The following is a 72,089-nucleotide window of genomic DNA, read 5'->3' on the forward strand; positions in this document are numbered from 1 at the left end:
GTTTGTCCCATCCCCAATGTCACTTCTCTTTCTTTATACGTCTACGTTGGACCTACGCCGGTGCCTCTACGCTATAGACTACGCGTTGGTTTTCATTTATACTTCTGCGTCGTTGTCCGCCTTCACGCGCAATTACGCATGCAGAGGGAGCATGTGAAACCCGGGGAGCGGTTCTAGCGGACCAATCACAGCGCTTGTGGTACGCTTAGAATTGACGCGTTGTTACATTTTTGGAGAGGTGCACGTCAGGGTACGCCGAAATGACAGCAATAGATAAATACCAATAGATTCTTCGTTTGTGATCTGGAGGCAAACTATAACACGCGCTTTGATTCTTTCCGTACATTTTTATATGAATAGGATGTGTACTTTAGAAAATTCTTGGAATAGTATGGAAAATACAAGGTTCAGATCACTAAAAACATATATGGAAATCGAAGAGTCATCGGTGGAGTCTGGATGTCATCTAATGGAAAACTTTGGTACTGGGCGCAAAAAAATATTTACTAAAGCTCATTTATTGAGTCATCAACAAATCTGGCCCAGAACTTGTCCAGTTATTTAGCATTGATTTTCTTGAAGTTTTAGAGTTGAAAATGTTTTGTAAATATATTTAAAATACAACAATATATTTTTATATATTAAAATTTTCATAAACTTAAACTTCTTAAAATAACTTTTTTAAACGTTACTTTTACAGATTTGTTTTACTTAATAATCTGAGAAGTGTACCCTTTATAAGTACCCTGTTAGTTCGCAGTGCATTAAGTAATGTTAACACATACAACTTGATTTTAATAATTACAAGTAAACGTTGAAATTAACATTAGCAAATATCAATAAATGATGTAGAAGTGCAGTTCATTTTTAGTTCATCTGAATTTATATAGTTAAATAATGTATGAAACCTTATTGTAAAGTGTTACAGAAATTACAACTGGAACATTTGCGAGATGCGTCTGGAATGAAGGGATTAGAGGCTGTTCGAGGTGCTGAAATAAACAACTGTGAACGTGAAACCGAGAGTTTTGCATATGAAAACATGAAACTGCTGGACATTAATAACTCACCAATTATAATCCTATCCTCTGTCAAATTTGCCATCAATAATTCCAGGCTGTTTTGCTTGGGTTTAATGATAATACAAAAGTCCTAAACCACATATAGGGACAAAAGCACGACAGACTCGATAAAAAAAAGTGAGCACGCTTTCGACGTGCGATTTCACTATAGGGAACGAGCACGTACTTTTTGCCCGTTTGGACACATCACACACATTTGCACTGCCTGTTTGGTTTATCTGTTTACACGTTCATAACGTGTGTTTTGTCCTACTCAAAACACACGTTTTCGACACCCATTTTTGTTACGATAAATGTGCGTCAAAAACGGCACAGAACCCTTACACGTTTTGTCTATCAAGGTAATCTTTACAAGTTAATCCAAAATTTATACATTTTGAAGCCTATATAAAGTTTTTAAAAAACACAAGCAGACACAATAAAGTTTAAAAAACCACAAGCAGGTTATAACTGTGTGTTCTATGTCATAGATCCAAAACGTGAAAATATTTAGAGGCTTTGTTCACCACAGACCTTATTTCAGGCGATTTAGCAAAAACCCATTCAAAAATCCCATAGACTTTAGAGCGAGTGAACCGGAAGTGCTAAAATGCTAAATCAGTTTTCCGTGAGCAGAGCGCTTTTATGGTAAATCGCGCGGCCTGTCGAAACGCACGCTTTGTTTTGACGTGTCAGTGTGCATTCAGACGCCTGACCAGGCGTTTATGAATACTTTGGCTTGCCATCCACGGATACGTCCTCTTCATGTTTAAAGTCCCTGTAAAGGCAATTTCAAAAAAAAAATCTAAACACATTATAAATGTTAGAAATGTATTGCTAGAACATATTACAAAGACTGTGAACTGTGAAGTACTGAATTGTGGAGTTAGACCGTTAAACAGTTTTTCACAATTGCTATTTTCCGGATTTTCTGGGCGGGGCTAAAACGGGGCTCGATGATGAACAATATTATAGAGCACATTCACATCAGTTTGCCGCTCAATCGCGAGTTACTGTCAGTACTATTATTAGTTACACAGCCTACAGATTGCTAGCTACTAGCTATGCCTTCGTCACGGAAATGCGTACTACCTGGATGCGATCACCGGATCACGTACAAAACAGATCGGTGTCCTTGTTTAAATTTCCGAAAAACGATTACATCAAGAAGAAGTGGATTAATTTTGTGAAGAGCCACCTTTGATGGAGAGCTGAGGATCACCGCCAAAACCCGCCTCTGTAAGTGATCATTTTACACTGGATAGTTTTATAAACTTTCGTCGGAGATAACTGTCTGGGATTCACTGATAATCCGCTGTTACTGGTGAATGGGGCCGAACCGACTCCCGCCTCAGCCTTTATGCTCCCGTCGCGCCGACAACTGGTGCCATTCGGCAGTGCGTGCCCACCGTGCGAACATCCATTCCGGCTGTAGATTTGAGTGAGGCGAGTCGTCGACGGCAGCTTTCCCGCGAGTGGGCGTGGTTTCAGCGCAGCCAGTGGACACGCCCCCAGCGTTTGAGAGCAGAGATTACTGCTCATTTTTTCAAGATTTTGATAGCTTATTTTATGTACTTGCTGGCTTTTTTTATCATTCAAATTTGGCTGGGTGACTAATAACACATTTTTCTGTGGTGTGACAAACTCAAAACACATACTTAATTTTGACTTTACAGGGACTTTAAACTCAATTTAAGTGCGTGGGGGGCGTGCGCACGCCAGCCCCGTTCACACTACAAGCGAGTCGCTGCAGGTCGCTGGAAGACGTTCCCACTACTGCTGCCTAGTAATGTTTGTGAGTGACATTCACGGATGTTACTCTGTTAGACAACAAACACGTTTTCTTGCCGCTACAAACAAACATTTTGGAAGGAAAAGTCTAAATATAAATGGAATCAGTACATAAAATGCATAATATTAAAGATGAACGAGAAACAGTGAGTGCTCTTTGCCATCGCGGCTATTTAACTGCAGCAAACGGGCAAATACGGGTCTATCAGTGTTCCCGAAACCATTCAGGCACGGAGTCAGTATGGTGAATACCACCGTATGTACACGGAGATATCATAAATTATAGGACAGTTTCTGACTGCTAAAATGAGCTTCTCCATCAACTTGCCTCGGTCAGACTCAGCACTGAAGAGTGACGCGCTCCACTGACTTCACTCCTATTGTTGTCGCTCCTGAAAGTCGCTCTTCATTTGCATAAAGTTAAACAGATCTCAACTTTGTCGTGTCGCCAGACACGCCCCAACAGTCGCTGTCGCGCGTGTCAACGTAAATCGCCCGCTCCCCATTGAAATTAATGGTATCATGTCGCTTGTAGTGTGAACGGGGCTTTAAAGTGCATATCATATGCACGGGAAAACTGCGTATCATATACACGCAAAAACTATTTTTGGCGTATAAATGGCATGAGAAATAACATTCGTTGTATAGATACGCACTTTCATGAGATCGGGCTGTGGAATGCATGATGTTGCTGCGTCGACATTAAGATTTGATTGTTTAAATGATCAAAATGCGGGGCCTTAGGCAATTGCTTATAGCCAACGCCACGATTCACACTTTGTTGTACCCCTTTATGCATTTGCACCACAGTAAAGTGACACATTACTGAATTGACTTTAAAAGATCCATCATCCATTGCCAGCATATTGCAGATGCGTGCACAGTCACACACGCACATACGAATATCAGGGAATATTACAGTTTTTGTATTCACTTTTGGTAGCCTACTTTTTCAAATCTCTACAAAAATCCAAAATGATCACAATTGTAACACACTTAGTGATTCTTTCAAAAAACATGATCTCATGCAGCTCAGTTGATCGCTGATAGCTCCAACAAGTTTAAAAAATATATTAGATGTTATTATTTCGACCAAGTGCGATGCAGCTATATGTTGACGAGTCAACCTTATTTCAACGTTGAATCAATGTTTTATTTTCGACGTAATAACGTTCTGATATACCGACCAAAAAGTGAACGTTGATTCAACGTTGAAATTTGATCGACGACTGATACTAACCTTTACAACTAAAAATCAACGTTGAATCAACTTCTGCCTGCTATCTGGGTATTCATCAGTAAGAAACTGTATTTAAATTCTCAAAAAGTGATACTTGACAGTGCTACGTAAAACGACATCGCTTTCTGATTGGCTGACATTCTATTTACCAGATGCAGGGCAGTCTAGTTTAGTCAGTGTGTGGCATTTTGATTGGCCGAGAGTCTACACTTTCTGTAGACTACCAATCATATTGTAGATCTCAACTGTAGACTACCAATCACACCTCAGGTTCTGCAAGCGCTAATTCAGAGGTGATTACGTCTAACAGTAACGAGCGCAAGCATCTTATTTATTTGAGTGCCGAAGTGATGACGTCATTTTGTAGGACAACTCGGAAGCTAGCGGCGCATGGGTTCCCTCGATCGAAAAGCTATGCATTTTCCCCATAGACTTTTGGAAAATCGCAAAAATTCATAACGTGTGTTTTGTCCTACTCAAAACACACGTTTTCGACACCCATTTTTGTTACGATAAACGTGCGTCAAAAACGGCACAGAACCCTTACACGTTTTGTCTATCAAGGTAATCTTTACAAGTTAATCCAAAATTTATACATTTTGAAGCCTATATAAAGTTTTTAAAAAACACAAGCAGACACAATAAAGTTTAAAAAACCACAAGCAGGTTATAACTGTGTGTTCTATGTCATAGATCCAAAACGTGAAAATATTTAGAGGCTTTGTTCACCACAGACCTTATTTCAGGCGATTTAGCAAAAACCCATTCAAAAATCCCATAGACTTTAGAGCGAGGGAACCGGGAGTGCTAAAATGCTAACTCACTTCCGCGTTTTGGCCTACAGAGTGACGTCGTAACTTCGGCACTCTATTCTTTGGCTGCGTTCGGGATCGCATACTCAATGAGTAGGTACTTAATTTCAATGAGTACGTACTTAACGAGCGCTAACAGAGTAGGTACTTTATAGCCAAATCTCGTTGAGTATGAATGCGATCCGGACATCATCTGCCATGTTGACGTTATCATGTGACCTACGACGTTATCACACTTAAAAGATATGAATGACACATTCTTTTACTGTCTATGATTGAATTCATCTGTAAATATCTTGATATTGATGAAACTTGCTCATTTTGTGGTAGACTATTGTTGAAGAAACAGCTGTCCATCGTTTTGTGAATACATTTAGGGTCGATTTAAGTTGTTATATTTTATTTACTTCTTGTTTGATCCCTCAGAATTTTTTATGTATTATGAAAAACTATTTAAAGATATTTAGCCTTGTTGTTCTTTTTTCCTGTGTAGCCTATAAATATCCTAATATGATGTACACAAACCAATGATCTTTATGTTTTCTGTATTGTCATTATGATTGTTCATTGTTACATACAACTATGGTATCTTTCCATGATCTGTATGTAATAAGTTTAAATTATATGAGCGACAGGTGCACTAACACTTCATAACATCGGTAACTCGACAGCACAACCTAGAACAGTTTTCCTCTGCGTTTGTAATGTCTGCTCAAGGAGACGGGCCGCTGCTCGAAGATCTCCTTTGGAGAAAACTGTGGATTTTATACTCGAAAAATGTAAGTTTCGCTTTAATAAAACAAGCAAAATGTAATTTGTTTGTCTTATGACATAGTTATGCATGAATACACACTAGATGTCAGTCAAGCAATGAATGAATGAATGAATGCATACATTAATTAAATAATTATATTTTATATACTGACAACAATAAGAAACATGAATAAATGAGTAAAAGAACAAATAAAAGTAACCATCATAATAAACAAATGCATATACAAGTCAACAACACAAGAAACAAGGCTTTATTCAAACTAGAATCATGTATTTACAGGCGCTGATCCTACTGCCATCTCAACACAGCGGTTCCCATTCTGCGGCTTTACTCTGATGATTTCACCAGAGGTGACCGTGCCTTCGTGCCGGAGCTTGTTGCTGCGCTTCACAATCTGAGGCAATAAGGGCCGGTGGAGAGATGGAGGGTTTCATAAGGGTAGGTGGAGTGATGGAGGGACTCATAAGGGCAGGTGGAGTGATGGAGGGTTTCATAAGGGCAGGTGGAGTGATGGAGGGACTCATAAGGGCAGGTGGAGTGATGGAGGGACTCATAAGGGCAGCTGGAGTGATGGAGGGTCTCATAAGGGCAGGTGGAGTGATGGAGGGACTCATAAGGGCAGGTGGAGTGATGGAGGGTTTCATAAGGGCAGGTGGAGTGATGGAGGGTCTCATAAGGGCAGGTGGAGTGATGGAGGGACTCATAAGGGCAGGTGGAGTGATGGAGGGTTTCATAAGGGCGGGTGGAGTGATGGAGGGACTCATAAGGGCAGGTGGAGTGATGGAGGGTTTCATAAGGGCAGGTGGAGTGATGGAGGGACTCATAAGGGTAGGTGGAGAGATGGAGGGACTCATAAGGGCCGGTGGAGTGATGGAGGGTTTCATAAGGGCAGGTGGAGAGATGGAGAAACTCATAAGGGCCGGTGGAGAGATGGAGGGTTTCATAAGGGCAGGTGGAGTGATGGAGGGACTCATAAGGGTAGGTGGAGTGATGGAGGGTCTCATAAGGGTAGGTGGAGTGATGGAGGGTTTCATAAGGGCAGGTGGAGTGATGGAGGGACTCATAAGGGTAGGTGGAGTGATGGAGGGACTCATAAGGGTAGGTGGAGTGATGGAGGGTTTCATAAGGGCAGGTGGAGTGATGGAGGGACTCATAAGGGCCGGTGGAGTGATGGAGGGTCTCATAAGGGTAGGTGGAGTGATGGAGGGACTCATAAGGGCCGGTGGAGTGATGGAGGGTTTCATAAGGGTAGGTGGAGTGATGGAGGGTCTCATAAGGGCAGGTGGAGTGATGGAGGGTTTCATAAGGGCACGTGGAGTGATGGAGGGACTCATAAGGGCAGGTGGAGAGATGGAGAAACTCATAAGGGCCGGTGGAGTGATGGAGGGTCTCATAAGGGGAGGTGGAGTGATGGAGGGACTCATAAGGGCCGGTGGAGTGATGGAGGGTTTCATAAGGGCAGGTGGAGTGATGGAGGGACTCATAAGGGCAGGTGGAGAGATGGAGAAACTCATAAGGGCCGGAGATGGAGGGTTTCATAAGGGCAGGTGGAGTATTGGAGGGACTCATAAGGGCAGGTGGAGAGATGGAGAAACTCATAAGGGCCGGTGGAGAGATGGAGGGTCTCAAAGGGCAGGTGGAGTGATGGAGGGTCTCATAAGGGCAGGTGGAGTGATGGAGGGTCTCATAAGGGCAGGTGGAGTGATGGAGAAACTCATAAGGGCAGGTGGAGTGATGGAGGGACTCATAAGGGCAGGTGGAGTGAGGGAGGGTCTCATAAGGGTAGGTGGAGTGATGGAGAAACTCATAAGGGCAGGTGGAGTGATGGAGGGACTCATAAGGGCAGGTGGAGTGATGGAGGGTCTCATAAGGGTAGGTGGAGTGATGGAAGGTCTCATAAGGGCAGGTGGAGTGATGGAGGGTCTCTTACTAAGCAAAATGATGTCCAAAAGACGTCTTTTTAAAGTCTTTGTCACAAAAGTCGGACGTTGAAAAGACGTCCACTGAGGAGCCAGAGTGAAAGTTTTTATGACGTCTTTTTTTGACGTGTTCTGCACGTCCGATATAGACGTTCATGGACCCTTCGTACAAGGTTACAAACTTGTTCAAATGTGGCCATTGTGGCCATATTTTTTTAACATCATTTATGGTCTCATTTAGATATAATTACTTTGACTATTGCTGTCAGATGATCTTAGTGAGAATTAACAGAGGTTTAGATGTTGATATTTGTTTCATTTGAAGTGTCACCATTGTGGTGATCAGTGATTGCTTTAGTCGGTAGGATTGAAGCTCTCTGTATAGTGCACTCTCTCTTAGAATACGTGCATCATGAACAGACACTGGCCATTTCACAACACAGTTGTTATTATGAGGTCGGCGTTGCCCACAAGTTGGATGTAGATGCTGTGTCTCCCCTTTTGATTGACACACTCCCACTCCCTGTCACTAGGTGCTTTTATATGCACATGAGTACAATCAATAGCACCAATAGTGCTAGGCATGTTCCCCATTTGAAAAAAACTTGTGCTTAGTCTGAACTGTCTGGCCATCCTTGGGAAAGGAAACAAATTGATTGATCAGACTGCCCAGTGCTACTGGCATAGTCTTCACCACATTACTCACGGTTGCTTTTCTCACTCCCATATTGTCACCAATTACTTGGTCGAAAGTCCCACATGCGTAAAAGCACAGAGCGATTAAGCACTGTTCCTCCACGGATAAAGCATGACTCCTTTGGGTTTGGTGTTGGAGTGTTGGCCTGACAACATCTGCAATGTGCTTAATGTCATCTCTCCCAAAGCGCAAAACGTGCATACAGTTCTTCTGATGTGTATTGCTCGAGTGGTTTGGCACACTCAGCGTGCACCCTTTGACGGTACCTTCTTGATGGTAACGATGAACAATATCTGCCATGTGGATGCCTCTGTAGGTTAAGAGAAATGGGTGCAAAGACATGATGTGTTTAAATGGTGTCACCCATTAACCAGCAATGAGCTGTTTGGTGTAAGCCTAATTGAGCAGAAGCCAAAGCAATCATGCTGAAGGCTTTTAAGATCAGTGTTGGCGACACCACAGAGTTGGAACCATGGAATCAAAAGGGCCTAATTCCACTGTGGCAGAAACCTGTGCAATGCTGGAGGGTGTTCGGGACAATTTTGCCTCGATAGTAGGAGGTTTCAGCTCTGCAAAGGGTGGAGAACTGACCAAAAAAGGAAAACACAACATTTGGGAGGACATAACCAATCATGTCAATGCTATGGGGTCTGGCCAAAAGAGGACCATAAAATAGGTTATGTTGCGATGGAAGAACATCAGGGCTAAGGCAACGAAAGACCTTACGGAAGCCAAGAACCCCCAAACAGGTAACAAGCCATATAAGAGGGGTGATTTCACTGATATGGTCCTTGATATCATAGGAGGAGAAAAATCAGAGGCTCTGCATGGCATTGAAGGCATAGAAGCAGATGGAGAGGCCACAATTACAGAGATTAGGACTTCAGAAGAATGCGAGCAAAATTCTCCTGCAGAGGAAATGTTTGTCCTGGACTTGACTTCAGTGAATGAGGAGGAAAATAAATGAAGACAGTCCAAGACGTTCCTTCAAGAAAACGCAAAAGTTCCTCAGCTACAAACCATGATGGTGACAGCTATGAGTTGCTTCTGAAACGGGAAACCGAAAGATCAGAAATACAAATCGAACTGGGTAAAGAACAAATCTTGCTTACCCAACTGCAGCAGAAAAAAGTGCAGATGGAGATACATCTCCTAAGGGCAGAGATGGAAAGAGCTGGTATCTGTCCTGTAAATTATGTTTGACTATTGATAGTATTGTTTTTGTTTTGTTATGTAGCATTATAACAAAACAAGGAAAGAAAAATGTTTCTGTTTATTACAGTGTTTCTGTTTCTTAAAATTAAAATAAACTATGGCTATTTGTGGCCACCAGTATTTTCAGAATCAGAATCAGAATCAGAAAGAGCTTTATTGCCAAGTGTGCTTGAATTTGTTTTGGTACTGAGGCTTCCAGTGGACATACAAATACAAATACAACAAGAAACATAATACTACAAATTATAAGAATAAAAATAAAAATATATGAGAATAAAAGTATCACAGTATTTCCTTGTCTAACACCCATTGATTGGAATTGTCTAACTGTCATAATATTGTGCTTCCCAACATTAAGGCCAAATCATAATTAAAGGTAATGTTCCAGAACCTGACAACAAATTTTCATTAATGGCGATTTCAACTAATGGAACATGTTTAGCCGAAGTCAAATAAAGTTGATTACCGAAAACCAATAACAAAGATTCCCGCTATTCGCTCAGAAACTTGACCCATTCAATAACTTGAATATCCTCTACACAGGATTGCTTCACAGGATTGCATAACACTGCTTCAGTGTTAAAGTTAATGAGATAATTGAGTGATGACTGAGCATTATTGAAGACACCTGATGTTTAACCAGCAGAATCACTTAAGAAGAAAAATCACAATTTTAAGTCACCATTAAGGAGAACAGTGTTTGCTTTAGTTGTGCAGTTGACCCTGACATTTTTAACTTCAGAATATTGTTTGGCAGTTGTAAATGGCTTACCTTTATCTGACTTTTATAACTCAGAATATAGGTGATCTGCTGTTAAAAGTCATCTTGTAATAATAAAATATTTTTTTCCCATGCACTGATTTCTTACTTTTATTGTTAACAGCATCACTATAATTAGCATAAGTTATTATAAAAAAGTTATTTTAGGCTCACATAGACAATAAGATTCAGTGTATGAATATCAACAATGGTGAGATTAGTTAAGAATTTTTGTTTATGCTTCTGGAAACTATTGAGAGTGAGGAGTCACGTGCCGATTTGGGTTGATTTGGGCGGGGTCTGAGCCGGTCGGCCATGATGGCAGGAGACGCTATCGGTTGCCAGGGGCAACGCCTTCAGAACTTCACAGAGGCGCGACTAAACATTATTTGTTTACATTTTAGCGATACGCCGCAGTTTCTTTGGAAGATATGGAGAAGGAAGAGAAATGAAAGGTGTTATATCGGGAGAGACTAAATAACAATGCTAGCCAGCTTTATTTAGAGAAAAAACTTGTCAATAAACTGACAGCAGCAACAGCAAAGCATGATTTCAAAAGCAACACATTTCAGCACAGTTCGCCTTTTATTTAACACAAACGAATTAAATTAATACTCTGTTATTCAACTAGAGTTGTTTAATTTGTTATAGATATATCTGTACCGCGAAATGTTTTAAAAAGACACTTTTTTAATGACGTACGACTCGCATTGACAGGGGAATGTCCGATATGTCCGCTTAACGTTGCACGTCAGGTGCAAATGCACGGATATCTGATTCATATCAGATTTATTTCCACATATGAATGAGGCCTGAAACATGACTGAACTCTCGCAGTTTAACGTTACAGGTTTGGGGGTTTCTGTCTTGCACCCAGCCGCAGCAGAATTGTTCATAAGCTTCTAATGACTTAAAGCTTCTGAACTCTTGCATTGTGTATGCAAGAGTGCATGCAACGTTAGGCACTGATACCATAAACCAGGTAATTGACTATGTCAGGGTATGTGAAAGGTGGTAGTGCTTTGGGTCTTTCATCCATTCTGTGGCAGGTCGTACGGGTCCATGTTGTTGATGTCAAGTAGTTTCTCTAAATAACGCTGCTTGGTGTTGTTATTTAGTCTCTCCCGATAGAGCCCCTTTCCTTTCGCTTCCCCCTTCTTCATTTATTCCCAAGAAACGGTGCCTTATCGCAAAAATGCAAACAAATATCAAGCTGCTCTCTCTCTCTGTCGCTATTTCTCTCGGTCTCACTGTCGAAGTAACCATGACAACAGATAGCGTATCCTGCCAAGATGGCGACGCCTTCCCACAATGCAACGCGGAGTGAGACGCGTGACGTCACATTCTCATTCTCAATATCACCAGATCATTTATCTTCCTGTCTTTTTTTTGCAAAAAATTATATAAAGACTGTTACAAAGATCACAAACTCGATTAAAAAGTTATCAAACTACCCAACTAAAACAAACACTGATCAACATTATAGTGTCCAAACATTTTCTATAAAAAATCGGTATCTAATTCTCTGCTGTGTGTGAGTCTATCACTGAGTGCGTCTTCTGTCTGCATCTTTGTGTTTTGCCAATGTATTCTTTTGTGTTAAAATCTGTAAACTGTATATAAATTCTGAATAAAAAGTAAGTATTGTGTGATATCTCAAGTATAAGACAATACTATGGAGTCCAACGCTTCCCAAGCACAGACAGTAACACAATAATAGTGATTATGTAAAGAACCAAGAATGCCTTATCTATGATTATTGCCCCACTGGTCCAGGACGGAAATGTCTTTTCTCGATACTCAGACTGCGTTTCATCCTGAACTCCAGCTGAGGCTGTAGGGTTCAGCTGGTCTCTTGCTGGTCTACCTGTGAGAGGAAAACAGCAAAGCACGGCTCTGGATAAACACTTTTGTCTGAATAATCTCATATGTGTACGACTTTTTGTTGTGGAATCTTTGTTGATACTCCATTATAGAAAAACAAATTAACTTCACATGTGGTTTTGGGGTGGCTTGTTTCATATGGAACTACATGGTTTTACATGTGCTATTTTCTTCCATCCACCCATTATCCAAACTGTTACTGGAACAAGTTCGCTTGTTTTTCATGGAGTCTAATTTACCCAAGGATTAATTTTATTTGCTATTCTTTGTATATGTACCAAAGTGACAAAGCAAATAAATCTAAAACTTTATTTCACAAATAAACCTTATTTTGTGAAGTAAAAGTATAAACTAAAGGAAAATGTTCCTCATAATCAGATGCTGTGTCGACTCTTACCATCTTGGCCAGTACCAGTAGATGTTGTTTCCACTGATCTCCTCTTAGCTCCTTTAGCCTTCAGATAATTCACAAGGATGGTCTCCACGATGCTGATGCCAATGAGACAGAAAACCGCAAGGCAGAAAATCCCTGTGAAAGCATTAAAACACACAGCAAAAAGTTAAGTTAAATTAACTCTCCTGGGAGTTTATTTGAATCCAAGACTCAAGAGCTAGTTTTAAAGTGTTAAAAAATAGCTTTTCTCTTTTGGTGATTCTGCTTGTTAACATCAGGTGTCTTCAAAAATGCTCAATCATCACTCAATTAATCACTTAATTATCTCATTAACTTTAACACTCTTTAGTGTTCATTAGTGTGGACTCATATAAACACTGGGCAGTGTTCATTTAACACTGGGGATTTTGCTGTGTAATTTCTGATATCAAAAATTGCCATTGTTACTAGTAGAAATCTAATTCCTGATATCAATTACTATTATTTTAACTAGTGAAATTGAATTGTTGATATCAAGAATTCATATCCTGAAAATGAATAAAAGTTAAAACGGCTTGCCATAAACCCCAAAAAGCTAGAATAAATCTAAAATGCACGCCAAACCAAAACTCAGGTCTCAGGAGGATAAAGTTAAGATAGACCCACTGTCCTTGCATGAGGACATAATTTTATGCAAAACCTACTTCCATCACAAAAACAAATTTTAGTTATTATACTTATTAGGCCCTACTTATACCAAATACCAAGAAAAATTATAAAATGCACACCAGGCAAACTCTCGGGTCTCAGGAGGTTAATTTGTGTTTCAAAACATAAGCGATATGATATTAAATAATCTGGTCAAAGTTAGACTCACCTATCAGAGGCATTTTTTGAGACATAGAGGGCAGTGTGTTACTAAGAATCAGCAGCATCACAGAAATAGACAGCAGTAAAGACACTTTAAAGCTCAGCTTGTCTTCTCCGACAATGAAGAAGGAGGCCAGATCCAGCATGAGGAAGAAAAATACCGGTACTATAATGTTTACGACATACAGTAGAGGTCTCCTTTTTATCTCGATCTGTAATAGAGAGAGAGAGAGAGAGAGAGAGAGAGAGAGAGAGAGAGAGAGAGAGAGAGAGAGAGAGAGAGAGAGAGAGAGACACATTATGAGTAACATTAGCATCACAATGGACTTGATGTTGGCTATGTAAGTAACATTAGGTGAATAAATAAATTAAATAAGGGTGGGCAGTATACCATTATAACAGAAAAAACAGTATGGTATCTTATCACCAGTAATAATTGATTTAGACAGGCGCGACGCAAGTGTGTTTTAGTTTAAGCAGAACGCAGTTTTAATTTTCACGTCCTGCGCCACGTTTTTTAAATAGCAAATGCATTTGTTGCTCATCTGTTCACCCATGCTGGCTGGTCTGAGAACCAGGTGTGTGTTCAGGCGCATTGTTGGAGTGTTGCTATTTTGAGGAACTGAAATAGACTGAGCCATTGATCAACTGAAACCTGGTCTGACTGAAGTCAATGGCACAGTATTTGTTTTTGTTTTGTTTTTTAAAGAGCGTGTTAGGCTACGTCTACATTAATCCGGATACATTTGAAAACGGAGTTTTCGTTTAAAAACGCTCTCCGTCCACACTAGCGTTTTCAGGCGTTTTCAGATGTTTCAGTGTGGATGAGAAACTTATAAATTCACCTTACTGCGCATGCGTGAAACCTCATAAAAGCTCACTGAGATGATACAGTTGGAAAAATAAATAATAAAGGTATCGCGCAATTCTTCTAACATGATCATTTTATTTAGCAAAATATCTCACCATTCACTGATGCGTCCAGGTCGCACTCAGTCACCATATGTTTGGTCTAAAACGAAACCGCTCTCATGTTTTGCCGCAAGACAGCAAATGTGAGTACATTTTCTGTCATCTTTGCAGTAGGCTACTGTGATATGAAGAGTGTGCAAAGTAACATATTTTAGCAACAGTGTAAAAGTGAATCGCACATAATTAACAGGCACAATACCGGTAAACATGAATATCTATTGGTACAACATGGATCACATGACTAAACTTACGTCATCGTTTTCAAATACCTCCGGCTTCACAGTCCACACTACAACGCGAAAACTGCGTTTTCAAATCTATCCACTTTGGAGAGCGTTTTCCAAACGCTACGTTTTCGTTGACTTAAAACGCCGTCTCAGTGTGGACGGAAGGCCAAAACGGAGAGAAAAGTATACGTTTTCAAACGAAAACGTATTAGTGTGGACATGGCCTTAGTGATGTGAGCCTATAGGCGGGTCCACAACGTACTACACTTTGTCCCGTAGATGTTCTCGCTTTAACCTTTAACCTCACACACACACACAGCTTTAACCTTTATTCTCTCTCACACTCTCACTCTCACACACACACTCTCTCTCTCTCTATCTCTCTCTCTCTCTCTCTCTCTCTCTCTCTCTCTCTCTCTCTCTCTCTCTCTCTCTCTCTCTCTCTCTCTCTCACACACACACACACACACACACAGTAAAATTACTCTAGTAAATATTATAGTGTTTTTGGTTATGGTTCAAAAACACTATAATATTTACTAGAGTCACCACAAAATTTGATCCAGATGCAGCTCACATGTAAGGGGAACTTTACAGAAAAATGTTCTTCCTAGCTTATTTCCTTTCTGAGTTATAACCTGTCATAAGTTTATGAAGCGACAACGCGCAACGCGTCTGTGTTGTACGTCACACTCATCACACGCATGATCAGCATCGGCCAGTAACGTACAACACAGAAGCACAACGCTATTACATGTGAACTCACTCGAGGCCCACAGAGAAGGAAATGAATAGTTGAAATAAAGAATTTTGTGCTCAAAAAGTATTCTCGTCGCTTGATAAACTTAAGATTGAGCCACTGTAGTCACTTGGACTATTTTAACGATGTCTTTAATAACTTTTCTGGGTCGGCAAGTTTCAATCCCTTTGAAGCCTATGGAGGAGTGATCCATCTCTCAGATTTAATCACAAATATTGGTGGTACAATAGTACTACACATGTTATCAAGAGAGAAACTCGTAACTTAGAGCGTAAATGGAAACAAACTAAATTAGAGGTCTTTAGAATCGCGTGGAAAGACAGTATGTCACGTTATAAAAAGGCTCTAAAAGCAGCCAGGGCTGAGCACCTCCGCAAACTAATAGAAAATAACCAAAATAACCCAAGGTTTTTATTTAACACCGTGGCTAGACTAACAAATAAACAGACATCGCCAGAGCAATATATTCCGTTCCAGTATAGTTGTAATGATTTTATGAATTACTTCAATGAGAAAATAGAAAGCATCAGAAACACAACTGTAAATGTACAATCCTCTATGGTGTCTTATGATTCAGCCTCAACTATCGCCCCTCAAGAACAACTACACCGCTTTACAACTGTAGGACAGGAAGAGCTAAATAAACTTATCATTGCATCTAAACCAACAACATGTTCATTAGATCCAATACCCACTAAACTACTGAAAGAAGTGATACCTGTAGTGGAAGAGCCTCTTCTCAATATTATTAACTCGTCTTTATTTTTAGGTCATGTTCCAAAAATATTCAAGCTGGCAGTAATAAAACCTCTTATTAAGAAACCACAATTAGATCCAAATAACTTAGCAAATTACAGACCCATTTCAAATCTTCCATTTATGTCTAAAATACTAGAAAAAGTTGTGTCCGCTCAATTGTGCTCTTTGGTCATATTTAGTGCTGGGCAAGTTAACGCGTTATTATCGCGTTAGCGCATTTATTAATTAATGCCGACAATTTTTTTATCGCGCGTTAACGCAGTTTTTTTTATTATTATTATTATTTTGAAAGTCCGTTGCTCACTGGCTCTGAATACACATAGGCCTACAGTCAAACCATGATCACAGGAGGGGTGGGATGTTGGTCAGCTAGCAAATAACCCACCCAAACAAGCAGTGGAGAGGCTTTGGCAGGTTCTCTCAGGTGAACAGAAAGGGAGACAGCGCTCCGCGAGTGAATGACAGGCGCTCTATGGATAGTAACCATGGCAACGGCTTCTGTGCGCTACACAGCTGTAGCCTTTTTAACTTAAATTAAAATTAAACATAACTTTACCTGATACACTGTAAAAAATAAAATCGTAAAAAAACGGTCAATGACTGGCAGCTACGGCTGCCGAACAAAAACCGTAAAAATAAAGTAAAATATCCTAATTTAAATTGAGTGCAAAAAACTTTTCCAAACTTTATCCTTAAATGTTTTACAGAAAAACACTGTTATTTTACAGTTATTTCCTGAATTATTATGATCAAACACCTTCGCTGTGAAAAAAAGGTAAAATGACTGTCAGCAATGGCTGCCATACAAAAACCATAAAATGAATGTAAAATATCCTAATTTAAATAATAAATACTATTGCAGAAATCTTCATTAAGCTTTTGAACAGAAACACTGTTCTTTCACAAATATATATATTTACTGAATTTTTACTCAAAAAAATATTCACTGTAAAAAGTAAATATCTTGCTATAAACTACACGCATGATTTACTGATTATATGTCATCAGCAACTACACAGTTACTGTCTGTTAAATAAAGCAACACACAACATTTCATCAGTGTTTCTCTGCTCATCCTGGACTGAAGCTCAGGCTCTACTCTTCAACACAATGGTGACACACAAAACACACCATACAGAAACACTTTACATCCCAGCAGAACATTAAACACTAACAGATCTCTCAAGATCTCAGCATCTTCACTTATTACAATCCAGACTTCTTTCATACTAACATTCTTATTGAGAAATAACAGAGGTTTAGAAGTTGATATTTTATTGAAAATAATAAAGTTTGATGTCACCATGATAGAGGTCAGTGTTTGCTTTAGTTGGGCTCTTGACCCTTCATATATTAATAATAGTTTTTCTCTTAACTGTGCATGTCTTTGATGCATATTTGTTATTGTAGGAAATCAAGAGAAACTCAGATCAGATGATGTCCATCAAGCAGTTCAAAATATTTCAAAATATTCAAAATACAGCAGCCAAACAAAGAACTAAAGTTAATGATGTAAGGGTCAAGAGCTCAACTAAAGCAAACACTGATCTCTAATGGTAACATACCAATTACGATTTTCTCCTTCAGTGATTCTGCTTGTTAACATCAGGTGTCGTCGATAATGCTCAATTATCACTCAATTAATTACTTAATTATCTCAGTAACTTTAGCACTGCTTCAGTGTTCATTGAATACTCTCTGAGGACTCATATAAACACTGAGCAGTGTTAATTTAACACTGGTGATTTTGCTGTGTTCTGTCAGTGAAATCCATTCTGAAACGCGTCCGAAAATTAACTGTAATTCGCGAATACTTGTCATACAAGCACGAGTGTTTTTCCATAATGAAGCTTGAACTCTCTTCTTTTAAACGAAATAATTTATATAAAAAACAAATATTCTCAGTTTGTGTAATCTGTATGAAAAGAGAGAGATGTCAGTATTTTTCTTTCCAGCTTATTATACCTCATTACGTGTTAATGTGCCACGCCCAAGGAGAGCCCGCGGTATTCAAACGCAAATGATCTAAGACAAGCCATGCAAACATGCCAAAGCCCACCAGCTGGATTATAAAACACATCATGTTTAGGAAGTATCTTACTACCGCTCAGTGATGGGAATAACGGCGTTATAAATAAACGGCGTTACTAACGGCGTTATCTTTTTCAGTAACGTGTAATCAAACGAATTACTGTTTCCCCCGTTACAACGCAGTTACCGTTACTGACAAAAGAAATGTGGCGTTACTATAATTGAACTCACTGAAGCGGCTTTCATCCGAGTAGGCTCTCGCCATAGGACCTGCAAAGTTTTTTTCTCTGGTGTGTGTGTGTGTGTGTGTGTGTTTATGAGGCGCCGGAGTGGACAAAAGCGAAGTGATTGACGCGAGCGCGCTCAATGCGCGAGAGAGACCGAATGTGTCCGAGAGCGCGCTCAACAGTTGCGCAAGAGAGACCGAGGGTGTCCGAGCATTATATAGTTTGTTTATAAATAAATTACACATATCTGCAACGTTAATTAATTTACATGGTTATACAAATAAAATCTAAAAAATACCGTCAGGTAACGTTCTGTTTAGGTTATAAAATAAACCCGAAAATAACCTGCAGGGAACATTCACAGAAAACATCTTTGTTTGACCGGTTGTAAACACGTGCGGCAAACATGTCTAGAATTTGGCTTAAATAACCTCTGATGATGACGTTCGCTATAGGTTATAAAAATAAACCCCCAAAATATTATATTGTAGTATTATTTTTTTTTTTGGTAAATTGTTCATTATTATATTGAGAGAGCACTTGTTAAACTGTTTACTTTTGTTAGGAAGAAAATACTCAGGCTACAGTATGTCTACTAGTTGTGAAGTTGTGTAACAGTTTTATCATTTTAATATGCACAAAGAGTATGTATATTTTTTATTATTATTTATTCATTTTTGGTACATTTCTTAAGAAGCATAATTTATTTTTTAACTTATTTGTTGGCCAGTTGGGGTCTGTGCGATATTAAGTAAACCATCTATAATGTTTTATTGTTCTACTATAGTAATGCTAATATTTAGAATAATATATTGAATTTAATAGGCGTCTCTCACATTGTCCCACAGCAACATTAAAATATAATAAGTTATTATTGTAAAACATTGAACACTAATCTACGCTATTAAGTGTCCATTTCATTAATTTAACATATTTAATACTGGGGGCATCCAAATTATTTGACATAGGCCTATTTGATTTTTTTTTTTTTTTAAGTAACGCAATAGTTACTTTCTCTGGTAATTAGTTACTTTTATAATGATGTAACTCAGTTACTAACTCAGTTACTATTTGTGAGAAGTAACTAGTAACTATAACTAATTACTTTTTTTAAGTAACATGCTCAACACTGCTACCGCTGTGTACACAGCGTATCCCTACGCTGTGAGGAATTATACTATCTAATAACCCTGGAAAATGTACCAGAAGTGCTGGCAGTTTCATTTCGAGGAGCAACGGATCCAGCTGATGTAGTAAATCGTTTATTCTTAAGTGCTTTGTTCTAATCGCGATATTGCATAGTGTCTGTGTGTATGCTAAATGATGAATGAATGGCACAGGCGTGCGCGCGTTGTTTACTTCAGTTATACAGTGCATGTCTGTGCCGTTCATTCACTCTCGCACCTACATTAGTAAACATGTTATTTTTACATGGACACATGGAAACATCCAAACTATATTGCTATAGCCTACTAAGATGAGTAAAAATAGACTGAAATATGTTGAAATAAAATGTCTGTATAAGCAACAAACTGCAAATTAACATGCTAATATAATATCATAAACACGAAATGTTACAGACTAAATATGAATGTTTAGACAAGATTTCGTGATTGGTTTTGGATATTACAAAGTTTTGACTGTAAAAAAAGACTACTGTCCCAGCAGGCACAGGATATAGACTACAACGTCAGTCAGACGTTGGATTTTGGGTGTAAATGAAAGTCGGGTTGACGTCTAAATCCAATGTTTGTTTGACGTCAAGCTCCAACGTTGGGCAGTCGTAGAATTTTGGTTGGAATAAACCAAACAAAAAGGTGAAATGCATGGCTGTACACTGTTACCAGCGTAACTTAACACTAAACAGATTTACTTTATTTAATTTCCGGTTTAATGAAATCATATTTTGTATTTTAAAGTCACCATGATGGTGGTTAGCATTTGCTTTAGTTGTGCTATTGACCCTCGACACTTTTATCTTAAATGTTCTCTGGCTGCTTTAATTGTGTGTTTATAAAGCACAATTGTTGTAGCTAAAAAAAGCTATGAGATCAGGTGATGTTGGCTGTTTATTGGTAAAGCATCATGTAATCACCTGAATGGTTTTAAAATTGCTTTATTCATAATAGACATTTGATTCTACAGCATTGTTTTTGTACAGTGTTTTTTATCAAATAATATACTTGTTTTTTTAAAATACTATTTAGTGCACAAAAACCTTTAATCTATGGCATTACTTGGACGCACACAGACATCAGGAAACAGCATATGAATCTCAACAATGGTGACAATCAAAAAAAAATCCAGATAATCAGATCAACTCTGAGCTTAAAACAAGCTACAAAAAAATCCAGCTGCATAATTTATTCTTGCCACAATGCATGCTGGGAGATGTGGGTGAGTTTTGATTGGTGGTACCCAGCATGCATTGCAGCATGAAGCATTTCATTGATTGTCACCATTGTTGAGAGTCATACACTGATTCTTGATGTCTAAGTAATAATGTAGAGGAAAAGTTTAATGCACTACAGGTTTTTAAAATCCTTTATTTTATTTGATAAATAACATTGCTCTCATGCTGTAAAATAAAATGGCTTCTGTTATAAAACAACATTAAAAACACAAATCCAATATAATCTAAATATTAGACACTGACTAAGATCAGGAATTCAGGCAATTACATGATGATGACTTCATCATCAATAAACAGCCAACATCACCTGATCTCATGGCTTATTTGCCACAATATATGAACTTTATAAACACACAGTTATAGCAGCAAGAGAAAATGTTATACTAAAAAGTCAAGGGGCAGGAGTCCAACTAAAGCAAACACTAACCACTATAATGGTGACTTTAAAATACAACTATAAATTTAATTAAACTGGAAATGAAATAAAGTAAATCTGTTTGAGTTGTTTACTCCTCCTCTGCTGAGATCGTCACAGATTTAATGTGCTGCCATGCATGTCACATTTTTTTGCGGTGCTTATTCCAACCAAAATTCAACATCTGTCTGACGTTGGAGCTTGACGTCAAACAAACGTTGGGTTTATACGTCAACCTGATTTTCATTTTTAACCAAAATATGACGTCTGACTGACGTTGGATTAGTTGGAGTCCAACGTCTTCCTGACGTCACATTGACGTACTGTGCCTGCTGGGGTCACATTAAATAGGTAAGCTTTTGTTCGCCAATTTCTGCTCATGTTAAATATACTATAGTATGGGATGTTTTGTCAAAAATAAAGTAGGTATATTGAATTATCAACTAAGATGTTATTATAGTGTTTGTTCCAATATTCAATGAATCCTTACCTTTTTTAATACGTATGATAACATGTATACTTTTTACAAAGAAAGAATACACTTGAAAAATTGTTAAAATTGTAATTGTTGTTGTAATTGTAACCTATTTGTAATTGGTTACAATTTCTAATTGTAAAATATGTATATATAGATAATTTCTTTTGTCCTTGCATTCTGTGACACACCTGTGTGAAAGGCTACTTAATATGCAGCTCATTATGTATGTGGCACATTATCTGGCCTTTGTCTTCTCAGGTGTGAACACGCCTCCACGCATATTGCCTTTCCAAACAAAAGGTGTCTTATAAAATTTAAATTAGGGCCGGGACTCGATAAAAAAAAATGCATCTAATTAATTAGAGGCTTTGTAATTAATTAATCGAAATTAATCTCATTTTAATTGCATAAATATTTGACCTGAGAACAGTGAGAAGTAATTTTTTTCACATGGGTTTTTAGTATACCATTGAATAATGACTGAATACATAAGCTTAAGCAACAGCATATTGTTTACTAATAGCAATAACGAATTCCTTGTTGCATAGCTTGCACACAACCATGCTCTTATCGATGCTTCCATCCGTTCGTTTTTTATAACAAAATTTCCCATCCACAGGGCCAACCAAAAGCGATCTATGAAGCGCGATCTCGTCAGCTTCTTCATCATGAACGCTAGTTGGTGCTCCAGTATAATTGGTCCGCCGAAACTCATCCAGTGAGAAACGTTCCGCGGTGCAAAAATAAGTGCGATTAAAATTATTTTTTGTGTAAATTAACGCGTTAAAGTCTGTAATTAATTAATCTTTATTAACGCGTTAAAGTCCCGGCCCTAATTTAAATCAATGTATTGTTTTGTGTAAATGATTAGGCAGGATGAAACTCTAGCAACAACACCCATTAGTCAAAAGTCTTGTGGACACATATTTAGTATGTGTTTTGTGGCCTTATTTCAGACACTTTAAGTTTTAGTTTTTTCAATAACCATGCATAAACAATATTCTCTCAAAAATACAATCACCTGTTACATCTTGCTCACATATTATGGTAGCCCTGTTTGTGCTAAATGGCTACCATAATATGTGGATTTCATTGAAAAAGTTAAAAAGAGTATGGTCTAATATGACTGTGCTGCTAAAATCCATAAGGTAAATTTAACTCAGAATTTATGCTCTTGATGAGGTCATCTATTCAGGTCAATTAATGATTATGTTAAAACACAACCAACACCATCAGATCACCTTTTCCATTTGTATTTACATTTGTAATTCCATTTGTAATTACACCTTTGCAATTAATATGTTTATAAGCAACTGAAAAAAGCACAAATGTCAGTGCATGTCAAAACATTTCAAGGACCCCAAAAACACCCTAGACCTCAGAGGGTTAAGTGGAATATCATTGGATCACAAGTTTCACAACATAGAGAGAGGAATTGGGCTCTTTTGACAGATTGGCAAGTAGTCTTTATATATTATCTTGGCAACTGTCTAGGGTGTGGCCCAAACAAGCATTTAGAGCAGTGTTTCTCAACCCTGCCCCTGAAGGACCCCCAACACTGCACGTTTTCTTTGTTTCCCTAATCAAACACACCTGATTCAACTCATCAGATCATTATCACATATATCCCTATGTGATAATGATCTGATGAGTTGAATCAGGTGTGTTTGATTTATGATAATGATCTGATGAGTTGAATCAGGTGTGTTTGATTAGGGAAACAAAGAAAACGTGTAGTGTTGGGGGTCCTTCAGGGGCAGGGTTGAGAAACACTGATTTAGAGCACCCTAGAAAATGATCACTCGTACACAGCAAAATCCCCAGTGTTAAATTAACACTGAAAAGTGTGAATTATATAAACTCTGAGCAGAGTGTTAAATGAACAGTTAAAGCTGATGAGATAATTAAGTGAATAATTGAGTGATGATTGAGCATTATTGAAGACACCTGATGTTAACAAGCATAATCACTGAAGGAGAAAACCGGACTTTGAGTCACCACTATGGTGATCAGTGTTTGTTTTAGTTGGGCTCTTGACCCTTAATTCATTAACTTTAGATTTTGTTTGGCTGCTGTACATGAGTTATATCAGCCAGATGAACAAATAGAAAAGGTGATCTGGTGGTGGTGGTTGTTTTTTAACTTAAAGTCCCCATGAATTCAAAATTGACCATACTCACTTTGTTTGCCTAAATTGATCGTTTTGTGGTGAACAATTCATCCATGCAAGTCAATCCACACAAAAATTTTTTTTGGCTTCGTAATCTTTAATCAAAATCTGAAATTTCCCCTCCCCTCTGCGTTGGAGGACCTTGCCTGATGACGTAGGCTTTACGGTTTGGGCGTCTTCTTAACATCCGTAACCACGCCCCTCCAACTGACAGTAGACAGGCTGAATGAAAACACCTACTTTTCTAGATCCAATCAGGTGCTAGTAGGGAAAAAAGCCACGCCCACCATTTTGCCTCATTTAGTATTCCGTTTCTCTCGGAAATACGTCACAACACTGGAGAAAAGTCGTTTGCAACTTCCGGTTCACGGGGACTTTAATCATTATTTCACAATCATTTGACCTGAATCACTGAACTCATATAGAGCCTAACTACTGAGTTAAGTTTACTTTATTAATTAATTATAGCAGCAGTGACCTTGTACAGCATAATATTTTTAACGTTTACAACGTAATCAAAGTAATTTCTTAAAAGTTTCTCTTATACAATTTTTTACAATTGATTTTAAGACACACAGACATCAATAATTAGCCTGTGATTCTCAACAATGGTGACAATTATAAAGCATGTTGCGGTGCATTCTGGGTGCCACCAATCAAAACTCATTCATGGCTCCCATCATGCATTGCTGCATGAATAAATAATGAGCTTATGTTCAGAGGTGATCTGTTTGTCACCATTGCTGAGATGTATACACTAATTCTTGATGTCTGTGTGTGCCTACATAAAATTAAAAGAAAAATTATTTGATCGTTTGGATTTCATTGAAAAAGTTAAAAAGAGTATGGTCTAATATGACTGTGCTGCTAAAATCCATAAGGTAAATTTAACTCAGAATTTATGCTCTTGATGAGGTAATCTATTCAGGTCAATTAATGATTATGTTAAAACACAACCAACACCATCAGATCACCTTTTCCAGTTGTTCATCTGGCTGTTATAACTCATGTACAGCAGCCAAACAAAATCTAAAGTTAATGATTTAAGGGTCAAGAGCCCAACTAAACCAAACAATGGTGACTTAAAAATTACGGTTTTCTCCTTCAGAGAGTCTGCCTGTTAACATCAGGTTTCTTCAATAATGCTCAATCATCACTCAATTATTCACCTAATTATCTCATTAACTTTTACACTGCTTCAGTGTTCATTTAACACTCTGCTCAGAGTTTATATAATTCACACTCTATGGGGCGGTTTCCCGGACAGAGATTAAGCCTAGTCCTAGAATAAAATGGCCCTTTAAACCAGATTAACAGAAATCTGCTTTCTCTGTCATGGCTTTAAATAGTCCTAGATTTAGTTTAGTCCAGAGTTTAATAAACTGATTTCCTGAAGGAAGACTACAGTTACTCCAGGACTAAATTGAGTCTTAAATTAAACCTACCAAGAGGCAGGTTTAACTTCAGATTAACTTTGTGTTTCAAAGAAGACACCTGCATTACTTGGATACACACATACACACATACAGTACATCTATTAATATATCATTTAAACATGTAATTTTGTTTTAACACCATTGTATTGGGTTTCTTGTTCAAATGTGATTAGTTCATGTTAAACTGACTTGAAATGGTCACTCTTTGACTTCACTTGATGTTTTCATTTTGAAATCTGTTTCAATCTATACAGCAAAATTCCCAGTGTTAAATTAACACTCTCGGTGTTCATATAGGTCCAACTACAGGGTGTTGAAAATGAACACTGAAGCAGTGTTGAAGTTAATGAGATAATTAAGTGATTAATTAAGTGATGATTGGCCATTAGTGGTGACACCCGATGTTAATAAGCAGAATCATTTAAGGAAAGAGAAACAACAAGAACGAAAAAAAGAGAAACACAAGAACTACTGACTTCGAGCCTTTTCACATTATTGCACTTAATATTACCAGTGTGACTTTATTTCTGTCATACATCTACAAAAGTTATTGAGATTCAACGGAAGTTTAGACGGCAATGTTTTATGGAATTTTTCATTTCAAGCCACCAATATGGTGGTCAGTGTTTGCTTTAGTTAGGCTCTTGACCCTTTTCATTTTTCATCGTTAGTTTTTCTCTGGCTGCTCCAACATTGTGTTTATAAAGCACATTTGATATTGCACGAGAGAACATGCCAACAGTATGTTGTGATGATGACATTATCATCACGTAGTGACCTGATTCATTGATGTCATTCAGAGTCTACATCTTTGACTATATGATTGATGTTGTGTTTTAGTATGGGTGATTGTAGCCCTTAGATTCTACAGTTTGAGACCCAACAGCAATTATAACAATTTTGAAACTTTTTTGTGCACTGGAGCTCCTGTGTTTAGACACACAAACATCAAGAATCAGCATATGAATCACAACAATGGTGACAATAAACAAACTAGTGACACACAGATCAACTCTGAACATCACAAAACAAGCTATTAAAGTCGTAACAAAACAATAGCAAAATAAAAACAAACAGGAAAAACAATGAAAATTACAGGACAATTCAGCTGTATAATTTATTCATACTGCAATGCATGATGGGAGCCATGGATGCATTTCGATTGGTGGCTCCCATCATGCACTGCAACATGAATATTTTATGTGATTGTCACCATTGTTGAGATTCATATGTAGATTCTTGATATCTATGTGGTATTTTAAAACCTACAGATTATTAAAGCACTGCTGGAATTAGTTACTTTAATGAATATGAATAGAAGCTTTGTATAATCAGTTTATAATGCTGGTTGAGTGAATCAGGACACCACAGGATGGTAATCTCATTATTTAAACATAACCATCATGACCTGGGCTGTGTTTCCCAAAAGCATTTTAAACCTAACTTGATCGTAGAACAATTGCAACAAAATGTCTGTACAATCAAATTAGGCTTATGATGCTTTCGGAAACACAGCCCATGTCATGGTTTCTCCTGCAATAACACATGTGCTTTATAAACACAGAGATGGAGCAACCAGAGAAAAACTAATGTTAAAAAGCAAAGGGTCAAGAGCCCAACTAAAGCAAACACTGATCGCCATAATGGTGACATGAAATGAAACATTCCATAAAACATTACCATCTAAACTTCTGTTCAATATAATTAAGAATGTGTGTAGATTTATGACAGAAATACACTGGTAATAATAAGTACAATAATGTGTAATGGCTCGAAGTCAGTAGTTCTTGTTGTTTCTCTTTCCTTCAATGATTCTTCTTATTAACATTAGCTATCACCACTAATCATCACTTAATTATCTCATTAACTTCAACACTGCTTCAGTGTTCATTTTTAACACCCTGTAGTTGGACCTATATGAACACCGAGAGTGTTAATTTAACACTGGGAATTTAGCTGTGTAGTAACCCAGGATATTGTAATCTAGTAATACAGGATATTGACTTCCCATCATGCTTTGCACAGGGCTGAAATGTAAATTTTGAAATAAAGTGATATTTTATGCAATTATTTTAGTAAGATGAGAAAACGGAGAGACTTGTTAATGTTTAATGTTCTATTATTATGTTGATATTTAAACATTTATGTTATGTTAGTATTTTGGGGGCTTACCATTGGGGTGAATTGTTGAGCCTGTGCTTGGACCGAGGACCTGCTTCCAAGAATTCTAGTTGTATAATTAATAAAGCAACCATGGTAGTACTCTAGTTGAAAGTATTGCTTCTAGACTGTCAAATTTGAACACCACATGTGTAGAGAGATGTTTTAGTAAGTTTATGTACACCACAGGAATAAACAAGAAGCATTAATTATAGAGTTGTTTGAATAATTCATTTTAAATGAAAACCATTCATTGTTAATGAACACCATTGATTCTAGTTGTACATCGTTGATTATATATATATATATATATATATATATATATATATATATATATATATATATACAAACAAACAGATTTCCTGGCATTTCTTTTCTTTTATTCCATAGCTGGTGTGTGCAGATTATTTAGCTTGCTTAAAAATAATTGTCTCTTGTTAGTAAATGTTTTTGTTTGCAGTCTTTTTCTGATGCCATTGTTTTCCTTGGATTTGCTTCTCAGTTCCATGCAATTCTAAGTTTTCTTGGTTCATTCCATTTTTTATAGGCAACCTCTGTCATGCTAATTCATATTAGCACAGTTGGTTTTAATTTCATCTGATTTATTTTAGTTCAGGACTCCATAGTCCAAGTGTAACTAATCTGTACTTAATCTGTGTTACAGAAAGCCATTTTTTAAGACACGATTAACAATTTTAGATTAAGGCCTACTCCAGGCTTAATTTAAACCCTGTCCGGGAAACCGCCCCTCAGTGTTAATTTAACACTGGGGATTTTGCTGTGTAGGTTTAATTAGAAACAAAATCTGGGTTTACAGTGCATGTATTGAAATGAATAAATAATAAAATAATAATAAGGTATAAGGCCCCTGCCTTTTTATGGGTTAAAATTCTTTTTTTTTATATATATATATATATATATATAATTGTATTTATATTACTATTGGCTTACATCCATACCCTGTGCTCTGTACCTGATATATCAGCAGATCCATTTCATTCCATATAAAGATGGTATCGTTAATGTTGTTTACACTTTGAAGCTCCCACTCTCCCTCGGCCTGAAAGGTCGCCCTCGACTCATTGGTTATAAAACGTTTATCTGTTATTACATCAATTCGAATCTCCTCAACTGTGGGAACAGACATTAACATTTTATTATTTTATATTGAAGTAAAAAAATATTGTGTTTGTTTGTCAAAACTGATTCATGTGTTTCAGATGTACCTGAATATGCTGTAGACTGAAATGTTATATTGCAGATTTGTCTGTCATAGGGAAACTTGTAGAGATCCATCTTACAGGCCGTGGTCAGAGATAAAAATTCAGTTGATAATGTATAGCCGTCACTGAACAACAGCACATTTGGAGAGTCCTTTGTTCCAAACTCAGTCTTGATGCTAGATGGATCAAATATAATTTAACAATGATTATTAAAGACATGATGATTGGAGACAGCAGGTATTCAAATCAAATCAAAAGCACTCAAAAAAATGATATGTTGGCTTTAATTAACTTTTTTATGTCAACAGGTTGCACATAACTGGGTTATGTTAAACAAACATAATTTGTTAATGTAACTTCAACACACTCAAATAAATGATATGTTGGCTTTAATTAACTTTTTTATGTCAACAGGTTGCACATAACTGGGTTACGTTAAACAAACATAATATTTTTATGTAACTTCAACATCATGGAAGTCAGTCATTTTAAGTGATCCAATTAAACTCTGAGCTGAGTGTTAAATGAACACTGAAGCAGTGTTAAAGTTAATGAGATAATTAAGTGAATAATTGAGTGATGATTGAGCATTATTGAAGACACCTGATGTTAACAAGCAGAATCACTGAAGGAGAAAACCGAAAGTCACCATTATGGAGATCGGTGTTTGTTTTAGTTGGACTCTTGACCCCCACATTATCAACTTTAGATTTTGTTTGGCTGCTGTACATGAGTTACAACAGCCAGATGATCAATTAGAAAAGGTGATCTGATGATGTTGGTTGTGTTTTAACATAATCATTATATCACAATCATTCGACCTGAATAACTGAACTCATTTAGAACCCAATTTCTGATTTAAATTTACCTTATGGATTATAGCACCACTGCCTTTGTAGAGCATACCATTTATAGCCTTTTCAATGAAATCTAAATGATCAAATCAATAAAAAAGAAACTTCTAAAAAAAAGAAGAAGTTTATGTAGACACACAGACATCAAGAATCAGACTGTGAATTAGGGCTGAACGATTAATTGCATTTGCGATAAAATCGCGATATGATGAAACGCGATTTTTAAACCGCAGGAGCTGCGATTACACTCTGGTCACGTGGCACGCTACCCATATAGGCCTGGCATACAGGAAAGAACAGTTTATGTTTGATTAATGTGATATTATGTTGTAATATATATATATATATATATAATTAATATATAATGTATAATAATATATTCAGAGAATTTCAGAATCGAGTCTGAGCTTAGTTTTTAAACAGATGCGTGATGACGCTGCGTGTGCTTAGAAACAGCCGTATTCTGCCTCTCTCTCTCTCACACACACACACACGAAACCGCTCGAACCTTACGAAAAATAATCTTTCATAAAGTTCGGAAAGGTTTAAGCAAATTACAAGGACATTCACGGGCTTTATTGCACCGGTTGCCGCTTTGCTTACTCTTGCAATTCGCGGTCTCGCCCGCCGGAATTTTCCTCACAAACGCTCTACTAAGGCATTATTTAATTTGGAACTTATATATGAAAAATATGAAAATTACTGAGAAGGCTGCTTTCAATTTAAAATACTCACGCGCGCTTTGTGAAGAGCGCTCGCGCATGCAGCTGTGAGCGACTCATTGATTAATGTACTGGCATCTCAAAATGCCTTTATGACGCGAAATGAATGTAAACACGGTCCGTCATATCTTAAACCAACAGGACAAACCACATCTTATATTTCAAAAGGGATCTGTGCATTAGTGTGATGCAGCTTATCGTATCTAAACTGAGAAGAAAAATCACTCACAGCTCTTGAATGGAAAACGTTCAGACAGCCTACTTTTAAATACTGAAATCACTCTTTGTTTATTGCTTGTAATATGTTTTTTTTTCTTGTTCCTCTTTATTTACTAGCTTTTATATTTTGAAGCTATATTCGTTTATATAACCTATTTAAAATTCTTAACATGTTTTTTTTAATAATTACTTTTAAAAATATGTATAATTACACAATTTTTTTAACTGTTATTAATAAAATTAGTTACGAAAAAAAGTAGATCATGCGGTGCCTCAAGATTCCCATCCCTACCATACAATGATTTATTGCTTGTCTTTGTCGAATAATACAGAAGATAAAGAACTTAAAAAGTAATCGCATATTAAATCGCAATCGCAATATTGGTTAAAAATATCGCAATTAGATTATTTTCCAAAATCGTTCAGCCCTACTGTGAATATCAACAATGGTGACAATTATAAAGCATGTTGCAGTGTATTCTGGGTGCCACCAATCAAAACTCATTCATGGCTCCCATCATGCATTGCTGCATGAATAAATATTGAGCTTATGTTCAGAGGTGATCTGTTTGTCACCATTGCTGAGATTCATACACTAATTCTTGACGTGTGTGTGTGTGCCTGCATACAAATGCTTTTTAAAAGTGTCTTTTTTTATTTCATTGAAAAGGCTAAAAATGGTATGCTAAGGTATTCTTAACTCAGAAATTGGTTCTATATGAGTTCAGGTCAATTGATTGTGAAATAATGATTTTGTTACAACACAACCAACACCATCAGATCACCTTTTTTATTTGATCATCTGGCTATTATAACTCATGTACAGCAGCCAAACAAAATCTAAAGTTAATGTTGTGAGGGTCAAGAGTAGGGCTGGGCAATATATTGCATCACATTGTTATAAGCATCTCGTCAGTAAAGCTGGTTCCTTGATTAGTAGTAAATCACCTTCACCTGCTTTCAGATGGAGCGGCATTTACTACATAGCACAAACTCCAGTGTTAAATTAACACTCAAGAGTGTTAAAGTTAATGAGATAATTAAGTGATTAATTTAGTGATGTTTGAGCATTATTGAAGACACCTGATGTTAACAAGCAGGATCACTGAAGGAGAAAATCAAAAATTGTAAGCCACCGTTATGGCAGTTATGTTTGCTTTAGTTGGGCTCTTAACCTTTATACATTCACTTTAAATTTGTTTGTCTGCTGTTATTTATTTATAACAGTCAAATGAACAAAAAAAAGTGTGATCTGATAGTGTTGGTTATGTTTTGGCATAATCATGCTGTGATCTGAAAAATGAATTTTATTGAGATAGTTTGGTTTAACTTGTTGACAACAACTTTTTGATTCTACAGCATATAGGTATGTGTTTTATAATCCAAAATATTTAATAAACATTGTTCTGATCAAAACACTTTCAAATAAATCTATTTAGAAACACAGACATCAATAATCAGCCTGTGAATCTCAACAATGGTGACAATAATAAAGCATGTTGCAGTGGCTGCCACCAATCACAACTCATTAATGGCTCCCATCATGCATTGCGATATGAATAAATTATGATCTGAATTTTCTATGTGATTTACTTTTCCTAATTGAATATTCTGCTCGTCACCATTGTTGAGATGCATAGACTGAATCTTGAAGTCTGTGAGGGCCTATAAGAAAGAACTTTTTTTAGAAACAACTTTTAAGAAATAATTTTTATTTTAGCTAAAATTCTGGATATTTATTCAGAATCACAGTTATGCTGTAACCAACAACACAAATCAAAATCATAAAGTTCAAAATGACGATTGTCATAATATAACCAACACCATCAGATCACTTTTTTCTTTGTTCATCTGGCAGTTATAACTCAGATACATCAGCCAAACAAAATCTAAAGTTAATAATATATAAGGGTCAAGAGCCCAACTAAAGCAACCAATGATCGCCATAACGGTGGCTTACAATTTTAGATTTTCTCCTTCAGTGATTCTGCTTGTTAACATCAGGTGTCTTCAATAATGCTCAATCATCACTCAATTAATCATTTAATTATCTCATTAACTTCAACACTCTTGAGTGTGGACTCATATACACTCCCAGGAGTGTTAGGGGGCTTTTACACTGGGCTCGTTTGCTGCGGTCCGAGCCCGAGCGCGTTTGTTCCCGGCGTCCCCCGCAGCGTTGGTCTGGTTTCACACACAACTTGATTCTATCGAACCCTGGTGCGTTTGCGTGCATATGACGTCATCGCAAACGTGCACGGCGCATGATAGAAAAAAGAACGTGGGTCAATATTGTTTTTTTTTTTATTAATTCGCTGCTATTATGCGCAGTTGAGTGAACACTACAGGTTTACTGTGCGTGTGTCACATAAGGTGGACTTCTGCTGCTTACAAACGGACTCTTTTTAGGAGACAGTGGATTTCCAACTTTGTTTCCCTGATTCCACGCGCAATGCACGAATACACTGCACGCAGGCTCACTCTCGCTCGTATCCAAGGTAAATCATCAACACTATCATCCCTTACAAGCGTTTTATTTAACTAAATACATCACAATAAGCTATAAACGCATGCGCAGGTTACTTTACTTCCTGAACAAGTGCGCACCCGAGTCCGTGTTGCTTTCACATTCACGCGAACCGCGGCACGGTTCGGGAGCAACCGAACTCAGACCACCTTTTCCAGGTAGTCTCGGGTTCGGTACCCCAGTGCGCACCCGGGTCCCATTACAGCGTTCACATTAGCAATTTTTCATGCGAACCGTGCCCCGTTCCCGAACTAAACTGCCAGTGTGAAAGCCCCCTCAATTTAACACTGGAGCTTTTGCTGTGTACAAAGAGCCGTAGTTAACTGACAAGCTGAGCCATATCGCATTAATTATTGCTGGCGATACGTCCGCGATATTAATGGATATGACTCAGCTTGTCAGTTAACTACGGCTCTTTGTAGTAAATGCCGCTCCATCTGAAAGCAGGTGAAGGCGATTTACTACTAATCAAGGAACCGGCTTTACTGACGAGATGCGCATAACAATATCGTGCGATATACAGTGTTGGGAGTAACGCGTTACAAAAGTAATGCATTACAGTAACATATACTTTTTGCTGTAACGCAGTAGTGTAAGGCATTACTAATCAATTTTCAGTAATATTTTACTCGGTACATGTTCAGTAAGGCTTGCGTTACAACAGACTTTTAGTTTTAATTGTAAAAAAACACACACAAAAAACAGCAAGACCGCGAGACATTAACGAATGAAAAATGCAAGTAGGCTAAATTACCTGTTCGTGGTCAGTCAATAGCCGCGTGTGGTGTCCAAGTCTGTAAATAAAGACTAAATGGCAGCGTCTGATATATTTGTATAGCGATTTATTTTTTACAGGAGTGCCGTGAAGTATGATTTCGGCCTCCGTGCTTGCGCTGGCCAGTGGAAAAGCGGTTAATGGTGAAGATGGCATGAACGTCCATCTCGCGAATGTATGGTCTTCTTCATCATGAAGAAGACTATACATTCGCGAGATGGACGTATGCGCATTATGCTATTCGTTCTGTGTCGTTCATATTCAATGATTATGAATATGTCAAATATAGCAAGGATACATTTTAATTGTTTATTAATAAAGTCAAGATGAAGTTGACGATGCTGACTCGCGATCTTCGCAGCTAGTGAATGCACCAGAGAGAAATGCACATTTCATTTCATAAGCAGAGTCTGTTTTCTTTCGTTTTGAATTGTTCTGTTTACAAGTAGACATTTCAATATAGATATATTTTTCAGGTCCGTGAATAGGCTACCTTATACGCTGATTTTCGGTTCATTTATGAGACGCGCTCCAGTTCACCTCCGTGTCGTGATGGCCTATCTATAATTGTCTGCTATATTTAGCCTACTTCTTATTTATTAAATCCAACTTATTCAAGTAATTGGTTGATGAAACATTGATTACAATTAAGATACAATTAATACAAAACGAAATTCACTTTAAAGAAAGGCTTTTGTGTCTTCTGTGTAAGGTCTCTGTGGAAGTTTTAAAGCAGTCTTTTAGTGCCGCTTCAGCGGTCGCGTCCGTAATGGAGAACTGTCACGTCTGTAACATTGTTTTTTCCTCATAAATGCGAACACGAAAATAAAATAAAATGAACATTTTATGTTCTGTGGAGAGCCAACCCTTCTTCATCCGATTTGCGCAGTGTAATTCACAGAATTACAAAAAAAAAAAAATCGTTGCCTCCTAAAAGTTAAAGATTTTTTTTTGTCACGCATGACTGTCTATTTCCCTAATATTAAATATAAAACGCATGTGTAGACTGATATTTTTCTAATGTCTGGACTCCTTTCAGGGAGGAGCCTATGGATAAACAGACGTTTCAATATTTTGGTATTAATGCATTTTCTGAGAATTTATATTTCAAGTTTTGACTGCAAATGTCATGTCCATAACGCTGGAATTCCCACATTTTAAATAATTTATCCTCAACTAGTTTTGTGGTGTAGGTCTACGTATTTTATAATGTTAAGTTAACTTCAAATAATACTAATAGTAATTTAAAGATGTGGTAGCATTGGATCTGGACGGGAAGGATAACTCCGGGAGTTGGAAGGGGTGTGTCGCGATTCTGCAGGTTCGTGGATCTGAGTGTCGCGATTTCGGTTTCATATCGCATATCGTTACAGCCCTAGTCATTTTAGAATGTTAAGTTCTACTTCTGTATAGTTATTTTGGTGAAAGTAACTCAAAAGTAATACAGAAGTAATGTAACGCATTACAATTCTGAGACAGTAATATTGTAAGGTAATGAATTACTTTTAAATAACAGTAACAAGTAATATATAATGTATTACAGTTTGGAAGTAACTTGCACAACACTGGCGATATATCGTCCAGCCCTGGTCAAGAGCCCAACTAAAACACACACTGATCACCATAATTGTGACTTTAAATTCCGGTTTTCTCCTTCAGTGATTCTGCTTGTTAACATCAGCTGTCTTCAATAATGCTGAATCATTACTCAATTATTCACTTAATTAACACTGCTTTAGTGTTCATTTAACACTTAGCTCAGAGTTTAATTGGGTTGCTTAAAATTACTTAATTCCATTATGTTGAAGTTAACGTAACCCAGTTATATGGACCCTGTTTACATAAAAAAGTTAATTAAAGCCAACATATCATTTTTTTGGGTGTGCGACTACTGTTGCTGTGACTCAATTTGCCTACTTATATGCCTTAGAGTGTAGCAAAAAGTAGACAAGATTTAGGACAAACTATCACATCATTCAATTTCGTCTTTAACGGTTGCTCTCTGTCTCATCCTGTCACAGTAAACTGGCCTGTCAATCACCTTGTAACAGTCAAAAACCTCCACATTTCATTTAATTTCCTACTGTATCATATAGAAATGCCGAAGCTCGTTGATCTGCAGTCGCGGGTCTTTCATGACGAGACTCTCCTCATATTCAAATTATGCATTTAAAAGTTGATGGCCAAACAGATCTTTATAAAAGTCCACATTGTTATTGCAGATAAAATATAACACGGATAACATTAAATAAATGTTTTTTTTATCAGGTTAAAATTTAATTAGTCACCGGATCCACACTTCGAAATTCCACTGGAAATAGTGGACCATCCGGGGGATTTCAGGCAGACTCTTTTTTTAAAATACTATGCTTTGAGACACTTATTTTAATCTCACATACTGTTTAGGATGGATAGTGTGAGCATTGAGACGCAGGGCTTAGAATCATATTATGTCAACATGTAACAGTAAAGTTACATTCTCAGCCTGCCTGACAGACATTTCTTGCTGGATGAAGGACCACCACCTTCAACTAAACCTTGCGAAGACAGAGCTACTTGTGGTCCCGACCAACCCATCACTTCATCACAACTCCTCCATTCAGCTAGGCTCATCATCCATAACTCCATCAAGGTCAGCCAGGAACCTTGGGGTTGTAATTGATGATCAATTTAACTTCACAGACCAAATTGTTAAAACTGCCTGGTCATGTAGATTTGCCTTGCACAACATCAGGAGGATCAGGCCGTTCCTAACAGAGCATGCTACACAACTCCTTGTCCAAGCGCTTGTTCTATCAAGACTGGATTATTGTTATGCTCTCCTGGCTGGTCTTCCAGCATCATTGTCAAACCTCTGCAACTGATCCAGAATGCTGCCGCTGTGGTCTTTAATGAGCCGAGGAGAGCACACGTCACTCCTCTCCTCAAAAAATTGCACTGGTTTCCAGTTGCTGCACGTATTAAATCCAAGTCACTGACGTTTGCCTAACAACCACTGGCTCTGCTCCCTTTTACCTAAAAATTACTTCAGACTTACGTGCCACCCAGAAACTTGCGCTCTGCAAGCGAACGTTGTCTTTTGGTGCCATCTCAAAGAGGCACAAAATCTCTTTCTCAGACCTTTACCATGACTGTTCCCTGCTGGTGGAATGACCTGCCTAACGCAAACCAGAGCTGCTGAGTCCGTAGCCACTTTCAAGAAACTGCTGAAGACGCATCTTTTTCGGCAGCACTTGATCCAGTAACTGCGTTTAGATTAAATTGAGAGGGGTCTTAGCACTTGCATATTGTTGTCCAACTGTTAGTTTAACTGCTTCTATTGTTCTCATTTGTAAGTCGCTTTGGATAAAAGCGTCTGCTAAATTAATAAATGTAAATGTATATGTAAAGCAGGCAATCCTGCTCCTGGAGGGCCAGTGTCCTGCAGCTAAATTAAACACACCTGAACCAGCTAATCAAGAGCTGTATCTCATTTTTAATGTTGCACACTCTGGATTCAATTCAATTAAGTAAAAAAAAAAAAGTTATTAGAACTTTAAACTTTTAATCGAGTCCTCAAAAACAAGATTATTATACAATTAAACTTTACACTGCATTCAAATACTTTAGCTGAGACTTTAAATGAACTCAGAGCACTTACAGGTACTGCTACCTCACAATAGCAGGAAAGTCAAATCCAATAAGTTAAGCTAACTCATTAACACTTGAGGAAACCAATTACTAGAATTCATCAAGTATAGAAAGCAACTTATGAGTTCTCAGCTGAGTTCACTGAGTTAAAACATCTTTATCTCAATCATTGCTAATGCACAAATGTCTTCTAATAACATTATTGCATTTGCTGAAAGGAAATATATTTACTAAAATTCAAGGGTCAAGAGCCCACTTAAAGCAAACACTGATCACCATAATGTTTACCAATATTGTCAATAAATCAGCAACATCCAAACCTCTGTTGACTCTCAATAAGAACTTTTGTAGACCTATGACATAGCCTATATAAAGTCTGGTTAGCAATAAATGAATGCTGTTTTGTTGCTTAACCCTCCTCTGCTGAGATCTTGTTTGTTATTCCTCTGTCCTTCAGAGTGATTCTGCTTGTATTATCAGCTGTCTTCAATAATGCTCAGTCATCACTCAATTAATCACTTAATTATCTCATTAACTCCAACACTGATTCAGTGTTACATTTACCAATCTGAAGTGTGCACACTGAGCAGTGTTTATTTAATCTGGGCTAACCCAAGTGGGGCCTACATGGAAACCGAGGACAAAACTGACTGGGCCCCAGATAGATAGCCCAGGTCAAACCCATAGGCAAAATAAAGGTTCCAACAGAATAAATTTGCATACCTCTCTTTTATACTAATGTCTGGAGTCCAAAACATATTTTTGGGGGCTATAAATGAAGCAATTCCACAAAATGTCTCGTTATCCCACGTCATATTCGAATTTGGCCAAAGCTAGAAAGTTGATGTACAAAATGATTAGAAGACATATACAGTATGCTTGAAAATCAAATAAAGCCTCTGATCATAAGTGACAAAATTATGTAAATTGAGTAAAACTTATATTCTGTTTAAAAACACTTACAGTTTCTAGTTTGACCAGTGTCGAGATGCTCTGGGCCTTTTCATTCTGTAGATAAAACAATGTATTAAAAGATGATACTACAGCTTGACATCCCATAATGACCTGAACGAGAAGATAATTATGCTGGACACATACCACTGTGATGGAGGTCACATACATATCCACAGAAATGGTGGCAGGGTCGAACTTAGTGGCTTCGTTAGGGATGTCTTTGAATATCAAGGGCCACATTTTGGAATTCTGAGAGTCATTTTTGTCCAAGCCAAGGTGTACAAAAAGAGCCTTTTTAGCTTCAGCATATTCTGTAACACTGCAGTCTTCTTTAGGCATCCACCCTGTGCATTCACTGTTAAAAAATGCTGTAAAAAAAAGGGTCAGTTTTAACAAAACATCCTGTTCTCTTTCGATACAGTTCACTCGCATTTCGTCAGTTTTAGCAGACTAAAGTGACAATTAACATTAAATGATGACTACACTGTTAAACCTTACCAAGCTTTTTTACAGTAAAATACTTTGCTGCCAGTAATTTACTGTTAATTGTACAGTTCTTTACTGTAATCTACAGTATGCTACTGTAAAGATATCATGCACTAAATTAAAACTCAAGCTGACTAACTTCATTTGCAGAAACTGACTGCCGTAGCCTCCTCAGACCTGGTTGTCCACATACGTACATAAAGTAATTAGAATAGAATAGCTTTTAAGAAATCTTTTGGATAATATTTAAATTTCTGAAAATGCTATACTGTGTAATCAAAAGGTTAAACTCTACGGGGCGGTTTCCCGGACAGGGTTTAAATTAAGCCTGGACTAGGCCTTAATCTAGAATAGTTAATCGTGTCTTAAAAAATGGCTTTCTGTAACACAGATTAAGTACAGATTAGTTACACTTGGACTATGGAGTCCTGAACTAAAATAAATCAGATTAAATTAAAACCAACTGTGCAAATCTGAATTAGCATGACAGAGGTTGCCTATAAAACATGGAATGAACCAGGAAAAGCTTAAAATTGCATGGAACTGAGAAGCAAATCCAAGGAAAACAATGGCATCAGAAAAAGACTGCAATCAAAAAACATTTACTAACAAGAGACAATTATTTTTAAGCAAGCTAAATAATCTGCACACACCAGCTATGGAATAAAAGAAAAGAAATGCCGGGAAATCTGTTTGTTTGTATATATATATATATATATATACATATAAAATCAACGATGTACAACTAGAATCAATGGTGTTCTTTAACAATGAATGGTTTTCATTTAAAATGAATTATTCAAACAACTCTATAATTAATGCTTCTTGTTTATTCCTGTGGTGTACATAAACTTACTAAAACATCTCTCTACACATGTGGTGTTCAATTTTGACAGTCTAGAAGCAATACTTTCAACTAGAGTACTACCATGGTTGCTTTATTAATTATAAAACTAGAATTCTTGGAAGCAGGTCCTCGGTCCAAGCACAGGCTCAACAATTCACCCCAATGGTAACCCCCCAAAATACTAACATAACATAAACGTTTAAATATCAACATAATAATAGAACATTAAACATTAACAAGTCTCTCCGTTTTCTCATCTTACTAAAATAATTGCATAAAATATCACTTTATTTCAAAATTTACATTTCAGCCCTGTGCAAAGCATGATGGGAAGCCAATATCCTGTATGACTGGGTTAATAGATTGAAACAGATTTCAAAATGAAAACATCAAGTGAAGTCAAAGAGTGACCATTTCAAGTCAGTTTAACATGAACTAATCACATTTGAACAAGAAACCCGATACAATGGTGTTAAAACAAAATTACATGTTTAAATGATATATTAATATATGTACTGTATGTGTGTATCCAAGTAATGCAGGTGTCTTCTTTGAAACACAAAGTTAATCTGAAGTTAAACCTGCCTCTTGGTAGGTTTAATTTAAGACTCAATTTAGTCCTGGAGTAACTGTAGTCTTCCTTCAGGAAATCAGTTTATTAAACTCTGGACTAAACTAAATCTAGGACTATTTAAAGCCATGACAGAGAAAGCAGATTTCTGTTAATCTGGTTTAAAGGGCCATTTTATTCTAGGACTAGGCTTAATCTCTGTCCGGGAAACCGCCCCTACAACTGATGATTATGTCTAGGGGTGGGAATCTTTTACCATCTCACGATTCAATTCGATTCCGATTCTTGAGGCCACGATTCGATTCAAAATCGATTTTCGATTCAAAAAGATTTTCGATTTAAAACGATTCGATTTTATCCATAATGATTTCTAATCGGGTTTCTGATCATGATCTACTCTCATCTGCTTTGCTATACAGAATGACAAACGGAGACCAGTGTTTCCTCTAGGATTTTTTCCAGCTGTGGTGGCAGGCCCATTTCGCCAGGGGGAGGGGGCGTGGCCCATGAGTGATTGCCATGGGCCACGCCCCCTTATCCCTGGTGTTTAAACCTCCCCTAAGTATTATAACATTATAACATGAAAGGCTCGAATAAGAGCGGCAAAGCGATTATGCGCATCCGGTGCGCAGAATGATGCACTTGAAGCAACGCGAAGTCACAGCGCGCAGCGCTCCGGATTGAAAAGTTCAAAGCACAAAGCGAAGAGATTATATCTGTCTATCTATGCTTAATGTATTATATATTTGCAACAGTTTATTGAGCATTTTCTTTTAACAGTTTTAAATTTCAGTTACAGTGCGGATGAAGAACAATTCATAGCGCTCTCCAGTGCTGTAATCTAACAGACACCCGGGAGAAAGGATTATGATTTAGAAAACGCTATAACGCGACGCGCTGTGTGAATGCTGAATGGAGAATGACTGAGGAGAGATGAGTTTCCATTAACTTTAACTAACGACTTAAATATTCATTTTTACCTCACATTATGCTATTGAATGACTTTAGAAGTCTTGGAATATAATGCGAACACTTTATGGTGCTTTACAATGTTTTTTATGCCTTTAGCTTAACAATAACACAATAGTATGCACATTAATATCGGACCTCACTGAGAAGCTGCAGCCGTGGCGGGATTATTTTAGGTGTGGCGGCCCGCCACGGCAGAATGAATGTAGAAGCATCATATTTAGAAGCAGAAGCTCTATAAAAGCATCCATATTTGCTTCCTCTGATTTGCCGCTCACGTTCAAAAACCGGCTGCGTGCATGACGTCCGGACGTCCCGTAGGCTATAGTTACAAAAATGGAGGCGAACAGCCAGCTGATTTTATTTATTTATTAAATCAATTCTTGGACATTTCAGATCGATTCTGAATCATTACAAATGAGAATCTAGATTCTTCTGTGAATCGATTTTTTGGCACACCCCTAATTATGTCAAAACATAACCAACAACAGTGCATCAGCTTTCCTTGTTGTTCATCTGGCTGTTATAACTCATTTACAGCAGCCAAACAACTTCTAAAATTAAAGAATAAAGGGTCAAGAGCCCAACTAAAGCAGACACTGATCACCATGATGGTGACTTAAAAAATGTGACGTTCTCCTGATTCTGCTTGTTATCATCAGGTGTCTTCAATAATGCTCAATCATCACTCAATTATTCACTTAATTATCTAATTAACTTTAACACTGGAGTTTCTGCTGTGGGTGGAATAAAAATGTGGCAGGACTTTTACTTTCTGACCCCTGGACTTTCCACCTCTGACCAAAACTCGGGTCTTAGGAGGTTAAATTGACCAACTGTGGTTTAAATTTATTAACTAATTTTTATATTGCACGCATAATGTGAGTAAAGCATTTGTGTGAACTACATTCATTCAAGATCACTAAAAAACTTTTTTTAAATAAAGAGATTTCCACTGGACAAGCAACTACACCAGTGGTTCCCAAACCTGTCCTGGCGACCCACCAACACTGCACGTTTTCTTTGTCTCCCTAATCAAACACACCTGATTCAACTACAACTGACAAGCTGAGCCATATCGCATTAATATCGCGGACGTATCGCCAGCGATAATTGATGCGATATGGCTCAGCTTGTCAGTTAACTACGGCTCTTTACACAGCAAAAACTCCAGTGTTAAATTAACACTCCTGGGAGTGTATATGAGTCCACACTCAAGAGTGTTGAAGTTAATGAGATAATTAAGTGATTAATTGAGTGATGATTGAGCATTATTGAAGACACCTAAAGCAGAATCACTGAAGGAGAAAATCTAAAATTGTAAGCCACCGTTATGGCGATCATTGTTTGCTTTATTTGGGCTCTTGACCCTTATATTATTAACTTTAGATTTAGTTTGTATGTTGTATCTGAGTTATAACTGCCAGATGAACAAAGAACAAAAGTGATCTAATGGTGATGGCTGTATTATGACAATCATCATTTGAACTTTATGTTCGTGATTTATGCTGTTGGTTACAGTATAACTGTGATTCTGCATAAATATCCAGAATTTTAGATATAATATAAAGGGTTTCTTAAAAGTTGTTTAAAAAAAAGTCTGTCTTTTAGGCACACACAGACGACAAGATTCAGTCAATGCATCTCAACAATGGTGACAAGCAGAATAAATTACATAGACAATTCAGATTATTATTTATTTGTACCGCAATGCATGATGGCAGCCATTAATGAGTTGTGATTGGTGCCACCCACTGTAACATGCATTATTACTGTCACCATTGTTGAGATTCACAGGCTGATTATTGATGTCTGCGTTTCTAAAGAAATTCATTTGAAAGTGTTTTGATCAGAACAATGTTAATTAAATATTTTGGATTATAAGAAAAATACTGATAATCATATTCTGTAGAATCACAAAGCTGTTGCTAACAAGTTAAACCAAATCATCTCATTAAGTTTCATTTATCAGATCAAAGCATGATTATGCCAAAACATAACCAACACTATCAGATCACACTTTTCCTTGTTCATTTGGCTGTCATACATCAATAACAGCAGACAAACAAAATTTAAAGTGAAAGTATAAGGGTCAAGAGTCCAACTAAAGCAAACACTGATCGCCATAACGGTGGCTTACAATTTGTGATTTTCTCCTTCAGTGATTCTGCTTGATAACATCAGGTGTCTTTAATAATGCTCAATTATCACTAAATAATCACTTAATTATCTCATTAACTTTAACACTCTTGAGTGTTAATTTAACACTCATATCTGCATCATATCTTCAATTTGAAAGCAGGTGAAGGTGATTTACTACTAATCAAGGAACCGGGTTTACTGAAGAGATGCGCATAACAATGTCATGCGATATAGCCCAGCTCTAGATTCAACTCATTAGCTCATTAACCCATGTGATAATGAGCTGATGAGTTGAATCAGGTTTGTTTGATTAGGGAGAGAAAGAAAACGTGCAGTGTTGGTGGGTCGCCAGGACAGATTTGGGAACCACTGAACTACACAATCACCACCTCTCAAACAAAGCAACATACAGGTGCTGGTGGTCATATAATTAGAATATAATCAAAAAGTTGATTTATTTCAGTAATTCCATTCAAAAAGTGAAATATGGATATTATATTCATTCATTACACACATACTGATATATTTCAAATGTTTATTTCATTTACTTGTGATGATTAAAACTGACAACTAATGAAAATCCCAAATTCAGTATCTCCGAAAATTAGAATATTACTTAAGACCAATACCAAAAAAGGATTTTTAGAAATGTTGGCCAACTGAAAAGTATGAACATGAAAAGTATGAGCATGTACAGCACTCAATACTTAGTTGGGGCTCCTTTTGCCTGAATTACTGCAGCAATCCTACTTGAGCAGGAAACAAAAAGGTTTTATGATGTAACTCTCGGCTCCTCTACGTGTTTAGGATCAAAGACACTGCTTATAATGCTGAAGCAACTCCATTGGTTGTTTGGTGGGAAACCTTACAACTGACCAAACGTATAGGACAACAATTGACTTCATCATCATCAAACTTTATAACTCTGCTCATCTACAGATTAAACTGTTTTTCTCCATTTCACAAACTATTCAGTAAATAGTTTGAATACATGCTGAAAGAAACATCCCTCTTGTTTGTTCATTGATAGACCCCTCTCACATTAGATACATTTTGTTATTTGCAAAGTAAAGGCGACCCCCCTCCCCTTCGATATCCTGTAGCTTTACCTGTGCTAATTAACTGGGAAGGTTATATATGACCAAACAAACAGCATTGGTTATATTACTAACAGACATAAATAAACAATATCTATAAATTATCGTATCTAGATCATTGTTTCCCAACCCTGTTCCTGAAAGCACACCATCACAACAAGTTTTTGAACTATTCTTAATCAAACACAACTGTTGTAACTCATCAGCTCATTAGTAGAGACTCCAAGACCAGACATAAATGGGTCAGATAAGACATCTAAAAAATGTATTGTTAGTGTGCCTCCAGGAGCAGGGTTGGGAAAAGCTGATCTACATTAACAAGTGTAGTAAAACAATTTTTTTATTTGTTGTCATTTGTGATGCCTAATGCATGAACTACTGTTAACAAATTGAGCCTTATTGTAAAGTGTTATCATTAAACAATATTTACTTACCCAACGAGAACAGAACAAATATAAGCCAGTGTAGGTGCATGTTCACCAGTGAAAAAAAATGATTTGTCTGAGATACTTCTGCCGTAGGATGAGCTGGTTTCACTCTTGAACAGATCAATTGTAATTTGGTCATATTTATACACTGAGTGAGACACACATTCTCACTCCCACTCCCAACTAGTGACGGAACCAGTATATTTTTATTTTTGCCTTTTTCCTCATGTCACAATACTTTTATTGCATAAGCAGTTTTCTTCAACATTAAACTATTTTTTTTTGTTCGTTTTTTTTTTCACCAGAAAAATAAATAAATTGATGAAATATGTAAATACAGACACCATGAATAACATAAATGTAAAAGCAGAAGAAAGTAATAATAATGTAAATAAAATGAGAAGAGAACAACTGGGCATTTCGCTACACCACACACTCAAAAATAGATGTGTTAAAAAACAACACACAGCATGTGTTGATGGTAGCCTACTTTGACACATGTTTGACAATGTGTGTTAAAATGTAAATCTGGATAAAATAGCACTGCACTGTAAATAAAGATTAGTTGACTCAAGTTAACTAAGTCAAGTCATCTTGAGTTAATTTGAGTCAACTTATAGTGTCAAGTTTATTACACTTCAAAACACGAGTTAACTCAACTTCCTGTATCAAGTAATGTGGACTGGAAAACATTACTTAAGAGAACTTAAAAAAAGATGTTGGTTGAACTTATGTTGGTAAATGGACTGCATTTGTATAGTGCTTTAAACAGACCCATGGCCATGAAAGCGCTTTACACATTGCCTCGCATTCACCCATTCATTCACTGACGGCGGTGTCAGCCATGCAAGGCACCATCCAGCTCGTCGGGAGCAGCCGGGGTTAGGTGTCTTGCTCATGGACACCTCGACACTTGGTCAGGTGGAACCGGGGATTGAACAACCAATCTTCCGGTTTGTAGACAACCTACATGAACCACTGAGCCACTGCCGCTCAGATTTGATTTGATTTGAGATTTGATTTGATCAAGTTAATGTATCTAATCGCCATAACGGTGGCTTACAATTTGTGATTTTCTCCTTCAGTGATTCTGCTTGTTAACATCAGGTGTCTTCAATAATGCTCAATCATCACTCAATTAATCACTTAATTATCTCATTAACTTTAACACTCTTGAGTGTTAATTTAACACTCATATCGGCATCATATCTTCCATCTGAAAGCAGGTGAAGGTGATTTACTACTAATCAAGGAACCGGCTTTACTGAAGAGATGCGCATAACATATCGTGCGATACATCGCCCAGCCCTACATTTAAGGCTGTGAGTTAACTTAACCAGTGTTCCCCAAAGGAAGGGTGAGACCGTCACTTTCTTTTTGTTCTATTAAACAAAAGTAAGTCTTTCATCTTTGTTGTAAGTTACTGGGGAAATTAAGCACTCACAGCCCAAATGGTTAACACATCAACCAGCTGCCCCAGTTTAATGATGAGGGGAGGGGCTGTTTCAGAGTAGCAAGCAGACTGAGTAGGAGCAGAGTAACATTGTTAACTTGTATAAAGTTCTTTTTGTTTTTCCTACACTTATTTCACCAATGTCCATGTTTACCACAGTAATAACAACTGCTGCCCTCTCTCTTAGGACATTTGTGTTTATGTTGATTCTCTGTGTTGACCTGAAAGGATGCTGCTGCAATTTTTACTCTTGCTTTGATATCAGAATCTCTTTCCCAAGTAGCTAATCTGTCTAGGTTACTTTGCAGGGTTCTAGTGGACCATGTGACTTCTAAGAAAGGCAATGCTTTTCTATGCTCTGACAAGAGGCCATCAAACCATGTGCGAATTAGTGGACCACTGTCACCTAGCACCTTCTCTGAAGTGTCAGCTATCCCGCTGTGTGCGGCCGCTGACTGACAAAACCTTTCTGTGTATTCACAAACAGTCTCATCCTTCTTCTGTATACACCTAGTGATCTTTGACCAGTCCATGTTGGTCCAACAATGTTCTTCAACGCTTTCAGAACTCCCTCTCTCAATTCATCTTTTCTGGCATGTTGTAGATCAGAAGTAACAGCAGACTCAAAACTGTTAAATTCAGATTCAGTTAGAATCAGCTGTGTGACTTCTGCCAACGACATGTCGTAAAGACGCATTTTACTGATCAATGCCCTTCTAAATTCAGAAAAATCTGTGCGTACTGAAGGTAAGCTTTGGGATAGTCTTTCTATGTCTCTAGGTCCGAGTGCTTTGGCAACAGTTTGGTGTTGGACAACAGAAAAGCTGGGAGGAACACTTTCAGTTCCCTCAATTCCCTGAGATCTTCTTGCGACACATACCTTTACTGAATCTACAGGCTTATCAGTTACTGATTGGATGGCTACATCTGTTTCAAAGAAAGCTTTTAAATCAGGATAAATCTCATCTGACTGTTGGTCTTCTGAGTCAAATTTGGTTGAGAACTTGTTATGGCCCACCTTTTTCATGAGACAGGAAACTCGAGTGAACAATCGTTTGTTCTGTTCTTTTAACTTGGTAATACACCTAGCTTGTTCTTGTGCAATAGATAAGCTATTCTTTGTGGCAGCAGATAATGCCTTTTATGTTTCTCTTCCTGATACATGCACCCAACACCTTCTTGCATTCTTCAATAGACCATATTTTGTCTGGATGAATGCCAAATTTTTTGGTCAAATTCAATTTGACAGGCTCGGTCACTATGGAGTCCATCTGCTCCCCTAACAATGACTTGAACTCACTGTCTGTCCATAAAGGAGTAGCAAGACCACCTTTTTCAGTTGTGGGGATTAGCACAGTGGTTCCCAAACCTGTCCTGGCGACCCACCAACACTGCACGTTTTCTTTGTCTCCCTAATCAAACACACCTGATTCATTAGCTCATTAACCCATGTGATAATGAGCTGATGAGTTGAATCAGGTGTGTTTGATTAGGGAGAGAAAGAAAACGTGCAGTGTTGGTGGGTCGCCAGGACAGGTTTGGGAACCACTGGTCTAGCATTCCTTCTAAACATTGTTCTGAGTTTTCTTTGTTGCCAACACAAACAGACACTAAAACTTCTCTGATTCAGAGGGTACACTTGTTAACACAGATTACTGTTGTTAATCCTAACCTTCTCTGCCTAAAGCAAAGGATACACAAATCACTAGCAATTTACGCAAAAAACTTCCCTGCCTGAAAAAAAAAACACTTCCACTTCTTCACTTTTGCCACTTCCCTGGCAAAGCAGAGAATAAACAATATTAACATGTACGTTAATCTTCCCTGTCTGAAAACAGAGGGTACACTATATTAGCACTTGATGCTAATCTTCCCTAACTTTATAGAGGATAACACACTTCCCTGGCAAAGCAGAGGATAAAACAATATTAACATGTACGTTAATCTTCCTTGCCTGAAAAACAGAGGATACATTTCCTCTCTAAAAGCAACTTTAGAGGATAACTCAAAATGATGTCCAAAAGACGTCTTTTCAACGTCTTTGTCACAAAAGTCGGACGTTGAAAAGACGTCCACTGAGGAGCCAGAATGAAAGAATTTTTATGACGTGTTCTGCACGTCCGATCTACACGTTCATGGACCCTCTTCAGACAATGTTAAAAACTAGGTCAAATGTGGCCATTGTGGACATATTTTCAACATCAGTTATGGTCTCATTTAGACAATTTATACTGTTTCTGGACCAATTAAACACTCAGGATGCATTAAATTAAAACTCATGTTTATATCAATTTAATTTCCTTACATTGTTTAGATGAGGTTTAGATGTTTCATTTTAAGTTACCATTGTGGTGATCAGTGTTTGCTTTAGTTGGGGTTTTGGTCCCAATTCGTCTAACTTTATCTTTTCTGTGGCTGTTGTAACTGTTTGTTTGTATAACACCATTGTTGTGGCAGAAAAAGCCAAGAAAAAGTAAGTTCGGCTGTCATCAGCTCCTTGTTGAAGATGACAAAATCAACACAAAGTGAGCAATTAATGTTGTTTAAGTCTTTTGTCTTTATATCTGACATTTATAAGCCCACAATCTTGTGGAACTGCATTATTTGGACCAGTACCATTACAATGATCACTTATTTGAAGGTGGATAAAAAAAGCATGTTTACACAATGTTAAAGGCATGGCCTTCTCGTACTGAGATGGGACAGTCAGGAATATCCCGCTGGGAACCCCTACCGTTTGCAGAGATTTCCTGGTCTCCTCATTTATAAACTTTCTCAATATAAAATACTATTGTCAAGTCAAGTCAAGTCAATTTATTTATAGAGCACAACATAAACACAACATTTGTTGATCCAAAGTGCTTTACAGACGGTCAAAAAATAAAATAAAAATTAATAGAGAAAACTATTAATAATAATAAACTAATAAAAGAACATTTCTACGTACATGTACACAGTGTACCATACACAGCGTCACTCAAATGCAAGAGTATAAAAATTAGTCTTTAAGCTAGATTTAAAAACGTTGAGCGATGGAGAGGCCCTGATATTAAAGGGTAAGCTGTTCCAAAGTTTAGGTGCAGCAACCGCGAAAGCTCTGTCGCCTTTGGATTTGTATTGGAATTGTAAATTAAACATTTAAATAAAATTTGTAATCCTACACTAACCAGATTGACTTTATTTCTGTCAGACGTCTACAGAAGCTCTTATTGAGAATTAACAGGTTTTGGTGTTTTATTGATAATAAAATCGATTAATTTTTTTGTTTTATCGATTCATTGAATGTTTCATTTGAAGTCACCAGAATCGTGATTAATGGCACCTTTGTTTGACCTCTTGACCCTTAACTATTTAACATGAGTATGTTTCTGTTTGCTTTGACTGTGTATTTGTACTTTTGAAAAGGCAGGAATAACCATGATATGAATATTATTTATTCCTATTATTTTAATCATGTAGTTCTATTAGCTTCAGCAAGATTTTAATATCTGAAAGATGATTCTTAAACAGGTTTAGCAAGATTAGTATGTTGCAATTAGCTTAAAATTTGTTTTTAAAGGGGGGGGGCCCTTAGGACCCGTATAAGGAAATTCCGGCGCATCTGATGTCACACACGCCCACACTCGAAAAAAAACTTTCCAAAACTTGTGACAAACCGGAAAAAGTATTTGTGTGACAGAAAAACTCCGTCAAACGTACAACTTAATTTTTTTAACTTTGTCCATGTTTAGCATGGGAATCAAACTCTTTAACAGTGTAAAAAACTCACTATGCATGAAATAACATTTCACTCCCCCTTTAAATACAGAGTTCAACAGAGTATTATTGTCCACAGCATCTAACAAACATCAAGAATCAGCACATGGAATCTCAACAACGGTGACAAACTTAAAACTTCATGTCGCAATGCATGCTTGGTGCCACCATCAAGTACTCCTCGCTGCAGACTGTAACACGGTGACGTCACGTATTCACGTCACGTATGTACGTCATTTATGTGTTACCATGCATGTGCCATATCGCAGTGACAGCACATGCGCGTTTCGCGGTACCTTCAAGTGTTTTGACGTCATGCGTCTTTAAAACGCATGCATATATTTGACATAATGTTTTTAAAGAATGTCAATGTATTAAAAAAACTCTAAAGTAATAATGAAAGCATCAAAAATGAGTACGGCGCATATCCATACTTTAACTATGCCTGACCTAAGGTAAACTTATAAGGTATTTTAATAAGTATATATTGTTTAATATCTGTGTAATATTCTATTTAAGGTTCATTTTCACATTCTGTTGCACTTCACTGTGTAAATCACTGTAAACGTTAATGGCACCTTATATATTTCTTATTTTAATCATTCCTCTGTAATAGGTAATAATTGTTTATTTTTGTGCATTATATAAGGCTATTATAAAACATTTATTAAAATAAAGTAGTTTGAAGTTAAACTCTGAAAAAACAAATCAACCGAGCAATAGCCCTCAACCTCCTTATCGGAATAAAATCCACGCAAGACTCGGCTTCTGCCATCACACACACACCCAGGTGGGCAGTCCTTGTATATTGCAGTGCAAGCACAGAGTCAACGAGTAGCGCACCTGGAACTCTGAAACTTTGCGAATGCTTGGTAACACATTCGTGATGTTCATACATGACGAATACATGATGTCCCCGCGCTACAGTCTGCAGCAAGGGGTGTCTCGCCACTATAGTACAAAACTCGTCCATGACTCCCAGCATGCATTGCGGGATGATCCTTTCGTTTGTCACCATTGTTGAGAATCATGTGCTGATTCTTGAAGTCTGTGTTTGACTAATTCCTACTGCAGCTCTAAACTTTCTGAAAGCATTTTTCCTTATTAAGAAATTATTCTGCACTGTTGGATAGCATTGTGTAGTTTCACAAGACCTGGGCAACCAGTTTTCACTGTTATGCTGATGATACTCAACTACATGTTTGTTCATGCCCTGGCGAAACTAATCAATCCACAAAATTAATGTAATGCATAGCTGATTTAAAAAAAACTGGATGACTAGTAATATCCTACAACTTAATTCTGAAAAAAACTGAGATTGTAATTATTGGACAAAAAACTTCCTCACGTAATAACCTAGAATACTGTCTAACACTTGATGGCTGCTCTGTCAAGTCCTCGTCGTCAGTTAGGAACCTGGGTGTGCTCTTAGATAGCAATCTTTCATTTGAAAGTCACTTGTCTAGAATCTGTAAAACTGCATTTTTTCATCTTAAAAATATCTCTAAATTACGTCATATGCTCTCAATTAAAAATGCAGAACAATTAGTTCATGCGATCATGACATCAAGGCTAGATTATTGTAATACTCTACTGGGTGGTTGCCCTGCATGTTTAATAAACAAATTATGTTTGTTTATTACGTGCCACATGCACTAACATAGAGAGCGACACCTATTAAAAGGCGACGTCCGGAGTTCTGTCTCCTGCTCCCGTAAACACTCCACAAAGCAACAAAGTAATCAAGGAAAAGTCAATGTTTATTTTTGTACATGAAGGGGTAAGAGTTCATTTGTTTGTAAAGAAAACATAGTACAAATTGAAGGGTTAAATCTGCCCCAAAACAACAAAGAAAACGGGTCTTCTGACTTAGTTTTAGATGACTTTCCTGGATTTAGACATAAAAAACATACAAGTCTTACCTCCCTACTAACCAGTAAACAGGAGAAAAAAGTGAAAAGTTCAAACAAAGGGGCCTCTGGCCTCTCATTTAGTCTGAGTAAAAGGGTTGTAGGATATCACAATTACCGGCCTATACCGCTAACAATGGGGACGCTGCTCACAAGCAGCTTACACTACAGAAAGAACACTCACTTGTTCAACACAATATTAAATAAAACAGCACTTATGTTCCGACACGTAACACTCCTCCCCTCCCCAAAAGACTAATGGCTATAGCACATTGATCTCTTCACCTATTCAGCTTCTTTAGCACTGTGCGCTCTGGAAAGCGCATCAGAGATTAGATTTTCAGTGCCATTAAGCATTAAGCATTGTACATGCGAGTGAAAAAAAAACATTGGATTATGGTCCGTGTAAACTTTGATAGGGAACGTTGAACCACTCAGATAAAGTTTGAAATGTTTCAATGCCATCAATAATGTGAGAGCCTCTTTTTCAATGGTGCTATATTATTGACAGCTAGCTCCTCAGACCTGGTTGTCCACATACGTGGACATCACAAAGTCCAGGGGTCAGAAAGTAAAAGTCCTGCCATATTTTTATTCCACCCACAGCAAAAACTCCAGTGTTAAATGAACTTTACTGGGAGTTTATTTGGATCCAGACTCAAGAGTGTTAAAGTTAATGAGATAATTAAGTGAATAATTGAGTGATGATTGAGATATTATTGAAGACACCAGATGTTAACTAGCAGAATCACTGAAGGAGAAAATCTATATTTTAGTCACCGTTATGGTGATCAGTGTTTGCTTTAGTTGGGCAGGTGACCTTTAAATGTTTAACTAAATATTTTGTTTGGCTGTTTTAACAGCTGGATGAACAAAGAGATCAGATCAGATCAGATGTTGTAGATCATGTTTAGACATAATCATCATTTGACCTGAATCACTGAACTCATTTAAAGCCTACTCTCTGACTTAAATGTATAATGATCATAACAGCATCACAGTGATTCTATAACATTATATCCAGATTTTTCAAAATAAACCAAATTATATCTTACACGTTGTTTTGATAAATAAATAATAATCTTTCTTTTAGGCACACACATACATCAAGATTCAGTGTATGAATCTCAACAATGGTGACAAACAGAATATTCAATTAGGAAAAGGAAATTACTAAGACAATTCAGATCATAATTTATTCATACGGCAATGCATGATGGGAGCCATGAATGAATTTTGATTGGTGGCACCCAGAATGCACTGCAACATGCTATATAATTGTCACCATTGTTGAGAATCACAGGCTGATTCTTGATGTCTGTGTGTGCCCATAAAGTAATTAGAATAGAATAGCTTTTAAGAAATCTTTCGGATATTATTTAAATTTCTGAAAATGTTATACTGTGTAATCAAAAGGTTAAACTCTACAAATGATGATTATGTCAAAACATAACCAACAACAGCACATCAGCTTTCCTTGTTGTTCATCTGGCTGTTATAACTCATGTACATCAGCCAAACAACTTCTAAAATTAAAGAATAAAGGGTCAAGAGCCCAACTAAAGCAGACACTGATCGCCATAATGGTGACTTAAAAAATGTGACGGTCTCCTTCAGTGATTCTGCTTGTTATCATCAGGTGTCTTCAATAATGCTCAATCATCACTCAATTATTCACTTAATTATCTCATTAACTTTAACACTGGAGTTTTTGCTGTGGGTGGAATAAAAATGTGGCAGGACTTTTACTTTCTGACCCCTGGACTTTCCACCTCTGACCAAACCTCGGGTCTTAGGAGGTTAAACTTTTTCGAGAAATAACACACCAGTCTCTTGATGTTCATTTCAGACGTCTGCAGAAGGACAGCTCCCGTGCCAACCATACTCGCGTCAACCTCAAGTTGGAAAGGGCGTTCGAAATCAGGGGCGGCCAGGATTGGGGCATTGCATAAAAGATGTTTCGCTCCTGAAAAAGCACATTCACATGTAGAAGTCCATTGAAAATTTTGTGACGGTCGGAGAAGGTCTGTTAGAGGTGCAAAAAAGAGTGGCAAAATTGCGACAAAACCCACAATAATATCCAGCCATTCCGATGAATCGGCGTAACTCACGTTTGTTCGTGGGTCTAGGAAACTCAGTTATAGCCACAACCTTGGCATCCACTGGGCAAACCTGACCTTGGCCCACACGTTTGCCAAGATAGGTGACATAGGCTTTGGCGAATTCACATTTTGTCAGGTTCACGGTTAGCGATGCACCAGCTAATCGGAAGAATACGGCATATAGCGTTTGAACATGTTCTTCCCCCGTGGAAGAATAAACAACAATATCATCAAGATATGCAGTACACTTTTGTACATTACGTAGTACCAACTGCATTAGGCGTTGGAATGTGGATGGGGCGTTCCGCATCCCGTACACCATCACAGAATATTGACAGAAGTAGTCTGGTGTGACAAATGCTGAAATGTCAGCAGCGCGCGGAGTACGAGGCACTGCCAGTAGCTCCCTATTAAACATCGTATACATTTTAAAATATTGCTGATTACTTACAAAGCACTAAATGGTTTAGCTCCCCAGTACTTGAGCGATTTCTAAACACGTTATAGTCCTTCACGTCTATTGCGATCTCAAAATTCTGGCCAGTTGATAATACCTAGAATATCTAAATCGACTGTTGGCAGTAGATCCTTTTCCTATTTAGCACCTAAACTCTGGAACAATCTTCCTAACAGAAGCAGACTTCCCGGGAAGCAGACACAGTCTGTCAGTTCAAATCTAGACTAAAAACACATCTCTTTGGCTTAGCATACACACAACACATAATAGACTTCTATAATTCAATGTTAGGCTGCATAGTTTAGATCAGCCGCAACCGGGAACCAGAGATGGGGGACTCGAGTCACATGACTTGACTGGAGTCTGACTTGAGTCGCAAATTTAAGGACTTGAGACTTGCTTGACTAAATTAAGAAAATGACTTGACTTGACTTTGACTTAAGATCCAATGACTCGAGACTTGACTTGACTTTAACTGTATGACTCGAGAATGACTTTATATATTTTTTTATATGAATCATCGCAACATCAATTGATGAACAAAATGAAAGCAACTGTACCATTGACGCCAGTCATCAGATTCTGTGCGATTGCGTGACGCTGCACAAGCACAGAAAAACCATACATTGCGATGAGTGCGCTAAATACAAAAACATCTCCTAGCATCATTTCTTTTTGGATATAAACACTAGAAATTGACCAAATTCATCCAAGAAGATTTGTTGTACGCATAATAAGTGGCAAGGGATATCAGACACGACCATCACGACCATCACGACCTTCGGATGAGACGTTAAACCGAGGTCCTGACTCTCTGTGGTCATTAAAAATCCCAGGATGTCTTTCGAAAGAGTAGGGGTGTAACCCCGGCATCCTGGCCAAATTTGCCCAGTGGCCTCTGTCCATTGTGGCCTCCTAATCATCCCTATATATATATATATATATATATATATATATATATATATATATATATATATATATATATATATATATATATATATATATACACTGATTGGCTTCATCACTCTGTCTCCTGTCCACCAGTAAGCTGGTGTGTGGTGGGCGTTCTGGCGCAATATGGCTGCCGTCGCATCATCCAGGTGGATGCTGCACATTGGTGGTGGTTGAGGAGATCCCCCCTTCCATGTGAAGCGCTTTGAGTGCCAAGAAAAGCGCTATATAAATGTAATGAATTATTATTAAATTATTATCACAACCTTGAACTTCATTCACCATGTCTAAAAGTAAGCTATGGTTTGTTTAACCTGTTTGTTAGTTAATTTGACTAACGTCAAGTCTAGAGAGAATAGTGGTCAAAACAACATGCCTCTTTATACAAAATTATGTTTTCAAATGTGGCTTAAGGCTGTCAATAGATTCAAATGATAATAATTAATGATGGAATATGTTTTGTATAACGTGCATAAATTCACACAGACATTTGCCACGGTTTCTTTCAAATCATGCTTTAAAGCCAAATATGTCACTCTTTCCAATGACGAAAAACAACTTTGAAAACTGTTAATGATGTTTTGTCGTGTTTTATGTTTCTCTTGAAGCAGGGTCAGATGTGATCAGAGAGTTGGGGGGCAAAATGCCAGCAGAATTAATATGCACCCAAAATTTATGACGGGGTGGAAAAAATGGCCCTAGTATGAGTTATTTTTATATTTATAACATATGATATTAAAAATATTTCCAGAATATTGGCGCGATTAGATGAAATCAGCTGAAGAGAAAAGAAGACATTAAATCTGTGAAGAACTCAGCAGAGGAGGAATAAACAACTCCACAAACAGCATTACCAGCTTCACTTATTACTAACCAGACTGACTTTATTTCTGTCAGACGTCTACAAAAGTTTTATTGAGAATTAACAGAGGTTTAACTCGGCTGCTGTGACAGTGTGTTTGTCTTTGTTTTGCGTTTATCTTAACAGATTTAACGTCTTCTTTTATCTTCAGTTGATTTAATCTAAGGCTGTGTCTGAAATTACTCCATATTTAATATACACAGATTTTTTGGCTACGATAAGGTCCAGTTCTGGTTTATTTCTTGCTCTTGGCTGACATGTGGCATTGCTATGCATAGGTTTAAAGTCCAGGTTCAGAAAGTAAAAGTCCTCCTCAGTATTTTGTTCCAATCACCTGGGTTTGCTAATTCAGACAGGAGATTGAACTAATTAGTGAAATCAGCTGACTGAGTTCATGGGTGGAATAAACCTATGGCAGGACTTTTACTCTTTGGCCCCTGGATTACCCATCTCTGATTATAACATTATTTTTGGTGTTGTAATTGCAGTATAAATGCATGGTTAGAAAATAAATGGTTAGAACATAGTTGGATAAAAATGCCCCTGAAAATCAATTAAAGGGGTCAAATATTGGCTCTTAATGGGAAAGTTAATGTCTGCCGGTGATAGTAGCCTCCTCAGACCTGGTTGTCCACATACGTGGACATCACAAAGTCCAGGGGTCAGAAAGTAAAAGTCCTGCCATATTTTTATTCCACCCACAGCAAAAACTCCAGTGTTAAATGAACTTTACTGGGAGTTTATTTGGATCCAGACTCAAGAGTGTTAAAGTTAATGAGATAATAAAAGTGAATAATTGAGTGATGATTGAGATATTATTGAAGACACCAGATGTTAACTAGCAGAATCACTGAAGGAGAAAATCTATATTTTAGTCACCGTTATGGTGATCAGTGTTTGCTTTAGTTGGGCAGGTGACCTTTAAATGTTTAACTAAATATTTTGTTTGGCTGTTTTAACAGCTGGATGAACAAAGAGATCAGATCAGACCAGATGTTGTAGATCATGTTTAGACATAATCATCATTTGACCAGAATCACTGAACTCATTTAAAGCCTACCCTCTGACTTAAATGTATAATGATCATAACAGCATCACAGTGATTCTATAACATTATATCCAGATTTTTCAAAATAAACCAAATGATATCTTACACGTTGTTTTGATAAATAAATAATAATCTTTCTTTTAGGCACACACATACATCAAGATTCAGTGTATGAATCTCAACAATGGTGACAAACAGAATATTCAATTAGGAAAAGGAAATTACTAAGACAATTCAGATCATAATTTATTCATACCGCAATGCATGATGGGAGCCATGAATGAATTTTGATTGGTGGCACCCAGAATGCACTGCAACATGCTATATAATTGTCACCATTGTTGAGAATCACAGGCTGATTCTTGATGTCTGTGTGCCTATAAAGTAATTAGAATAGAATAGCTTTTAAGAAATCTTTTGGATAGTATTTACATTTCTGAAAATGTTATACTGTGTAATCAAAAGGTTAAACTCTACAAATGATGTTTATGTCAAAACATAACCAACAACAGCACATCAGCTTTCCTTGTTGTTCATCTGGCTGTTATAACTCATGTACAGCAGCCAAACAACTTCTAAAATTAAAGAATAAAGGGTCAAGAGCCCAACCCAGCCAGCACAGCCATGTGGGGCCCACATGGGTTTGACGAGGGCTATCTAACTGGGACCCAGACAGTTTTGCTCCCGGTTTCCATGTAGGCCCCACATGGGTTTGCCCAGATAAAATGAACACTGCTCAGTGTGCACACTACAGGCTGTTAAATGTAACACTGATCAGTGTTGGAGTTAATGAGATAATTAAGTGATTGAATATGATTGAGAATTGAACACAGCTAAAGCAGAATCACTGAAGGAGAAAATTGTAAGCCACCGTTATGGTGATCATTGTTTGCTTTAGTTGGGCTCTTGACCCTTATATTATTAACTTTAGATTTTGTTTGGCTGTTGTTTCTGACTTAAATCTGCCAGATGAAAAAAAAAAAAAAAAAAGTCATGTAATGGTGTTGGTTATATTATGACAGTCATGGTTTGAACATAATCATGCTGTGATCTGAAAAAATGAAACTTATTGAGATGATCTGGTTTAACTTGTTAGCAACAGCTTTGTGATTCTACAGCAAATGATTATCAGTATTTTTTTTATCCAAAATATTTCATAAACATTGTTCTGATCAAAACACTTTCAAATAAAATTATTTAGAAACACATCAATAATCAGTCCGTGAATCTCAACAATGGTGACAATAATAATGCATGTTGCAGTGGCTGCCACCAATCACAACTCATTAATGGCTCCCATCATGCATTGCGGTATGAATAAATTATGATCTGAATTGTCTATGTAATTTACTTTTCCTAGTTGAATATTCTGCTCGTCACCATTGTTGAGATGCATTGACTGAATCTTGACGTCTGTGTGTGCCTAAAAGAAAGATTTTTTTTAAATAACTTTTAAGAAATCCTTTATATTATATCTAAAATTCTGGAAATTTATGCAGAATCACAGTTACGCTATAACCAACAGCATAAATCACTAAAGATAAGGTTCAAACGATGACTGTCATAATATAACCAACACCATTACATCACTTTTTTTTTTTGTTCATCTGGCAGTTATAAGTCAGAAACAACAGCCAAACAAAATCCAAAGTTAATAATATAAGGGTCAAGAGCCCAACTAAAGCAAACAATGATCGCCATAACGGTGGCTTACAATTTTCTCCTTCAGTGATTCTGCTTTAGGTGTGTTCAATAATGCTCAATCATATTCAATCACTTAATTATCTCATTAACTCCAACACTGATCAGTGTTACATTTAACAGCCTGTAGTGTGCACACTGAGCAGTGTTCATTTCACCTGGGCAAACCCATGTGGTGCCTACATGGAAACCGGGAGCAAAACTGTCTGGGTCCCAGTTAGATAGCCCACGTCAAACCCATGTGGGCCCCACATGGCTGTGCTGGCTGGGAACTAAAGCAGTCACTGATCACCATAATGGTGACTTAAAAAATGTGACGTTCTCCTTCAGTGATTCTGCTTGTTATCATCAGGTGTCTTCAATAATGCTCAATCATCACTCAATTATTCACTTAATTATCTCATTAACTTTAACACTGGAGTTTTTGCTGTGGGTGGAATAAAAATGTGGCAGGACTTTTACTTTCTGACCCCTGGACTTTCCACCTCTGACCAAAACTCGGGTCTTAGGAGGTTAAAGGTCCCGTTCTTCATGTTTTTTGAAGCTTTGATTGTGTTTACAGTATGCAATATAACATGTGGTCATGTTTCTCGTTTAAAAAAACACAGTATTTTTCACACAATTTACTTATCTGTATACCGCTGTTTTCACTGTCCAAAAAACGGGCTGATGACTTCCTTGCTCTATGAAGTCCCTCCTTCAGAAACACGTCACGAGTTCTGATTGGGCCAGCGGTTCCTGTGTTGTGATTCGACAGCAGCTTAGCGCACGTTGCCCGGAAAGGTCACGCCTCTTACCATAACGTGGAGATGCATGCGCACATTTTCGGGAACCGAGTTAAACATAAATTGTAACCATTGATCTCTAAGCACAGCTTCCCTGGGAAGGCCAGACACAGGTGAATTGACTCCGGCATGAAAATAACAGTGTCTCGACGACATGGCGACAAACACACTCTACAAACGAAACTCTTCCTCTTCACCGTGGAGCGCAACAAGACAACGCCCCCTTTTTTGTGTATTCCCGTGGGCGGAGATTATTCAAAAAACTGTTTTAGTGACGTCATTAAAAACGGAAGTGGAGGGATGTAGTCCAAACCGGCCGTTCGCTGTAGGCTTTGAAAGTGGACTTCTGTTAAATAAAATATCTCGCTAGGCATTGAACTTGGAGCTTAATAATTTTACAGGTATTATTTATGCTCTAACAGCTACATTACACACTAACTAAAGTTTGAAAAATGGAATCATGAAGAATGGGACCTTTAAACAAATATATAAGCAAAGTTAAATATATGACATTTACTATAAAACCAATGCAATTAATGCATCACACTTGTGAATTTACCTTCAAATGTTTTATCTTCAACATTTTTCGTATAATTGTTATTATAGTAATAACAATTCCAAATTTTAATAATCATAAATTCATGCTATAATAAATTATATGCATATTATTAATATTACGATATAAATGTATAAGAAAGGTAATCATTTCTGAGGGAAAAATAAATAAGGTTGAGGCCAATATAAACTTTTTTTCTGTTTGGTATTGTAACTTGATTTTGACTTGACTTAACCCTTAGCAGGACTCGACTTGACTTGCTTAAAGTGAGCCACTGACTTGACTTGACTTGGTTGTGTGTACTGCGACTTAGACTTGCTTGAGGCTTGATGGTAGGGACTTGAGACTTACTTGTGACTTGAACAAATGTGACTTACTCCCACCTCTGCCGGGAACACTTCCCATGAATCCTGATGTACTTGGTAAATCATAAGAGTAGTAACAAGCCTACACCACCTGTCAAAATGATTGATTGACAAGTGGGCATGGCTATCATTTGATCTTGTCCCGCCTCATTCCGGTTCCGCCCCTTCCGGTCCCGCCCCTTGTCCCGCCCCTTCCTGTTACCTTTGACCCAGTTCCGCCCATAGACATAATAAATCCATAGACGCCCTATTGGCCGCTGCAGCGTACGTCAACGGCGCCGCCATATTGGGGATGGCAACTTTCCCATACCTCTTGTGGCGTTCTAAACCAGGACAGACTAAACCGACTACGCCACCCTGGGAATTTCACCCAGAGAATGATTTTACTACCCAAGTTCTATAAATCTAACAGCTAAAGACACACAGGTACGTGTACAATTAGAGCCAAAGACAATGTTCAATTCTGAAGACACACCATTTATTTGTTTAAATAATTTAACAATTTAAAACAGTCATCTCTCAGGGAAGAGAACACACACAAAAAAAAAAAATTGTTGAGGCTTATCAATGGAGGCAAAGGATTACCAGGCAGTAAGAAATCCCAGGAAAACAAAACCCCCAGTAAACACACCCCAATAAACACCAATACAAACAGGGAAGTCAACAGCACTCCAAACGGGGACAATGCCACCCAGCCACCAATACCACCACCGGCTCTCAGCTACTGTAACAAAAAGAGAAGAAAAGAAAACACGCACACTCTTTCAACAAAGATTCCACAAAAAGAAAATAGACAATAAATGTTTTTCTTATCACAAAATATAAACAATAACTGCCAGAACCCGCAATGGCTCTAGAGAGGCAGTAGAAAATCCAACAAAAGAAATAAACTTCTCAATTCAACGAAAAATAAATAAACTTATTACAAAATACAAAATGACTACCAAAACCAGCAAGGGTTATAATACGACAGTATAAATAAAACTATATATATATATATATATATATACACATATATATAAACAAATCAAAAGAAAGAAATCAAATGAAATATAAATACAAATTTAATCTAAATTGAAATCAAAACAAACAAAAACACAAAACAAGAAAACAAACTTCTTAAAATCAACAAAATTATGATTTAAAGCCCCAACCCCTTGAGCTATATTCACATATCATAAAAACAATAGCACTCCTGAAACAAATAACACATACTTCTAGCCAAACAGCCGTAACTACCCAGTGGCCGTGATAGCAAGACGAGCATCCAGCGATCTACTCCCTCGCTGATACGTTTACACAAACAAGGCAGTGGCCCAGGCAAAGCGGCACGTATGCCAGTCAGACGGAGACAGACAAAACACGGAGATGTACACGAAACAGCACCTCAAACATAGGCAACAATATAGCCGCAGGCAAAACGGCCAAAAGCAAAAGAGCAGACAAAACAGCAGCCAGCGAATCGGTCCTGTGCAGCTAGCGATGATCTCCGGCTAAACTGGCCTCATTCCTGTTAGCCATCATTCAGACATACCCGAGGGAGAAAGCTCGACGAGTGCCCACGGCACTAATAATGCAGTACGTTCAGTGGTTCAATGAGTTGAACGACGAGATGGAAGCTCGTCCATCCGACCAGAGATCTGTTGCACAGCACAGGACCGCACACGGAGAGCAAGACCAGGAAGCACAACACAACTTCCTGTCACCAATGAGCAAGAGAGGGCGTCAGAAGGATTACTCGCTATTTATAGGGCGGAGCTTCACACGGGGAGTGGCCAAAGAAACGCCAGTTCATTACACGAACTCATACTGCCACACTCTCATACCGGGAATTGAGAAAAATGCCTGTTTTGTGCGCTGCTTGGGGCTGTACACATCGCCACACAATTGAAAACAGCTTTCGAGGAATTACCTTTCACAAGCAAGACTGAGCGTTTGTTTTTGGTTGTATTTGGTCATGATTTAATTAGTAATAGTAACGTTCAGAGGATACATTTAAAAATACTACTGTTATTGTGTCACGAAATGTAGTTTTAATAGTTTTTCAGTCGACAATGTAGTTGTTTAAAGCTCAAATATGTGGTTTGTTTATAAAGATAGCGCCTATTTAAAAATTTGATCTGACGCTTTCGGAGTTGTAAGATGCGCTCAGCGCTCGTCTACCCCACCTGGAACAGCCGTACCTCGGCCAGTGCTTCTGAAGTTTTGCCGCTGACTCGGATGTCTGTAGTCTAGTGATTAAACATGAGATATAATTCGTCTTGTGTATATCTAACGGGCGATCTTTGGTCTCATTAATCTATAAATGGTTCCCTGGTAAATCGTCTTGGCTGAGGGCAAAGTGAAGTTTCATAACTTTATTTAGGCTATTTTAACGTTGTGTCCTGCAGCTGTATGTTTGACTGAAGCTACTTCTGTTATAATGGCTATTATTGATCAATAAAACTGAAAATTAACAAAAAAGAGTTAAATATTAAAGTCACTATTTAACTTATTTTTTTATTGTGTATATTTTCTAATTGATATTTCTTATTCTATTGCTATAGTATTATTAATAAACTATATGCTATTATCAATATTTTTATGATTGTATTATTGTACTTATGATATTATATAATTATACTATTCATTACTATTTTATTTGCTGTATACTATTTGTTTATTTTATTGACTATTTACTATTACTTCTCACTTTATGTTATATTTACTATTTGCATTGCACTATAGTTGTACCATAACATATGCATTATCATAAAGGATCCATCAGTTATCTTTGTTATTGCTAAAATCTGGTCAATCACAGAAAATCACACTTTTTCCACAATAAGAAAACTTATATCTCAGTATGGGGGTCTTCGCCATTCTTATCCAAGAATAAAAAGCCAAATACATGACAAGCCTGAGCTTTGACCATTCTTTATTAAAAAAAAATATTTTACAAGTCTAACTATCAAGATTTTAAATAACTAGAGATGGAACTTTTTGTACACCACATACAAACCACTGAAATCGGTTGATAAATGTAAAAACAGTTTGTTTTTATCCAGAAAAAACGCAGCTCCCTCGTTTACTTACATTTGATTACAGTGCAGTCTTGCCCTCCGCAAAATGGCGGACCCGTTGACGTATCGCAGCAACGTTCCAAAGCGGCCAATAGGGCGTCTATGTATTTATTATGTCTATGGTTCCGCCCCTTCCTGTTAGCTTTGACCCAGTTCCGCCCCTTCCTGTTACCTTTGACCCAGTTCCGCCCCTTCCTGTTACCTTTGACCTAGTTTCCGCCCCTTCCTGTTAAACTTTCTGTCAAAATGATGGATGGTGACAGTTAGTTTGATCGAAGTTAGTTTGATCAAGAAAAACGGGCGTATAGGATCTGTGACAGTTAGTTTGATCATTTGAAGTTGGTGTTTTGTCACCGCATCCTCTACATATCCCTGAGCTTATCACGGGCAGCTGTGAAAGTGATAAGAAAAAAAATTGTGGAAGTTTATCTGTTCTGTAAAAGTATATAAAATAAAACCTCACACAAAAAGTTTAAATAAAATGGAGCCACAAAAAATTGCAAACAGTTAAAAATGTATTACTAAATGTATAACTTTTTTTATGTAAACAGGTTCCACCGGTTCCACATAACTATGTTTCGTTAAATAAACATTCATGTAACTTCAACATCATGGAATTTGGTCATTTTACGCGACCCAATTAAACTCTGAGCTAATGAGTTAATTAAGTGAATAACTGAGTGATGATTGAGCTTATTATTCGTAAGGTAAACTTAACTTAAAAATTCAGTTTAATATAAGTTCAGTGACTCAGGTCAAATGATTGTGAAATATTGATTATGTTAAAATTACAGGCCGATCTCGAATCTGCCTTTTCTGTCAAAGATATTAGAAAAAGCAGTATCTTCACAACTATGTTCCTTTCTAGAAAGAAATGATATCTGCAAGGATTTTCAGTCCGGATTTAGACCGTACCATAGTACTGAGACCGCTCTCATTAGAGTCACAAATGATTTGCTCTTATCATCCGATCGTGGTTGTATCTCTCTATTAGTGTTACTCGATCTTAGTGCTGCATTTGACACCATTGACCACAACATTCTTTTAAATAGACTAGAAAACTATGTTGGCATTAGTGGAATTGCATTAGCATGGTTTAAATCATACTTAACTGACCGTTATCAGTTTGTAGCAGTAAATGAAGAGATGTCTTATCGATCACAAGTTCAGTATGGCGTACCACAAGGCTCAGTACTAGGACCGCTGCTGTTCACTCTGTACATGCTACCATTAGGAGATATCATTAGGAAACATGGAGTTAACTTTCACTGTTATGCCGATGATACTCAGCTGTATATTTCTTCAAAACCCAACGAAACTTACCAATTCACAAAATTAACGGAATGCATAGCTGATATAAAAAATTGGATGACTAGTAATTTCCTACTACTAAATTCTGAAAAGACAGAGATTCTAATTATTGGACAAAAAACTTCCACACGTAATAACCCAGAATACTGTCTAACACTTAATGGCTGCTCTGTCAAGTCTTCGTCGTCGGTTAGGAACCTGGGTGTGCTATTTGATACCAACCTTTCTTTTGAAAGTCACGTGTCTAGTATCTGTAAAACTGCATTTTTCCATCTTAAAAATATATCTAAAATACGCCATATGCTCTCATTGGGAAATGCGGAACAATTAGTCCATGCGTTCATGACCTCAAGGCTAGATTATTGTAATGCTCTACTGGGTGGTTGCCCTGCACGCTTAATAAACAGCTAGTTCAAAACGCCGCAGCTCGAGTTCTTACCAGAACCAGGAAATATGACCATATTAGCCCGGTTCTGTCAACACTGCATTGGCTCCCTATTAAACATCGTATAAATTGTAAAATATTGTTGATTACCTACAAAGCACTAAATGGTTTAGCTCCGCAGTACTTGAGCGAGCTCTTAACGCATTATAGTCCTTCACGTCTATTGCGATCTCAAAATTCCGGCCAGTTGATAATACCTAGAATATCTAAATCGACTGCTGGCGGTAGATCCTTTTCCTATTTAGCACCAAAACTTTGGAACAGTCTTCCTACCATTGTCCGGGAAGCAGACACACTCTGTCAGTTCAAAGCTAGACTAAAAACACATCTCTTTGACCTAGCATACACATAATACATTATAGACTTCTATAAATTCAATGTTAGGCTGCATAGATTAGGTCAGCCGGAACTGGGAACACTTCCCTTAAATCTTGATGTACTTGCTACATCATAAGAAGAATGGCATCTACGCTAATATTAGTGTCTTTGTTTATCCCGAGGTTTTCCAGCAGCCTGCCGGATCCAGGCCGTGTCCAGATCTGACGAAGGAGATTCGCCTGGACCCGATGACAATGCAGTGCTGAAGTATCCACTATCCTCTCCCTATGGAGGATCCCTTTCCCACTCTACAGATAAAGCGCTGTGAATTCCGGCTCGCGTACCCCGAAGTGATAAAATAAAACAAAATTCTGTATCAAAATTTATAGGCAAGAAAAGTAGTTTGTTTAGGCTGGGTTGTATGAATTACAAACCTGCGCACATATTTTAAAAAGCACATAACTATAGAATTCTGAATGAGCATGTGAACGCCGTCAGCGTTAATCACAGGTTCGCGTTTAAAGTCTGATCATTTCGACGGAGGTGAATCAATCAAAGTTAACTTTACCTGGAAGTAACATTATTCAAGAACCGCTATAACGCCAAAACAATCTGTTACCTTAAATTATATGTTTATCTCTGTAAAGCTGCTTTGAAACAATTCATTGTTAAAAGCGCTATATAAATGAAGATTACTTGACTTGACTTGACTTAAAACACAACCAACACCAAAAGTCTAAAGTTTATAATTTAATGGTCAAGAGCCCAACTAAAACAAATACTTATCTCCATAATGGTGACTTAAACATTCCGGTTTTCTCCTTCAGAGATTCTGCTTGTTAACATCAGGTGTCTTCAATAATGCTCAATCATCACTCAGTTATTCACTTAATTAACTCTTTAGCTCAGAGTTTAATTGGGTCGCTTAAAATGACCAAATTCCATGATGTTGAAGTTACATGAACATATTATGTTTGTTTAACGAAACAAAGTTATGTGGAACCGGTGGAACCTGTTTACATAAAAAAAGTTAAGTAGAGCCAACATATCATTTTTTGAGTGTAGAGAGTTAAAAAAATAAAATAAAATAAAAGCAATGCAATGTATGAATGATCTCACACTGACTCAAAACATAGGGAGCGCGCGTCTATGTATGTGTGTGTGTGTGTGTGTCAAAGCAGGAATTCCCCTCCCTCCGCATTGCTGGGGACGTTGGAAGTTTGTCTCACACAGAAGTTGAAAAAGCATTATGTTCATTTAAATGAAATGGTTATAAAATTTACATTTAATCATTCACAAATATTTGACACTGACTCGAGTTGAAAAACCACGCTGTTCAATTAAAAGTATATAAATTAAACAAAAATAAAATCATCTTACTGTTTCACCAGGGTTGAAAAAACCCCACAAGTGTTTCCCCTGAAGTCTTTTCTCTGTGTCACACCAGCGTGTGGCTGGCCTGGTATCTGTTTTTGTGACCCGTTCCTGAGCCCATTGAGAAATATCTTACACAACAGTTGAAAAGCATTGTGTTCCTTTAAAAGTGTTTAAATTAAAATATATAATATATAAAATAAATAGTTTACTAATTTAACTAAAGTTGAAAATCATGCTGTTCATTAAAAAATCTTACTGAATTACTGAAGTTGAAAAGCATTCTGTTTATTTAAAATAAAAATTTTAGAAATGTACTGTACCAATTATGTTAGATTTAGATAAAAATAAAATCACCAGGGTTGAAGTAGCTCCTATCACATAGATGCCCATATTGACCATTTAAAGTTGAAAAGAACCCCAGAGTATTTCTCTCTTTCTCACACCAGCGTTTGACAGTCAGAGGGGTGTGTTCAGTGATCAGAATGAGACTGTGAATGTTTTGCTAAATTTATTTCATAGTGTATAAGCATTAAAAGTTTGAAATAGATGTTTTAAAAAATATGATTTTAATTAAATTCATAAAAAACAAATATGCTATATCGATGGTCTCTGGGGAAAACTTGACTATATTTTTTTATTTATCAGGGTGCATGTAAAGAACTTTGAAATTTGCGGCTCTCACAAGTTATCTCACACATTGTGTGAAATGTTTAATAATTCCTCAAGTAGTATCTGTGAGAAAATCCCCACATATGGCCTATATGTAGTGAGAGAGCTACAATGAAGACTTCTAGAATCTGTGATGCCTCAGGCCGAGCCCCATTGATAGCCTGCTTATAAGCTCCTTCCGATCACCAGCACATCTTCAGAGAAATGCGTTACTTTTCAATAATGTTAGCTTCAGGATATAGGGTGACAGAGCAGATGAGCCTGTTAGTCTACTAACGCCTTTCCAGAGCCAAAGTTTTGTTCGTCCTAAATTTATTTCAAAGCATAATCGTAAAAGTTTAAATATGATCTTTTAAAAATGAAAAGATTGTTTAAATTAAATCTTTACAGTTTTAATACATTCATATCTTTTAGAAGATTACTGTAATGATTTTGTTTAATGGTGACCTAAAGTATAATTGTTATTAATATAGCCATAATGATTGTTGTACTGTAACAGCATATTCTACCCCGTACACCTAAACACGACCATCACAGAAAACTGCACTTTTACATTGTTTTTTTTACATACTGTTTTGCACTCAGTTGGTTCCATAAAATCAAATAAAGTATATAACTCAATGTATAATGACAAATGTATTCAAACAATTTAACCTTAGTTTTAGCTAAATTAATATATATAAAAATTATATATATAAATCTAAAATATAAAAAACTCCTTACATTTTCATAGAACTGAAGAAGTAGTAGAAACTAGATATATGCAATGATAAAAAAAAAATTAAAAAAAAGATGTCATAAACAAAACCCCTCCCAGATCCTTCAGGGATAAACTACAGGGTGAGATGAAGCTTCACACCCTCACAGAGACGAGAGGAGTGACAGGACAGATGAGCCTCTGGGGTCACAATGCCCAAAGTTAGTCTGCTTTCCACTGTCTTATTCATACTAAACTCGTTTAAAAGCATAATCTTAGTTTTAAATTAGATCTTTTAAAATTAAAAGACCGTTTAAATCAAATCTGTAAAGTTTTATTACAATTCTACTTCTGTATGATATAAATGATTTGCATAAAGGTATTATTTTTACTAAACATCGTTTGTTCAAAAAATAAAATAAAAATGTTATAAATCAAGAACTGTGCTTTGGCGTCTTAGATCTTATTTCAAATCGTTTTTTTGTCCATGCGACATGAAACATGTTGTCAAAGTTTGTCACAATGTTTTTGTTTTAAAATAAATCACAGGACTCTACATTGCTCTTATTTAGATTAAGTTGTATCATTTAGAAAATCACCACATCTTACTTTTTCTGCGGTAGCTATGACCTATTGTACGTATAAGATATATCATATTTACTTTTCTTGCATCTCTCAAACTATCCTTATTCATTGTGGAAACACACAGGGTGAAACCCTTCACTGAGAATATACTATCGGTTATCTACTCAAAATATATGTAGAATTTTCAAATGTCAGCATTTGTTGATGCGACAGGCCACATGAACAGACTTTGGAGAGAGCTGATGATACTATAGCGGAAAGCATGCCCCTTTGACCAGTAAATCATGTGGTTACAATAATTCTTCAATAATAGGATTCAATATATAACTATAACACTACATGGCTTCTTCAAGAGCCATGCAAGGCTAGACACTGTAGCATGAACATCTACAAATATATAAAGAGAAACTGTCTGTGAAATTCAAATTCATTTAATGATCTCTTTATCTTTCTTAACATATCAGTAACTCCTACCCGGTTTTTAATTTAGTGTAAAAATGCACTGGGTAGATCAAAGATTTCCGCCTTATATGACGTCCTAATTCTTAATGAACAGACCTAGAAAGATTTAGTTGGAAATTAGTGCTAAGAATATTATGATTTGCAGTTCTATGATGCTTCAAAAGAATTACCTCAATGCAATGTCTATGACAATGTCATTCAGCCACATTCCATCATCTAGTGTCGCAAGTGTCTCTTTCGTCAATGAGGGCACACGGAAGGAATTTTTTTTTTTACAATTTAGCATAGCCACGCCCACCTGTCAATCAATGACAGGTGGTGCCCGGTTGATACTACTGAAACCAATTTCAAATTTCTTAATTAACATTAATTTTCTTCTTTGTACAGATCATCTACACAGCAAAATTCCCAGTGTTAAATTAACACTCTCGGTGTTCATATAGGTCCAACTACAGGGTGTTAAAAATGAACACTGAAGCAGTGTTGAAGTTAATGAGATAATTAAGTGATTAATTAAGTGATGATTGGCCATTAGTGGTCACTCCCGATGTTAATAAGCAGAATCATTTAAGGAAAGAGAAACAACAAGAACGAAAAAAAGAGAAACACAAGAACTACTGACTTCGAGCCTTTTCACATTATTGCACTTATTATTACCAGTGTGACTTTATTTCTGTCATACATCTACAAAAGTTATTGAGATTCAACGGAAGTTTAGACGGCAATGTTTTATGGAATTTTTCATTTCAAGCCACCATTATGGTGGTCAGTGTTTGCTTTAGTTAGGCTCTTGACCCTTTTCATTTTTTATTGTTAGTTTTTCTCTGGCTGCTCCAACATTGTGTTTATAAAGCACATTTGATATTGCACGAGAGAACATGCCAACAGTATGTTGTGATGATGACATTATCATCACGTAGTGACCTGATTCACTGATGTCATTCAGAGTCTAGATCTTTGACTATATGATTGATGTTGTGTTTTACTATGGGTGATTGTAGCCCTTAGATTTTACAGTTTGAGACCCAACAGCAATTATAACAATTTTGAAACTTTTTTGTGCACTGGAGCTCTTGTGTTTAGACACACAAACATCAAGAATCAGCATATGAATCACAACAATGGTGACAATAAACAAACTAGTGACACACAGATCAACTCTGAACATCACAAAACAAGCTATTAAAGTCAACAAAACAATAGCAAAATAAAAACAAACAGGAAAAACAATGAAAAATATAGCTGCGAGCAGCGATTACGGGCCCAAGCCGGTGGCACCGCAACCCCGGTGCCTTTAGTTACCTAAAGGCACCAGGGTGGCGGTGCCGCCGGCTTGGGCCCTTCATCGCTGCTCGCAGCTATATTTATATATATATATATATATATATATATATATATATATATATATAAAGCCGGTGGCACCGCCACCCTGGTGCCTTTAGGGTTATTGTGCACGACGTGACACAAAATATCTGCTTGCTATCTGCCGAACGGCTCTGGTAGTTTCGCTTCAGCACTGATGATGTTGTAGAAATAGTGCGCTCTGGTTGGTCTGGATTATTCGGGATTTTTTATTTTATACAGAAATAAATTCTTTATAATTCAGATGAGAATAAAGTTAGTAGGGCTGCAACTAACGATTATTTTAATAATCGATTAATCTGTCGATTATTTTTACGATTAATCGATGAATCGGATAATAAAAAAAAGCATTAATTTCCAATCCTTTATTAAAAAACAGAACTGACAGTGCAAATTCACCATGAAAAAAAGTCCAGTGCAAAAAAATAGACTAACCAAAAACATACACATGTATGCTTTACATCTGCCAAATAATATATGCTTTTTAAAAATAAAGTGAGCTGCTGTCAGAACAATAAATAATTGATAAAAAATAAAGAAAAATACCAATCAGAAAACTTAACAGGATTTGTTTGAACGTCAGAACTTGTTCTCTACACCACACTAGCACACACTCACAAACTCTCACACTCACAGATGCACACACTCACAAACTTGTGTTTTGTTTTAGTCAAAGATGTTATAATCTTTAACAAAATGTTTGACATTTTTTAACAAGCAAATGCACCTATTATCATATTACCTATAATAGGTAATAATAATAGCAATAATAATAATTATAAGAGAAGATAATATCTGTAGTCTATCCTAATATTAATTATAAATACAATGTATATAAAATATAAATACAATATTAAATAATATTTTAAAAACAAATACAATGGATTGACCATCTCCTATGGTGTGTAAGGTATTTTGTTTATATACGTATAGTGTTTCTCTGAGTCATTAGAGTAAAGATCGAAA

At 37.1% G+C, this 72,089-nt stretch overlaps 2 long non-coding RNA genes across 2 annotated transcripts; one reads left to right on the forward strand and one right to left on the reverse strand.

The window, feature by feature from the left end:
- The first annotated feature begins 4,429 nt into the window (after positions 1-4,429).
- Positions 4,430-4,945, forward strand: LOC130084981 (uncharacterized). The gene is made up of 2 exons (XR_008807085.1): positions 4,430-4,556; positions 4,631-4,945. It is a non-coding gene; the product is annotated as an uncharacterized LOC130084981 (long non-coding RNA).
- Positions 4,946-13,513: 8,568 nt separating this feature from the next.
- Positions 13,514-28,459, reverse strand: LOC130085001 (uncharacterized). Its single transcript, XR_008807087.1, has 2 exons — positions 28,419-28,459; positions 13,514-13,609 (listed from the first exon to the last, which is right to left on the reverse strand). It is a non-coding gene; the product is annotated as an uncharacterized LOC130085001 (long non-coding RNA).
- Positions 28,460-72,089: the final 43,630 nt, after the last annotated feature.

The sequence above is a fragment of the Rhinichthys klamathensis genome, unplaced genomic scaffold (assembly GCF_029890125.1).
Source record: "Rhinichthys klamathensis goyatoka isolate OS25496 unplaced genomic scaffold, OSU_Roscu_1.1 h1tg000070l_1, whole genome shotgun sequence".
Classification (NCBI taxonomy): domain Eukaryota; kingdom Metazoa; phylum Chordata; class Actinopteri; order Cypriniformes; family Leuciscidae; genus Rhinichthys; species Rhinichthys klamathensis.